The sequence below is a fragment of the Falco cherrug genome, chromosome 3 (assembly GCF_023634085.1).
Source record: "Falco cherrug isolate bFalChe1 chromosome 3, bFalChe1.pri, whole genome shotgun sequence".
Taxonomy (NCBI): Eukaryota; Metazoa; Chordata; class Aves; order Falconiformes; family Falconidae; genus Falco; species Falco cherrug.
Genome location: NC_073699.1, coordinates 13,237,333 through 13,306,725, shown reverse-complemented (window position 1 = coordinate 13,306,725; position 69,393 = coordinate 13,237,333). Strand labels below are relative to the sequence as shown.

At 48.7% G+C, this 69,393-nt stretch overlaps 2 protein-coding genes and 2 long non-coding RNA genes across 10 annotated transcripts in view; 2 read left to right on the top strand and 2 right to left on the bottom strand.

Annotated features, from left to right (window-relative positions):
- The window catches only part of RHPN1 (rhophilin Rho GTPase binding protein 1), a 31,016-nt gene extending 5,702 nt beyond the window's left edge, over positions 1 to 25,314 (bottom strand). Inside the window, exons 1-10 of one of the 6 annotated variants that reach the window (XM_055705793.1) lie at positions 24,773 to 25,314; positions 14,837 to 14,955; positions 10,772 to 10,900; positions 7,270 to 7,363; positions 6,819 to 6,896; positions 5,675 to 5,799; positions 5,201 to 5,367; positions 4,459 to 4,646; positions 4,134 to 4,290; positions 1,926 to 2,045 (exon numbers count right to left, since the gene is read on the bottom strand). In XM_055705793.1, coding sequence (XP_055561768.1) covers positions 1,926 to 2,045; positions 4,134 to 4,290; positions 4,459 to 4,646; positions 5,201 to 5,367; positions 5,675 to 5,799; positions 6,819 to 6,896; positions 7,270 to 7,363; positions 10,772 to 10,900; positions 14,837 to 14,955; positions 24,773 to 24,868 — 1,273 coding nt within the window. In that variant the 5' untranslated portion in view covers positions 24,869 to 25,314. The remainder of the gene's footprint in view (positions 1 to 1,925; positions 2,046 to 4,133; positions 4,291 to 4,458; positions 4,647 to 5,200; positions 5,368 to 5,674; positions 5,800 to 6,818; positions 6,897 to 7,269; positions 7,364 to 10,771; positions 10,901 to 14,836; positions 14,956 to 24,772) is intronic. The other 5 variants (XM_055705789.1, XM_055705791.1, XM_005444463.3 and 2 more) reach the window with 5 other exon arrangements.
- A 10,455-nt stretch (positions 25,315 to 35,769) lies between these two features.
- On the top strand, positions 35,770 to 49,150 carry TOP1MT (DNA topoisomerase I mitochondrial). 2 transcript variants are annotated; one of them, XM_027812982.2, is made up of 14 exons: positions 35,770 to 36,039; positions 37,182 to 37,297; positions 39,881 to 40,002; positions 40,769 to 40,891; positions 41,418 to 41,605; positions 42,362 to 42,407; positions 43,336 to 43,479; positions 43,996 to 44,181; positions 44,790 to 44,858; positions 45,917 to 46,031; positions 46,509 to 46,636; positions 47,318 to 47,412; positions 48,356 to 48,505; positions 48,906 to 49,150. In XM_027812982.2, the coding sequence occupies exons 1-14, from the start codon at positions 35,942 to 35,944 to the stop codon at positions 49,006 to 49,008; spliced, it is 1,683 nt and encodes a 560-aa protein (XP_027668783.1). In that variant the 5' UTR covers positions 35,770 to 35,941; the 3' UTR covers positions 49,009 to 49,150. The 2 variants fall into 2 exon arrangements, with proteins under 2 accessions (XP_027668783.1, XP_014139853.2); XM_014284378.3 differs by having other exon boundaries at positions 42,362 to 42,506.
- Positions 49,151 to 56,230: 7,080 nt separating this feature from the next.
- LOC114017324 (uncharacterized) lies at positions 56,231 to 61,023 on the top strand. The gene is made up of 3 exons (XR_003562310.2): positions 56,231 to 58,038; positions 58,687 to 58,806; positions 59,165 to 61,023. It is a non-coding gene; the product is annotated as an uncharacterized LOC114017324 (long non-coding RNA).
- A 125-nt stretch (positions 61,024 to 61,148) lies between these two features.
- LOC129735654 (uncharacterized) lies at positions 61,149 to 66,209 on the bottom strand. The gene is made up of 2 exons (XR_008731448.1): positions 63,891 to 66,209; positions 61,149 to 63,815 (listed from the first exon to the last, which is right to left on the bottom strand). It is a non-coding gene; the product is annotated as an uncharacterized LOC129735654 (long non-coding RNA).
- Between the last annotated feature and the right edge of the window lie 3,184 nt (positions 66,210 to 69,393).

The following is a 69,393-nucleotide window of genomic DNA, read 5'->3' as shown; positions in this document are numbered from 1 at the left end:
GTTCCCAAAAAGCGCCAGCGAGGGAGCTGCCACCATGTTGCGCTGCCCCCGAAGTCCCTCCTAATGCTTAACCTCAATCTCCTCCACAAATTAACTTCTCTCCATTGCTTTGCACCCCCCGGGGGGACGCACAGAGAGGACAATTGAGCCCTGTCCTCCTAGTGACAGCCTTTTAGCTTCAGAAAGATGCAACACGTCTCCCTCTTTTCTGGGCTACGCAAAGCCTTCTCCTTGCCCCGCAGGTCCTGCTTTCCATCTTCAGCATCCTTTCTTGCTTTGCTCCTCTCAACTTGCCTTCAACGTGTTTCCACCCTCGTGAAAACGGAGCAGATGAAAAATGGCCAGAAGAGACGAAATCACGATGACCCACGGATATCAATGCGAACATCTCCTTTGCGAGAGACTGCAACCAAGATACCCGTATCCAATGCTAAACTACCGAAAAAGCTCGCTCTATATATGTACACGTCTCAGAAACACGTGTGCCTGTAGCATTTCCAATTTTAGGACACACGGTGGCAACCTAACCCAGGGAGATGATCGGGATTCGCTCCAGACTTGGGAGGACCACAGCCAGCGGCCTGAAGGCCCTCCACTTTCCCCTGTGAGAAGTTGCAATCCAGGAAAGATTTTGAGGCTGGATGGAAAACAGAGAGGAAGAGACTCCTCCACAAAAACCGTATCAAATGCATCAACTATATTTTATCAAAGCACCCACTGTCAGCAGGAAAAAAAAAAAAACAACTAGATTTTAACAACTGTCAACGACTCCTGCTATTTCCAAGAGATTACGGGGAACACAGATTGGGCATGGAAATTGTGCAAGCTTATGTCTCCTCTGTTGAAGGTGGTGGAATATATTATGTCTGATAAAAAGATGTTGTAAGACAAATAAGGAGACAAGGGAAGGGGGAAAAAACACCCTTCCAGGGGGATAATTTTATTGCTGCAAGCTTCTTCCCTTCCTGTAAGCCAAAACCACAGCTTCAGCTGGCATTTGCATGTTCATTTATCACCAGCAGACGCTGAATGGATCCCACTCCCCGAGAAGAGCAGGCAGAGCTCTGGGCTGATGCAAATTGTGAAACCAGATGACTGCAGCTGAGTGTGTCAGGGTGGTGTTACTGGTTCCGGGGCTTATTTAAGGAGTCTCCTCATGCACATCCTCCACCTCCTGTCACCAGCAGTGAAACCTGACCGAGCAGCCAGGACTTTGCTGGGGCCAGTGATACTACAAACTCATTCCTGGTGGGACCTGTCTCCTTTCACATGTGTGCAATGAGGGGAAAGAGCACCAGGAGGCAGCTCGTGGGGGAGGCAAATGGGAGACAACACCCCAAAATCAGGGCGCTGAGTCTGCTCTCACTTGGGGAGAGGCTGCCAAAACATGATTTCAGCTGAATAAGCAACGCTTTGTTTTTCCCCTGAAGCTGAAAATCCACATGGGAGGAAGTTCTCATTTCCCAAGCATTTTGATACAGCTAAAAATGCCACCCCCTGGCATCTGCTGTGTCTTCTTGTTATCAAGCCAAGTCAGGGACAAGCCCAAGCCAAAGAGCTTTCAGGATCTCTGCGTCCCTACGGATTTCTCCATGCTGCATTGGGTGATGCTACCTGGCTCAGGAAGCCTCATCGCCTGAGGTTTTACTGTCAAACTTGGCTGGACAGGTTGGTGCAAGCTGTGAGTTGGTCCTCAACACACTAATAGGGAACTGTGATGTTTTCCTGCCTTCCTAAGAGAGGCTCTTTTCAAAGAAAGCCCCCCAAAAAGGTGTCTTTGCATGGTGGAGAACCTCCCCCAGCAGCTCATCGTACATCTTCATGGAGACCATGCCTACAAGGCTAGGGTTACAATGGGGCGCTCTGCCTGCACATTGAGGTTTCATTCCAAGAACTGGGGGCTTTGCCCCCACTGATGTGCTTACCCAGCTTCCTCCTCTCCTCGGGGTCCTGCAGCAGGACACGGAGTGATGGCCCCTCTGGCATGGTGACGTGGAACTGGATAAAAGCCTTCTCCTGCTCTGGCAGTTCAGCATCAGATGCCACTGTGTAAAACAAACGGGTGGGGATGGGCTTTGAGAGACATCAGGGTGCTGCTTGGCCACCCAGACCCCCATGGCAGTGGGGACAAGGGGACCAGGAAGCCACATCCACATTCCCATGGCCCCAGTAACTTTAGCAGCAGCTTCCTCTCACCCAACCACACCCTGCAACAACCAAGACCTCACTGACGGGGAAAGGGATGAGTGATCAACATTCAAGGCTGCACCAGGCTTTGAAACTAAGTGCAGGATTTGTTCTGTGCACAAGCAGAGGTATCTGGTTCTTGCTTCCTTCCCTCTGTTGCTCCGGTCTGGAAGCAGCATTGGAAATAAAGAGCTCTGGGGTTTCCCCACCTGGAGGGTAGTGACACAGAGCCAAGTCAGACAACTAAAGCACAAGAGCAGAGCAGACTAAAGCATAATTTGGGAGATGAGCCCTCCTTGCTGTGCCTGGGACCCCCGCATGGGCAGCGAGCTTGCAGTACAATCAAGTGGGTCCTTCAACGGAGAAACCAAGATGGATACAGCTTGCACAGGTGCTCCAAGCACCATGCTGGGCTCTGTACGTGTGCTTTTTACACCTTTATTTCCAGCCAAAGTTGTTCCTAATCCCCTTTCGCTCACAGGGAGCTCAGGGTTGCTTGGTAGCCTCCTTCTCTGGGTGCAGAGTGCAGTAAGAAGCAACCCAGAGGGTTCCAGGGAGCTCTGTGGACTTGCTGGTCCAAATGGAAGATCCCAAAGCCTGGTAAGCACCCTGGCATCAGCATCCAGTGGACTGGGAACCTGGCAGCTCCAGGGCTGGCTCTCCCCATGCCAGCCCTGTCTGTGCCAGCATCCCTAAGGGATTAAACTGCAGCATAAGGAATTTATTGCCCGCTGGTTACAAGAGCAAAAGATTTGTTATTCTGAACAAGGTGGTCAGGGAGAGGCAGCGAGCAGGCATGTGGGTTCTCAACAGCATGCTCTGGACGGAGAAAAAAAAAAAAAATACCTGAACACCTAAATCAGGCATCTCTTGAAGATTTGTTTCCTTCAGCACCTAAGGTTACCAGGACAAACAGCCTCAAAACATTAGGGGAAAAGTTTGTCCTGTCCCCTGTAACCGCATTCAAACACAGCTGCATCCCCATCCTCTGCTGTTTTCTGTCTTTAAGCTGCTCCAGCCCCATGACACCCTACTCTCTCCTGTCACAGCCCCAGCAGCTCTCCTTGCTCAATCCTGCTTCTGCAACGCCCACACAGCACAAGCCTGGCAGCAAGATTTAGGGCAGGCTCCGGAGTCGGGGGAGGATGCTGGGACAGTCTGGCAGCCATCACTGTCGGTGGCACAGCACTGCTTTCAGCAGCCATTCCCCAGAAAGGCTCCCAGCCTGTCCTCAGCCACCCCGCCAAGCGACGGGTCAGCACCGCAGGACACAGCACGCATTAGCTGCCTGCCCCCAGATCCTCTGCCCGACCCGAAATTGCTTGCATGGGTGCCAGTGATGGCACAGATCGAGATCACAGGTCACATCCCACATTCACACTCCAGCTGGCTCCACAGATCCACGTCAGCCAGGCTCTGGCACAGCCACGTGTACCCTGCTGCAAGCACCCCACCACCGTGGGATTCCCAGAGCAGCCAGCCACAAGGCTGGCAATTAAGTTTGAGGGGGTTTGGGGTTTGGTTTTTTTGGGTTTTTGTTTTGTTTTTTTTTTTTAAGCCCCCAGCTGGCCTGCCTGCATTGGAGGATGCCTGGCTGAGGACATCAGCGCATGCATGGCCAGCAGGTAGCTGACCTTCTGTTTACCCTCCCAGTCTCAAAGGGGACAGCAGATGACATCCCTACAGCACCTTTTTGCTAACCTTCTTAGAAGGACTTTGCTACCACTGCGCAAACCAGAAATATGGGGGAAATATGCCCTGTGCATGAATCACTGAGTCAATAAGCAAGATCAATAGCTCAGAGTCCCCAGAACTTTAGGGTTTATATCCATCTACCCTATGGAAGCCTCCCTTCTCTTTTTTTGCAATCCCTCCCAAACACCAGGCTACCATGTGCAGCCAGCACTTATCTGAGCAAGCAGCTGCCTCTGAGGCACTACACTCACCAGGACAGTCACAAAGAGCAATGGCAGCGAAGTAGTGAGAGAGGGCTTTGAAATGCTCTGACTTGACGTGGACCATGGTGGTCCAAGAGAAAGGAACGTAATCCTTCACATGGGCTTGGGTCATCGTCTGGTGCACCAGCGAGTAGACATCTTCCACCTGTGTGGCATCAAGAGACAAACTTCTAAGCCATGGGTTGAGATGTAGGACACCCATCAGGAGACAGTGATGGCAGGCTGTCCTTTCCTGGGCATTATGGCTGACCACAGAAGGAGCCTCTCCAGTGGTAACAGCCCCACAAAGTCTTCTCCTCCCCAAGGTACTCACCCTTGCTGCCTCCTGGGCGAGCTGCAGCCGGGCAAGGAAGTCATGTTGGGCACGCAGCAAGGTCATCTTCTCAAAGACACACTCCTGGACCTGGGCGACCATCAGTCGCACCAGCATGTTCAAGGAGGCAGCACTCATATCCAGGCTGGGAGCGTTGGAGAAGTTTTCCTTCAAGTAGTTAAAGGCACCTGCACATGGGAGAAGCTCCTGGTAGCCACTGGGCTTGTAAGCACGAGGGTCAGACTTTTGGACCACCAGTGGTGCAAGAGGAAAAGAGCTGGCAACACAGCTTGCACATCAAACATCTCACCATACCTGGTGGGTACACAGGTCAGGGGTCCCTCCCTTGCTATCTGAACCATCCTTGTGCCCACAGCTTTCTTCTCCAAAGCCCTGGATGACTGCAGTGCCAGGGTCCCTTTTTTCCTCAGCTGCTCACAGGGTCTCTCCTCAGATGAGATGCTCACAGCATCTCTCCTCTCCCCAGCTAGGACACCCCTACTGCTGTGTACCAACAGAGAGCCCTCTGGGTGTCTGTTGGGTCGTCCCAGCTCCTCTTCATAACCTATAGGAGCAGCACAGTGCCAACTTGCACTTTGGGGGCCCCTTGGAGATGACCTGTATTCGTCCCTCTTTGCACAACTGCTCCCTCGCCTTCTTGCACTGGTGTGGACTATTCCCACCCCAGGGAAATGCTGCCTGCATGCCCCCGGGAAGCTGGAGAAGGGGGGAACCCACGTACCGGCCGCCTTCTGAAAGGCATCGATGGCCTGGTTGAGCCCCGGCAGGGATGCACGGTCCTGCCGCGCTCCGATCTGGGTGTGCAAGGCTCCGATGTTGAAGAGCACGCTGCCCTTCTCAAAGGCCAGTGCCCGCTGGTGGGATGGGACCCCCGTCAGGGAGTCATACCTGGGGAAGGGAAGAGTCAAGAGCTGCCCATGCCCGGTCCTCACCCACAGATGCAGGAGGATCCTGAAGGGTTTTCAGCGCTCCGCATGGGCTTGCGGCTACTGTCTCCATCATGACTCAACCCCACGGGCTAAGTGCTTTCCCCTGACTCCCTTAATTAACCCACCCAGGGCAACAGCAAACCCAACTCCTCTTGTCTACCAGCCCCAACTTCGCTGCAGAGGGAGTGAACCCACTCGTGGAGGGTTGGTCCCAACTCCCTCCCAACTCATGATGCCCCAGGTGGGACAGGGAAAGCTGCACCAACCAGTGGAAGAAGACACCCAGGCTTTTGGTGGGAGGGAAGAAACGGCTATCAAGGAAGTACAGCTGGTTGTAATACTCCATCAAGAGCTCAAGCCCAGCTTCATTGCGGCTCGGGGTGCGCATCGCCTGCAGGGATGAGAGAGGAGACACGTGGGTAGGAAGAGGGGGAAAACAGAAGGGGAAATGACAGATTTATGGAGCTGCACATGCTGGGCAACCCAGGGGAGAGAAATCCACCTGAGTTATTAGATCAATAGGATCGGATCAGTAGTAGATGAGATGCTGTGCAGCAGTGGGAGGCAGCCCCCTGGCACCAGTTCAGCCACAGAAAAGGTTGGGGAGGCACCAATTTGGTGCTGGGGCACCCAAATCCAGAGCCAGCAGCTTGGTAACCATGCTGGAGGCAATGCTCATGTAAACCAAGCTGGAATATTTATTTTATTTTATGGGGTTTTTTAAGAAAAACTCATGCAAAGTCTGATGAAAGAAATGCTAGGGAAGAAATAAGATTTTTTGCTCTTAATAAAAAAGTTCTTGAGCTTCTGACCTGGCACAGTGAGGAGGGTCAGAGCTCTCCTAATGCCTAATTTTAACCACGAGCCTTTTCCCATCTTCTGGCTTTGCAGGGCTCCTTTCCCACAGCCTGAAGAGCAGGATCAGGCCCTTCACAAGGGCTTGAGGAAGCTTCTTTCTTTCCGCTCTCCTGGATCAAAGCTTCGCAGCAAGGCAAAACATGAAGTTACTTATGAGAGCTGTTTTGTAGGAGAGGAGAAAATTCACCTTTACTGGATTGCTTTATATTTCCTCTTCTCCAAGCGCTAGCTGGAGCGAGAGCAGTTATTTAGCTTTGCTGGGGGTGAACTAATATTCATAAACCGGCAATAGATAACAACTGTTATTGCTGTTATTGTTCAGTTCTAGGTCAGCAGGGACAAGCACAGGGAAAGAGAACAATTACTGAATTGTCTGTAATATTTTGCAACCTATGAACCAAATTCCTAGTGTGGGAATCCCGCATCCTGAGACACAAGCATAAGGGTGCAGTTTGGAGACAGGATGAGGGAACCCCCAAAGCAAGACACGGCACCTCCAATGAGTGTTTCTGGACAAGCCAAAGCCAGACTTTGCAATCAAGAGACACATACCTGCCGCAGCTCCATGAACTCTTTGATTTCTTTTTCAAACAAGATGCCCTCCTCTCCATAGTGTTCGCTGATGAAATCCTGGATGCAGAAACAAGAAAAGAAAAACCTGAGCAACGGTTCAAGACAGATTTTCACGATTTAAAGGGTGATTTTAAGTGACTCTGTTCAAGCAACTTGCCAGCTCTCACCACAAGGAAAGCTGCACCAGGGAAAACCATCTCCCCGTTGCCTAGCTCTTGCTCTCCAGCATCTCCAGACCCTCATCTCTTGCTTTCCCCATGTTTTAAGTCCTGCTCCTCCCCATAAATTTATTTTTTGCAGTTCTTCCAAAACAGAAGGTGTTTTGCAGTTGCTGCGACACCCAACCATACCCACCGGCTGAAAATCTCCCACAGTGCCTGGTCCCTTCCCTCCATCAATCACACCAAGTGTGCAAATCCCCAATGCTCACCTTCAGTGGTGCCAGCAAATCCAGCTCCTTTGTCTCCTTCAGGCCCAAAGGGATCATGGGGACGCTGATGGACTCACTGGAAGAAGACAGCAACCTACTTGGTGGTTGGTTTAAAAGTCTTGGAAAGACCCTGTGTGTCAGGGACTAAAATGAAGCAGCGTTTTACCCTGGGCTTGTGCTGCTCCTATTAAAGGGTAAAACTAGAACAGGACCAAAGCACACACAGCAGAAGGATGCTCTTTCCAATGTGATGTTGGGAATGGCAGTGCAAAAGAAAAGGTGCAGAGAAAATAACCTGAAACCATCACCCTTATTCCATGGGCTTCTGTTTTTCTCTCCATAACAAATTTAGTAGTAACAAAATAAGCTCCAGCAACGAAATTACTTTAATTACCCTTGCGAACTGGGCGTGATATGTGCACAGGTCATGGATTCACCCACTTCCTATGTGCTAATCTGGGCTTTGGTGCTGACAAGGACTTCCTTGGGCTGCAGCGCTGCACCTGATATTGAAATTCTCTACCTCTATGAAAAGCAGTTATCTAATAATAGCTCCTATCGCAGAACCCGTTTGATATTGTAACAAGCTCATGATGACTCTGGGAACGCCCAGCTGGGAGTGGTTTGTTTTTCAACATTAAAACCAGGGCAGTTGTGCAGCACTGAGGAAGAAGTGCTGCAGGATGACAGCCAGGAAAGACCACCTTTTGGGGGATTTAGCAGGCAATTTAATTATCTGCTGCCAAGAAGTAAAGAAGCTGTCTGTATAAGCAGTAGAGCCTGGAGCATGCAGAAAATTACAGCCCTGCAAAGAACCCCAAAGCTGGACCCATCATCCAGCTCCTGTATACAGAGATGGGGAACACGAACCGGCCGTGGTACCTGCAGATCACATCAGCTCTGCAAACGCTTTCCCTGATACCCAGCTATCCCTCGGGGAAGTCCCCAGCCCTGGCACAGAGCCATGTGATCATGTCCTTGGACACTTGGCCTCCCAGGGGACTCGTTTAAAGAGACAAGAAAGTTTGGCAGTGAGCGAGATGGAAGGCTGATCAGGCAGGACCAAGCCTTCACCAACCCAGGTTTGCAAAACAGCCACTGCTTGTTACCCTCCAGAAACCACTGATAGCACACCACTCATTACTCCAAGCATGCAAAGAGGCAAAGAAAGTTGCAGAAACCTGGGGAGCAGGGCAGAGAGGTTGCACCCACATTTTCATCTGTTCATACTGAATAAACAGCTTCAAGAGCTATAATTGGTGCAGAAAAGCCATTACTGCTCGTTCCCTAACAAGATTTCTGCTTGAATCCAATGCCTAGAGCAAACAAAGGGGCTTTTGTGTGGCCTGGGCAGGGTTTTGGGGTTTCTGCTGCTGCTGTTTTCTTTTTTAAACCAGGGCAAACAAGTGGCAGGTTGGAAAAGCCGAGCCACCCTGACAGGGAAAAACTTGGGGAGGATGCACACAACACAGGAAATGTTGCACGCATCCCTACTTCTAGCACAGAAGGGCCAACACCCAGGATTACATTCAGAGACTGTAACAGGCCCTTTGAGTGCAGCAAACACCCAAGGGTGGTGGAGATATGGGCTCCCTTAGCCTTCTCCCCATAGGGGATGCCACAAACCTATACCCACATCATCTTGCTCTGACATTTAATATTGAAGCAACCCACAGGATGGAGTCACTGATGCTCTCCTGGTCTTCGCATGTCTGTGCACCCCCAACAGCACAGCAATCCTCCCTCAAGGAGAACCATGTGCTAGGAAAAGCATGTGGATGGACATAGAACCACAGAATCTAGTCTGACCCCCCCGCCATAGGCAGGGACATCTCCCACCAGACCAGGTTGCTCAGAGCCTGGTCCAGCCTGGCCTTGAATGTTTTCAGGGATTGGGCTTCTACAACTTCTCTGGGCAACCTGGCCCAGTGTCTCACAGCCCTCATTGTAACAGAATTCTTCCTCACATCCAGTCTGGATCTACCATCTTTTACTTGAAAACCATCACCCCTTGTTCTATCACTACAGGCCCTGCTGAAGAGTCTGTCCCCATCTTTCTTATAAGCCCCTTTAAGTATTGAAAGGCTGCAAGAAGGTATCCCCTGAGCCTTCTCTTCTCCAGCCTGAACAATCCCCAACTCTTTCAGCATTTCTTCACAGGAGAGGTGCTCCAGCCCTTCCGTGGCCTCCTCTGGCCCCACTCCAACAGGTCACTGTCTGTCTTCGTGTTGAGGACCCCAAAGTTCAAGGACGGGACATGCTCCAATGCAGTGCTCCACGGGGGAACACTCCCAGAGTGAAGCAGAAGGGCAGAATCTCCTCCCTCACCCTGCTGGCCACGCTGCTCAGGATGCAGCCCAGGACACAACTGGCTTTCTGGGCTGTAAGCTCACATTGCCAGCTCGTGTCCAGCTTCTCCACCAGTACCCTCAAGTCCTTCTCCACAGGGTTGCTCTCGATCCCTTCATCCCCCAGCCTGTATTGATACCAGGGGTTGCCCTGACCCAAGCACAGGGCTTTGCACTTGGCCTTGCTGAATCTCATGAGGTTCACATGGGCCCACTTCTCCAGCTTTTCAGGTCCCTCTGGATAGCATCCCATCCCTCAGGCATGGCAACCGCACCACTCTGCTTGGTGTCATCCACCCATCCATCTCAGGAAGGCAAGGAGAGGCATTGGCTCCCACGTTGCTGCAGCATCCCCGGTATGTTCTGCCTCAGGGATTTCTGCTTTTCTCACCCAGCAAAATGGCATGGCTGAGCCAGTCTGGCATACTGGTTTGCTGCTGGTGAGCGTGCTAGGATTATTGCACCAGTGAGTCAAGATCAAGGTGACTGGGTAAGCATTTCAAAGCAACACAGCATTTCAATTAACAAAAGGTCTAACCTCAGAAAGAGAGAAAAATAACCCAATACCCTCAATGTGAAAAGAATTCGGGGAGTAGCCTGCTCTGAGAACAGCCAGAGCAGAAGGTTGGGCACCTAAGAAGCCACACTTTCAATTTCTTCCACGAAATACCTTATTTTACCTCCTGGAAAAAACTCATGCTCCGGTGGGATGCTCAGGAAAGGGGGGTGATGCAAGTGAAGATGATTCCTGCTATTCCTCCTGCTTTGGGACACCAGTGTCCAGAGGGTGTACCCATTCATTCCCAAATATCTAAGTATCTGCTAGGAAAAGCTGTTGAGTTAGCTCTCCTTGCAGCTCTATAAATGAAACACTGATGTTCCCAGAATGAAAAACTTTTTCCAGCAAGCCTAGCCCATGCCCAAGTCCTCTCCTATTCTCCAGCCACCACCTTGTGGTCCCTGCCAGAGGCCAAACCCTCTGCAGAGCAGGAAGGCAAAACAACGGGTGCAAGTTGAAAGGCTGCCTTGCTCTCAGAAAGAGCAAAAAAGTAGTAATAACAACAACAACAGTACTAATAATCAAATCCCAACCAAGCAAGCTGCTCTTCCAACACCACAAGCAGCTGCCCGCCTGGCTTGGCTGCCTGGTGTACCTGTCATTCTGGTACACATCCATGCTGCTGTTCAGCTCCTCCAGCTCCTCCTTCAGCAGCTGCAGGTTGGAGTTCACGTAGCTCAGCTCCAGGGCAACAGTCTCTTTGACCTTGTGGTTACTGGTGGCCCTGCAAGACAACACCATGGGGATCAAACCTCTCCCATTTCATCAATGCCTTTATTTATCACCATTTGATTGCACCAATAGAGATTAAGTTATCCAGCAGCGCAATACCGCGTGCATCTATCCAAATCTTCCCACAGAACCATGCTTCTTGCTCTGCACTTGATCATAGAATGGTTTGGGTTGGAAAGGAGCTTTGAAGGTCATCTAGTCCAAACCTTCTGCCATGGGCAGGGACATCTCCCACTAGACCAGGTTGCTCAGAGCCCCACCCAACCTGACCTTGAACATTTCCAGGGATGGGGCACCTACCACCTCTCTGGGCAACCAGGTCCAGTGTCTCACAGCCCTCATTGTAACAGATTTCTCCCTTATATCTAGTCTGAATCTACCCTCTTTTAGTTTAAAGCCATTAGCCCTTGTCCTACCACTAAAGGCCCTGCTAAAAGGCCTGTCCCTGTCTTTCTTGTAAGTGCCCTTTAGGTACTGGAAGGCTGCAAGGTCTCTCTGGAGCCTTCTCTTCTCCAGCCTGAACCACCCCATCTCTCTCAGACTTTTAGGATCGGGGAATTCAGAGCATCCAGATCACTGTGCCGTGGAGGTCAAGGCCAGGCAAACTCATTACAGTGCTGCACCCTGCTCAGATGAGCCTGTTATTTCTGCCCCAGAGCAGCCTTCCCCTTGCCCATCCATGCACCCACCCTCCAGCGCAGCTTCAGATTTGGCTATGAGCACTCAAGGCCCTCACCCACATCAAATAAAAGTGGTTTATAGTTGGGTCTGAGGAACAAAAAAAAAAACACAACTTATTTTGGGTGCAAACAACCCCTCTGCAAGAGAGGTTTCTGGTGCTCACCCATTGGTAGAGCTGGACCCTTCCCTGCTCATGCATGTCAGGAGATGTAAACATCAAGGATTGATTTCAGCTGCCTGCTGGAGCAAGACAAGCTCCCAGGCTGATTATACCCCTCTTATCTGCTCTGAAGGAAAGTAGGGAGAGATAACCCAGAGCTGAAAGGGGCTTTGGCTGCTCATGCTAAATCACATCAGGCTCCAGGAAAAACACCACATGCACAAGGTCTGCTTGGCCAGGGCACCACTTTCCCCCAGCTTTTGCAGAGGATGTTGCCTTGGACTTTTTTTTTTGTGGATAGCATCCCATCAGGGCTTTGCCCTGACCTGGCTCAGGGTAGTAGAAGGAGCTATGCTGTTTTCTTTTTAAGATGCTGGTCCTTCAGCATCAACTCTCCTGAGTTCCCTTTGCTGGGATTTCCCAAGACCAATGCTTTTTTTTATTTATTTATTCTAAACAACAAAAGCAAAACCACAGCAGGTCCCAAGATCTCTGCGGCTGCTTCCAATTAAACATCCTTCAGCACTTTTGCAATTCTGCATAAGGTATCAGCACAGTAATCATCTTTCCACATAAACCAATGTTTAGTTGCTATTCTAGTCCTCCACACATCACAACACCTCCAAGACATGGGTGCATCACTACTGTTGCTACAATTTTCCTTCAACATGAACTAAAGAATTTCCCTGTCTTGCCCCTAGCTGGCAACAGTAATTTTTTAATTTCTTATATTACCGAAAGCTGATTTGTGCTGATTTGCAACCCAGCAACACCAAGGCAACACTTGCACATACACACGATATGTTTCTGACCAGTGTTTTCACCCCTGCTCTGCAGTAGAAAGGACATAGCACTTAGTCAAGCCCAGTTTTGCTCTGCAGGATTTTGCATGCACATGCAAGTGTTTCCAGGACTTGCCACCAGGTTAAGGCTGTAAAGCCCAAAGTCACATTGGGGCACTCAGTTTGCACTGTACAAGAGCCACACGCAGCAATTAAGAGCACAGTACCTCTCAGAGAGGTAATTTAGGGAATCACTCAATTGTTTCTGTGAGCAAACCTGCAGCGAGGCTTTCACGGCCCCTGCCCGGAGCAAGAGCTGAGCCTATGTGTCTCCATCAGCCTCCTCGGTGAAGTTATCAGCTGTTTGCTTAGTTAACACCAAAGAGATTTCTGATCTATTTTTTTGCTTTCTTTTAAAGAAACTGGTTAGTTGGCAACACCTTTATCTCCCAGATTGCTTTGCTCAGCACCAGTATTTGAACAAGAAAGGAAAAGGTTTCCGCTGCCTCTACCCATTTATTTATCCAGCAAACAAACCCTCTTAACTGAGCAAACACCACATGCATTTTTTCCAACACACCATTCACGACAACCTCTCCAGGAAAGGAGACTGATACGCTGAACAGAACAGTTTGGGAGATTATTTTTGTAAAGCATTCAGAGTTGGGTTTGGGGTTTGGTTTTTTTTTTTCTTTTTCAGAGGCAAAGAAACCAACAAGTTCAGCTGCAAACACTACTCCAGGCTGGGCAACCCGCAGCTTTTATCCCCCTGTTTGCATTTAGCACTAGCCTAGAGAGACATAAAGGAAGTTTCTCCTTGCAACTCAAGTCTTTAATTTTTAAGCAATAACCTTTAGACTTACAACATACCATCCCCCCCAACCTTTAATCTCATGCACAAGCTTGATTCCTGCCTCCCCCCCCAGATTTCCTGTTTCATAAGCTCTGAGAACCATAGCACCCAGAAACCCACATTATTACTTTACCCAGCTGCAAAGTGGACTTGTGGGAGGGAGGAAAATTGGCTGCTACAAAAGGACATTCAAACTGCTCATCCAACAACAACAAGAAAAAAAGCCCCATCAGTGCATTTCCCTGGCAGAATAATTAAGATGTGTTTTGCATCACATTTTTGCTCACTCCCCTGCACGTGGCTCTGATTCCCACTGTTCACACTAAAACTGCAGCCGGGCACATTTCTGCTGAGCCAGCACATTTTCTCCTAATTTTTTATAATAAAAGGGAGTCACGTGGAGCAGCAGACATTGGGATTTCATGACTTTTTTAAATTAGATGAGGCACGGCAGCCTGGTTGAAGCAGTAGAGTATGGGAGTTGTAACATTGCCTCCCCTAGGAAGCCACACTGTCCTCACCCACCAGTAAAATACCATTTCTTCCTATAGTTTGGTGGAGCAACTATTACTCCCTTCTTCCAGGTGCAACATGAACATGCAACTGATATTAAAACATTCACATTCAGAAGTAAAATGTCAATTTTATTTTATTGGGGAAAAACGAAAATATCAAACAGGCAAAATATGCCAAAAAACTATTTTAGGGAAGCCTTATATGTTCTTATATTAACAGACCTGCCCACCCTGCACGTGTTCCAGTATCCTACAGGAACATGAGATACACACAAGAGCTACAAAAGAAAGATCATCCTTGGGTTAACAAGAAAATAAAAGAGCACACAATTGCATGCAAAAAAATGTAAATAATAATGCAATTGCATTATGAACACCCTGCTGGGGAAGACAGTAATGCACTGGTTCCATTTCGGCTGGACCAGCTGCTATCTAAAAGCCATGCAAAGGTGCCATCCCGTAAATGCATCTTCCAACAGGGTGAAGACCCACTGGACTGTGCCCATCTGCAAAGACATACTTGAATTTTCAGATTCTGCTCCAGTGGAAGCACTGCGCCTGTGCTTTTTTATAGATTTTTAGAACTAAAGCTGGATTTGATCCACTTGCTGGGGTTATCAGACAGGAGCTCAGGTGTCTAAACTCAATCCTAGTTAAACATTTATTTCTGTTATTCCACCTGCTCACATCCTGCTTTGTACCAGTCTCTCAGGGCATTGAAGTCATCATTTTTCATGAAAATGCAGAGCATTAGCATTGCACCAGATGGAGGGCAGGCATTTCTAGCATGAATACTGCAAAGTCAAGAGAGGGCTGAGCAAACCCCAACCATAGCCAGGGGAGTGCCAGCATCACCTGCCTCCTAGACATCAAGGCCATATTTTCACCTCCAGCCAGATCCCTGGGCCAGAGAGATGCTCTGGGGACCAGGACTCACCGGAAGAGGTTTTCTGCCCCCGCTCGCATCCTCATCTCCTTGTTGATCTGCTGGTTAATCCTTGCCCGGCGATGCTGCAGTTTGCTGCGCTGGGTCTGGGCAAAGGGGTCGCAGCCCTGCTGAGAGAGAGGGGCAGGGTCTCACCAACAAATTAAAAAAAAAAGCAAACAACCACCATTTTGGGATTAAAACTGGCACTTTCAGCATTTCGTTTGAAATAAAGGGTTTACTATCTAATACCACATGTTGCTTACAGCGATTTATTTTCTAAGCAAGGCTTCCCAAACACAGCTGTGAACAGGAACTAAGCATCTCCTTCCCAGGGTCTCGCCATCCAGACACAAGATAAGACCCAAGGGGCTGCAGATGAGCTCAATATAACCCTCAAGCTCAGGAACAGATGTGACCCTATGTCTATATGTGCTCACATCTCCTGCTGGCTCTAGGGGATTGAGTGCAGGCAGCAAGTCAAGAGTTCATGGGGGTGGAGAAATGAGTTGTACAAAGCAGTAAATTAATTCCATCCCTGCCTCCTTCCTTGGCTTTGGCTTGGACTTTCTGCAGACAGGGAAACATTTAATCTCCGACTTCAAGAAATAACAGACAGCAATATCCCTCTGTCTCACAGGGGCAAGAGGTTATTATGGGATGCCCAAAGCAGTGAGGTTGCCACAAGGAGGGTCTCCGAATCCAGGGCCACAAAAGCTCTGTCCAAGAAGAGATGATTTCCCTTGTGCGAGGAGAGGTTCAAATGGATGAAATGAGCCTCTAAAGACCCCTCGATAAAAAAAACCAAACCCAAAACAACAACACAGCACCTGTTTGGCATGGCACAAGGTTGGGTAGTTTAAGAGGATGAAGCCCTCCAAGCCTGCTCTTCATACACCAGTGCAAAGCACAGGCAGATCCCTCCAAGAACATATCAAGATCCACTGTAGCACTAAACGAAATCCCTCAAAGCCACTATTTCACGCTCTTGCTTCCCTTAGAAAACCTCTGTTAGCTATGCATATCAGTCTTACCCTTCTCCCCAGTGCTTTCCCTCCACTGCTACTGGTGGGCCTCTTGCCTCCACAGCAAGAAAGGGTTTCACCACTCAAGAGATTCTACAGAGCTCCAACAGTGCCTGCTCTCATTCTGTCCAAAACACCTTCTCAGCTAATTTCATCCATGTAGAGATCTGTGGGCTTCACCAGGTATCACCTCATCCTCCAAGATGGGTCACAAAAGTCTCAAATCCAACAAGCCACGGCAACACTTGGTTACCTCTTCAGAGGACACTGTAGAGTCCCAGTGTTACTCTGGGAAAATTTGCTTCTAGCAGATTATTTCATTTTTCTGAGGCAGTACGAATGGGAAAAAAAACCCTTTTTTTTTTTTCCTCTGTTTGCATTTAGCACTAGCCTAGAGAGACACAAAGGAAGTTTCTCCTTGCAACTCAAGTCTAATTTTTAAGCAACAACCTTTAGACTTACAACAAAAGAAAAAAAATCCTTGCTCAAAAAAGTACGCAACTAGCTTTGATTAGCAAGTAGGGAATGGAAAATTTTGCATTTTCATGGACTTCAGCCTTCTGAAAAATAATTTCTCATATTTGAAGACCACTAAGTGGTGCCCCCTTTAAAAAGGGTCTGGGATTAACATTAGCATTTTCATTTAAGTGAAAGATTTGAGGTCTTAATTGGTACATTGGAGACTGAGGAATCAGGGTCACTTCATCTGGTCCGTAAATCTGCAGGCTTAGTGCTTTACAGTAATCCATAATTTGTTTAAATTACTGAAGGAAGAAGCTGGAAGCATGAGACTGACTATTCTGGAAATGCAATTAAGTGGGATGTTAATGAAAACACTCCAACAGCTGCACAAATCTTGTGTCTGAGACACTCAGGAGCAAATACATGAAAGGCTGATCCAGAAGCGCCGCTTCTGGATTTGTCCTGGGGCAACACACCCATCCTGCACACATTGTTGGCTTGCCAGGGAAAAAATCCAGAAGTTGGAAGAAAAAGGGAAAGGATAAGGAATCCCACACCTTGACGCCCAAGAAGGGACCATGCCAGGTTTTCTCTAGCAAGAAAGAGATGGGTCATCACTGTAAACGGTCCTTGAAAAAAAACCCAACCCAACCACATCTGCACTACTCAAATCTGAGCACCCAGAGGCTCTCAAAGCAAAGACGACAGCATCAAATTCTTGTTTAGAAAGGAGCTTCTTGTGTAGATGTAGTTTAAGGTACTACACAAGTATTTCTTTTATTGAAGGCTGATTACAAACATTGTGCCTTCAATGATGTTTCTTCATACAGTGCAGGACATTAACCTACACATGGGAGTTAAAGCTTAAGGAAGGAGAAGGAGCAGTAAAGAAAAAAAATGGAGCTTATTAAAATTTCAACAGCCTCTCAGGTTTACAGACAAAAGCTGTGTGTGCTTGTCAGCTCGAGAGACATGTGAGCCAAATGCTTATGCAAATATGTCCAAATACATGTAAGCAAGCAGGATCGAGGCCCCCTCTTTCTGCCTCCAGAGCCACAAAAATCTGTCCAAAACTCAACAACCCTGGTAGCAACTGTTGGAGGTGGAAAGCACCTTTTCTCTGCCTCCAGCTCTTCCTACAGGAGCTTTCATCACCTTTGAGACCTTCACACTTCCTGCAAAGGTTTGCTTGAAAGCAGTCAGAGGATTTGAAGAGTTTGTTGGGTTGTTTGGGTTTTTTTGTTTGGTTTGTTGGGGTTTTTTTTGTTTTGGGGTGGTGTTTTTTTGTTGGTTTTGGGTGGGTTTTTTTTGGGGGGGGGCAGGGAGCAGGGGCAGCAGGTGGCAAAGACTACCTGAATACATGGGCAGGAGGCCAGAGGAAGCTGCAGGTAAGACATGATGGAAGAGGCACATGGATGGAAAGACTATCTAAAGCCATAGAGAAGGTCCATGAATACTGCCTTGTTGGATGACAAGACAAGAAGAAATTAAGAAAGAAAAGAAGATGCAGAGTGGCATGAGAAGATGCTAGGATGGCTCCTCAAGATATTCAGCGTTAAAACCTCTTCACTGCAAAAGCAATTCTGGGGTTTATTTAATTGACTTGGCGGCTCCCCACTTCTCCCATGCCTAGCTTCAGACAACACCAAGAGGCAAAATTCAAGGCACCACCAGCGTCAAAGCTGATGAACACGAACCCTCTCAAGCATGCAAACAGAGCAGCTTTGATAACTGTTAATCACCTCATCTTTCTTCAGGGCCACAAGAGGAGCTACCTTCCAGGAACACTTGCAAGCCCTGAGGTAGCTGGGGACCAAACACGATTTGACAACATCCAGGCAGTCATGGCATTTGGATTTGCCTAAACATCTTCCTCTAAGAGACACTAAGCCATCTGTAAAGCTGCAAGGTTCCCCCCTGCCCCCACCCCATTCTGAACAGTGTTTTCTCAATCTGATTTAATGAGATAGTTATCAATTCCCATGCAGGCTCCTAAGCCAACAGCAAAAAGGTACCAGAAAGTCAGGTATTAGAGCACCTAATGTAATACCAAAGCCTGGTGAGGATGTCAAGTCAGGATCTTGAGACTTGCTGCCCTTAGGGACTTCATGTGTTCTCCCCACACCTTGCTTTGCTACTCACCCCTTATGAAGTTGGGGAAGTGCAGTAACCCATGGGACTGCAGCATATCTCTCCAAAAGAAGATCTGCCATCAGTCCCAAAGCATCATCCCTGGCTGCCATGGACCAATGCCAAGGCCACCATGGGGAACAATCAAGCCTAGGCTGCACCTGCTCCTGAAGCATTGCAGAAATGATGTTATTTCACAAATATAGGAGCAAGAAGAAAATTCAGCTCCAGAATAACATGCTTAGCCAAGGCTAACTTACATATGAAAGTAAACACCACCACAAGCAAAAAAGAGCCATATTTAAATCAAAAGGTAGACAGGGGAGATGGAGTCAAGAGGCAAGCATGCCCATCCTCCAACAGCTTATGTTTAAAAGAAGCCAACACTTTGCCTGTACCCATACTCTCCAAGTTGCACTCAAAAGCTAAAAACTACAGCACAGAGTTTCTAAAGTGGTGACGGATATAAGCATGCCTTACGTAGGGGGTGCGAAGGGAAAAAGCCCCACCAAAACCTAGTGTTCATTTTTAAAAGGCATCTTCCTTGCTTAATTCTTCTTTGCACAAGCTTTTGAGGTCAACCCATTGAGAGCTGACCTCAAAGAAGAAAGAGGTGTTATTTCAACAGCCTCTTGGGCTTTGGGGTGCGCATAGGGAAATCAGCGGAAGAGTAGAGTTGGGTGCTTAAGGAGCTGGCAGGTCAAACATGAGATTTCTTAACCTTCCTAGTTTAAAGCTTTTACAAAAGGAAAGCAAGGACCTAAGTCTTCCAGTAAGGGGCCATAAATTGTGCAGCAGACAGGGAACAGCACAACTTGTATGTACACAGAGGACAGCATATGTTAAGAAAGCCATAAAAATGAATGAGGTGTGCATCATTAAGTTATACGAGTTGTGTCCGGTTCTGAAGTTTACTGCCTCTGACAAAGCAGGATTACAGCCAGTATTACTGTAGCAAGGCCATTTTATGCTCAAAGACATTTGCCAAATAACATTGTGTTCAACCCTCTGCACAGGCAGATGACAGAGTTACAGAAAGTGCTCAGCCAATGCTTCCACATAAGGAAGAAAAGGGAAAAGGCCAGAAGACCCTTTCCAGAGGAGGCCAAGACAAACAGATCCCCTTTAAGGGATGTCAAGGCTTCTGCCAACTCAAAGTCTATCTTCGCAGAGAACACAATGACGTAATGGTGGTGCCAGCTCCCCAACACCTCTTCCAGTTCAAGAGCACCCATCTGTGGTGTTAAATAGGGCAATTACATGGTTACATTTCCTTCTATAAGCAAGTCCTCAGGCAGCAAGTGTTTAGAGATGATCACCAAGTGTACTTTGCACTTCACATCTCCAGGAAATGAAGCCTGGCTATGTCTTGGGTGACAAGGCACACCTATACCATTATTTGTGACCCTGGTGCCAAAAAAACAAGGCCACTGCCTCCCAGCCCTAGTGACAGAAAAACCTAATCACCTGTCAGGAGAGGTGTATGCCAGCAAGTCCAAAGGGCAAAGCCATGCATAAAGGGACTGATTTCTGCTCTTTGGTTTCTGCTGGAACTGCAGTTGCTTCCAGCAACTGAGCAAAAGCAAAACTTAAGTGTATGAAGCAATCTAAGGATGACTGTGAGCTGTTACTGTGACAAGGGAAAACACAATCCTAGAACATGCTGGTAAAGCCATAAGCAAGAGAGAAACAGAGATGCAGATCCAATTGCTTAAGGGGCTCCTGCATCCCTGCCCAGAGGAATAGGCATAGACCAGGAGCGTGCTGGCAGGAGCCAGACATAGCTCTCTTCAGAGAAATGAGAAAGGGGTCTGTAGCTGGGAGTTAAATTATAGCCTCAATGGGCATTGCAGCAAAAGCTCCTATATACTTGCAGGGCTTGGCTGGATCACAGGAGGGGCTCCACAGCCCACCTGCTGAAGCACAGACCAAGCTGCGTCATCTCCAAGACCAGCTTTAGCCACAAAACAGTCACCAGAACTCCTGCCAATTAAAGCAGCTGGAAAGTGCCCACAGAATAGCAGGAGAAACGAAAGAAGTTTAATTTACACAGAGACTGGAGACACCCATAATACGGCAGTGGTGAGATGAATCATCACCTGGTGCTGACATAGGCTCTACAGGCAGCCTCACCACCAAGGAGACAACCTTCACATCCAAGTACAGGGAAGTTCAAGGAGAAAGTTGCAAAGGGAACAGGGCACCAGCCAGCCCTGCATCACTGCCATGTGCATATACAAACACGCAGACTCCTGGTGCCAGGCAATGCAATATGTAAGAGATGAGCTGCTGCTTTGGACAGTCAGGCATTTTTACACACAATTCCCTCTTTCTCAGTGAGGGTATAACCTGCTGTGGTGGAAATAAAGTTATCTGTCCCAAGATTTGTCATTAAGACCATTCACAGCAGCACATCTGCACCGCAGTCCTGGTACCTCGTGTCAGACAACACAGGCTCAGACCCAGTCTCACAACACAGCGATGTGCTAGATACCAGACAACCAGAGCTCATGGATATAGCTGAGGTCTCATGGCAGGATTAGGCCCATCACAGCTTTTACTGCTCAGACCAACTTGGAGGATGGTGGACACCACGAACATGTTAAGTGTAGCCCAGCTGCATTTGGCAAAGGTGCCCAGACTGCTGCGTATGTTCCGTAAAGCCTTAAGGATAATTTTGTTTTAATTTTATGTTATGCCTCCTAGGGAATTGACAGCTTACTGCTTTTTAAGGGAAGGGAGTCAAAAGACATCAAAAGTACTACTATTTAACGCTTTCCCAGGGAAGGAAGATGACATTGTTCAAGCCTTCTGTTGGACAACCCATTGGGATTTCTCTCATCTGACCTCTCCAGTGCTGCCTTGTTCCCTCCTCACAGCAATCAGTTGCTGGCGTTGGTTGATCAGGGCATAAATACACTCCTCAAGAGGAAGTGGCAGGAGCTCTGCTGGAGCCTGGCTCCCTATGTCTCTCACCTCCACTTCATCTCCTCCTACCCCAGCAGTTCCCAGAAAAGACACCCCAGGTGCTGCTTCCATGCACAGAGAGAACTGACAGAATAAATAATAAAAATCCTCTGAAGCCAAAGACAAAGCCAAGCAAGGCTACAAGAGAAGCCCAAGATCTCAGTTTGACACCTGATAGCCACAAGGGCCACACTTGCAGACAGACCCACAGCAACGTTTGGACATCAGGACTGATCTCATCTGCAAACTGTTTTCTCATTCAGAGGACAATTCCTCTAGGTAGGACCAGGATTCACAAGCACTGTTAAAATCCACACCAGTGCTAGATACGGTTTCTTGTTAACCCTAAAGGCACCCAGTCTTCAGAGCTCTCTGCTAAGTGGGTTCTGGGTGATGAGCTCCTGCACCAAGTCAGGGACCAACCAACCTTTCCAGCACTACCCGTCTACACTCACAATGCAATGAAAGAAAACAGCACACTAAGGAGCATGAGGTGCTAAAGTGCAAGGAAATCATATGGCTTGCACCCAGGAAGCCTTCAACCCCAGCAGGGATGGTGAATGAAGAGCCAAAGATCAGTGCTTGGGAGGGTCAAGGACCAACCATCAAGCACAATTCAAGCAGAGGTGGGCAACTGCATAAAAGCTGGTCAAGTCCAAGCTGTGTTTAGCCACTCAAGTCTGCATCAAGGCATGCACCGGAATATCAAGATTTTCTCAATAGTAAAAGCTAGAGCAAAATTCTTGCACCAGAACAAAGAACAGATGAAGATTACAACAATTTCCACAGCTCTAGGAAGCGCTGACGCTGCTGTTAACAGAGATACCCTTGATCCATGGTCCCAACTCTATGCATTGAGTACATGGTCTCTAGGTACAACCTCAGCCCTGCAGGTTTTACCTGGTAAATGTTTACACCTCCCACTCAAAAAAAAAAAGCAAGTGCCTATTTTCATCCACACTCAGGCTCAGTATTTCCTAACACAGCTTTGTCCCCAAAAAGGGATGTTTCCCAGTGCACAGATGATCCAGCACCTGGAAAAAAAAAATCACTGTAGAAATAAGGTAACTGGAACATCAAGCTCTCAGCACCCGTTTTATTTCCAGAACCATGCTGGTCTATAAGCTATTTTGATAGAATCTGAGCTGTCGACTGGGATTATTATTCCTCTTCGCAACCTACAAGTTTGAGTCAGGCCAGCACAGGACAAGTGGCCAAGTGACCCTCGTTTAGCTGCATTAGCCTGTGGGATAGAGAGCAAAACAAAAGCTGGAGAACTACCCCACACACAAAAGCAGGCTTTAACATTCTCCTTCATAAAAGATTATCAACAATTTCCTTCTCCTCCCAAACAAGGGCATTTCAGAAAGTAATATGGGCTGTTACTGGAAGACAACCAGTAGGTCACAACAAACATTTTTGCTCCCTGAACATCTATTTATATATAAAGTCCCTATCATGAAACTAATCTCATGAAGCACTCCGGCTGCAAGCTGTTTTTCTGTGGGAGACATTACCAGCTAAAACCTCTAAAACCTTTTATTGAGAATATGGTTACATCACACAGCCTTTTAACAAATGAGTGGAGGATTAAGGTTTTAAATTTCCCAGCGAAGTGCCCTCGCTGCTGGCTAATGCACTCAGTAAGAGGAAGGAAAAATAAAATGGGGGGGGTGAGAAATAAAAATATGGGGGATTGGGGGTTTTAAGCAGCAAAACCTGCATCTATAGCTTGAATTTTAGTAGTGTGAAACTGCTCCAGGGAGCTGGGGGAGGCATAGGGCATCATGAAAGCTGGGGCAGGGTGCCAGCAGGAAACAGATGTATTAAATCTTCAGCCCCGGTACATGAACCTTGGCAAAAAAAAATAATAAAGAATCACTATTGCAGCAGCATTCAGGATCCCCTGCGAGGGAGCAAACATACAGTGGTCCCATCCACAGCCCCTGATGCTCTCGGGGTAAAAAAAAAAACCACAAACCAAAAACACAAAACCAAACCCACAACTAGAATGCTATATTGATAGTTTCTTTTAAATTAAAAACTGATATCATTAATAGGAAGTCTAATCAGGTGCTTTTTTTAATTAAAAAATAACCATGTTATGACAGATGCTACATATCCCCTGCCAGCCTCCCCTCCCCCCCCCGCCAAAAGTTTTGCAATATTTTCCTATGTTATTCTCTGTGCTAGAGATCCATCAGACAGGGTAAACCAATTGCTTATATAAGGGAACAGCTCATCCATAAAATATATAAACTTTATGTTCATATAAAGCAGAAGAGAACTCCAGCTAATCTTCCTTTACAAGCAGCACCTGCTATTTAGACAAGACCCTGAGTAAACTCCAACCTGGTTTAAGGTTGCAACCTCTTTAGCTGCAGTCAGAGGCCAGGCTCAAGTGACTCAAGATCAGATTGATCCTTGTTCAGCCAGGGCTGCAATCTCAGCTCTCATTCAGGAAAAAAACACCTCTAAAGAGAGCCTGGATGAGTTCTGCTTTTTTGACTGCTGGGTTTTGGGGTGTTTGGGTTTGTGGGTTTTTTGCCAAAGGGCTGCAGAAATGCAGTGCTCTGCTGAAGAGCAAGTTTTGAAAATTACATACTTGTGAGAAGAGCTCAGATTACAGGGCAAACTCACAGCAGGTTTGTAAAGCTGGCTCCCAGGGGACAAACCTAACGGGAGGCACACTTAAACAGCCCCAAAAACTCATGTTTACTCATCTTTTCCTGTGAAAAGCAACACTTGACCCCAGGAACATGCATGCACTGATACCCAAGAGACAGCATGGAAAGCTGAGCAGCTGGGACAGTGGCAGCCTGAGGACAAGCCCCACTGGTTTCACCCTGCTGTTACTAATTAAAGAAGTGATGCCAGCGGAGCTACTGGCCCCATCTCACAGGCATGGCCAGGCTGCTGTTGTACCGACTTTCCTTATGGACAGCACCTGGGGAAGAAACTCAGTGAGCAACACCCTGCCGGGTACCTCCGACAACAACAGGAGGGACAGGCAGTGCAGGAAGGAGAAAAAGCCAAAATCCAGGAGATTTTGGTTAAAAGTAGCTGCTGGGAAGCTTGCAGACTGAGCCAGTGGAGGAAGATGTGATAAAGGAGTGGCACTGAAGAATGATGAGCCATGAGATAGTTGCGTAGGTCTGCTTAGGGATGAGCTACTTGCCACATTTCATTTGCCCATCAAGCCCTTCCTCAACCAGGTCCTTGCTGTGCCCCAACGCACCCAGCACCACCTGATGGCCAGGACAGACCTGCACCCCCACCCACACGGACCACCATCCCCACAGAGCATCAGCTGGGTGCTTTGCCACCCTGCACCCCCCCACAGCACCCCATGGCCGTGCCTCACCTTCCGGGTGCTGCCGCTCTTCAGGCCTTGCAGGAGGACGAGGCCACCATCCCTGTCCCCGCCACCATCCAAGCTCTCCTCCTCAGGGGGCATCATCTCCAGGGACGCCGCATCCACAGGTGGGGTGGGGGATGGGCCCGCACTGGAGGCTCCTGCCTGACCTCACCGGCTGGCTCTGGGGCTTGGTGTCCCCACCTGGGGCCGCTCCACTTCTCCTGGCCTAGCCCCACACCCTGCCAGCCCCCAGGGGCTCCTGAGCCCAGCTCTGGCCTGGCTGGGGGCTTCAACACCCACTAGCCCCCGCCTGCTGCGGCCCCCCCCTCGCACCCAACAGCCTGCCACCCCGGAGGACGGGGGTAAACCCCACAGACCCCCAACACCCTCGAACTGACTCAGAGAGATGCCTCAACTGGGGGGGGAGGGCAAACCCCACAGCTCTACCAACCCACCCCCACTTACCGGAGCAAGCCCCGGCAGACCGGGCCGCCCCTCTCCCCAACTCGGCCCCGCCGTTGGGCGCTGCCGGCCGAGAACGACCGCGGCGCCGGGCATAAGCAGGGTGGTGGGGCGGGGCGGAGCCAGGCTTCGACCAATGGGAAAGAGGGATGGCACGGATCGGCGGCGGCGCTGGCCAATGGGAGCGCGAGACAGGAAGTAGCGGCGGGGGAGGAACGGAGCGGCGCGGGGAGGGGAGGGGCGGAGGGTCTGTCGCCCGTGGCAACGGTGGGAATTAGAACGCCGGTGACGTCACGGGGGGCGGGGCCTCTCGCCCCTCCCATGAGCACAGCTGGGCGCGCGGCCGCTCCCATCCCTGCTACATCTGGACGACCCCACTTAGAACCGCGCACACGCCCCTACCCCGGCCACATCTGGGCGCCCCCCCATAATTCAACCCGTGCAAGCCCCGGGCTCCCCCCCCCCCCCGCCCCTCCCGCAACACCTGGGCTGCTGTGGAGGGGGTGGGAGCGCCACAAGGCGGCACCCATCGTGCACCCCCACACACACCCAGCTCCGGCTGCCTTCTGCCCCAGCGCTGGGTCCCGGGTGCTCCCCTGCGTGTGGCTCCTGGTCTGCATCCCACTCCCCCCCCTCAAAAAAACCCAAACATCTGGGTGGTGACACCGCAGCTCGCACAGCTGCTGGAGCGACTCTGCAACATCTGGGAATGCCATACCCTTGCCTTGCTATAGCCTTTCGACTCCACTCCTGCACAAAACTCAGTATCGTAGAAAACGCAATGCAAAAATTAATGAAGAAATAAAATCAAATTTATTTTTTACCTTTTCCAGCCAGATACAGGCAAATCATACCCTTTCCCCACCACCCCCCCCCCACTGAGCTATACTGTTGAACCACAGGAGGGTTTTCCTCTCAATCATGCTCGTAAAATAAGAGCCGGACTAGGCAACAGCATTAAGTCCAGCAAAATTTTTCAGAAAAGTGTCCAGGGGTTGGAAAAATCCAATTCCCAAGCTGTGCATGGATTCAATAGGGCACGGGGAGTCCCGTGCAGATTCGGCTGTTTAACAAGGGGGCGGAGGGGAATTAGCCTGGCATACATTAAACCTTTCATATTGCATGAATTTATTTTATAGCTGAATATATTCAACCATTTCCACCTTTCCCAGCCAATTTTTCCTTCTCAGGGTTTCAAGGAGTGTGCCATCCCAGGGAAGGGAGTACGTTAGGAAGGGCTTTTCTCTCCCTCCTGGACTTCCTAATCTGAAAGGAGCCGCTGGACTAGAAAAGTGGAATTACTGTTTAATCTGTAATGGCAGCAATGCTTTTCCAAATTATATTTATATTTATATATTTTTTATATGTATATATATAAATACTGGAGTGGTTTGCAAGGGAAAGCATTTTAACCGTGTGGCTGCAACTGTCTGCACACCAGGGAACGTGTAGGGAGAGGCGTCTATTCCTCTGCTGACGAGGGAGCTGCCTTCAGCCCGATTACGATCGGCAGCTCGCAGGATATCGTCACTAAACCACACAGGGACCCCCTTTGCAGTCTGGTTTTCCCAAAGGATGAGCGGTCCCCGTTTCCCCACTGCAGAGCCCTGGGTGGAGCCATCCTGCTCCTGTCTCCCCCACTGCGAAGAGCATCTGCAAAGGAAAAATATATAAAAATACATACAACTCCTGTCAATTATTAAGAAGTTTAACCCAGGTTGTGCTTAGGTAGGATGGATAAGCGAACTGGAGGTGGTCTAGGCTAGGACAGCTTTCTCTCACCTCACCCCACTGTGTGAACTCCATCATTTCCCATCATGGGCATCCCAACCAGCATAGAGGGCTTAGGAGAAACCTTCATCAGGCATCAGAGCTGAATAAACATATATGGGTCACAGCGTAAAAATGGAAGAAAATCAAATATACACCAGTCCCTGGCTCGACAGAAGGCAGCCAAGAGTGAACAAGCCCCAGCATGAAGTTGTCCTCTCCTGTTCCCTGCCCCAGGGCTGGCTCCTATTCCTTGACAACTTTTACTCATCCAGCAAGAAAGGTGGCTTGGATGTTTTTTCCCCGGGTGGCACAACAGGGATCAAAGGGGCTTGCCTAGAGCCAGCCCTGCCTCTGAGCGTTTCCACTCCTGGCCATGAACCAGGCAGCATCTTCACAGGGGAACGTGTGGCCCCGCTACTTACCCTGGCCAGGGATTTCAACATGGGGCAATGCCTTTTTTTGCCCCCAAACCCAATATTTTAGGGGAAAGCTTTGCTCTGCAAAGTCCCTGTGGCCCCTTTGCACTAGACCCTTTCCAGCAGTGTTGCTTACACCAGGTTGAGGGTGGTTGAGGTCATTTTGAGGCTCAGCTGTGACAAGGTGCTTGATGGCCAGGTGAAAGCAATAGACTAACGTGCATTAATAGGGCTGGAGAGGAGGGGGAGGGGGTGAGTGCTTAGTGCAAGGGTTACAGGCAGTAGTATGCAACACTCTGTAGGATATTGGCCTTCTACACCAAGTATCTTGGCTCAAAGACCTTTCTAACTCCAACAGTAAGGCTCTGATGGACACCTAAGAAAGGCTAGGTTTGGGGAACTAACGTAATAAAATAATTGAAGAGGGGTTATCTGCTGGAAGGTAGACTTCCCTAAGCTGATTTTAATGTGTTTAGTCTAACCCAACAAGCAGCATAAAGTATTTTCCCCCAGCAGGTACCCTTATTAAAAAGATGCTGGCTAGGGCTTCTCCTTGAATTCAGTTGTTGAGCTAAAACTTCATTTCCCAGGGTGCATTTTGGGGCAGGACCCTCCAATTGGCGCTGAGGGAGTCTTTAAATCAGCTGCCTGCAGAGAGGCGTTGCTTTTAGGGAGGCAGCTGGGCAAGGGGTGAGGTCTTCTCCAGTCTGCAAGGCTTTGAGGGGAGCATGTCACCATGTACTGAGTGAGGTCCTATCAGCAGCTGCAAGCGCTCGTGGCTCACCAAAGGCTGGTAAAATATGGATGTTTTTCAATGTGTTTTCTACTCCTTGAAAAGTTTGTGGGATGTCTTCTGGTGCTCTGTAGTTTGTTCTCACCTTGGGAAGCCCACATTTTTTGTCTCACTGGTGAAGGCCCTTCATGGATAGGGACTGCTTTGGTGCTGTGTGAATATGGTCCTTATTTCTTGCATCCTCTGAGGCTTTGAGTTTCCAGGGGGAGCAGGGATTTGGGGAGGTCTGGCTGCTCTATCCATGAGAAAAAGAGGACAGGTGATAGCTGGGTGATGGTGGCTTAGCTGCCTGCTTTGGTGGGGAGAGCTATTATCTCAGTTGTGCTCCTGTCTCTCTGCTGTGTTTTATTGTTTTTGTTGTGGTGGTTTTCTGGGTGTAATTAGGGCCTGAATAATATTTGCCGTGTACCCTGGGCTGTTCTGAGGGTGTAAATCCAGCCCAGTGTGCAATCCCCATCCACCTGCCTGGTGCTGTGAATTCCTATGCTGTTTGGGGGGTCTTTCCTTCTATTTTGGTAGCCATGTTATATGTGCCGTCTCCAACAACAGCTCAGGGTCTGAGCTCAAGGCTTTTCTATTTGATGTTTTAGTTGGATCCTTGTTAAAGCTGAGCTTGGCCCTGTGGGTAGCTGCATGCTTCAGGGTTAGGCTGTGGAGTGAGTACCTGTTGGGGTTTCCTCTTAAGAGCAAAACTGGGGTGCTATCAGCTACACAACTGTCACATCTTGTTGCAGTGACCATCCTATGGGATGCTGCTTTAACCCTGTATCACATCTTGAAGAGCCAATAGGTGCCTGTCCCATTAGGGTCTCGAAGGCCACTGAGATGAAGAATGCCAGCAGGTGGGTACCATGGGGCATGGAAGGGAATTTTGAGGGGCTTCCAGCATCATGTTATCATGCTTGCTGCAGCTGGTCCTGTTGGGCGGCTCAGCCCTGAAATGGTCAGTGGGGAAAGCCCTCCAAACTTATTTTTGGGAGACCTTTTTTGGTGCTGCTAGACATGGAGGTTAAGCAGTGTGGTATCATGCCATGGCTTATTTCTGCTGCCGAGGGGTTTGCTGCAGGCATTGCCTGCTTGGCCTTGGTGGCATGAATTTGTCCTTATCCTCAGGAAGCAAAAGAGCCAGTCAGGGAAGGGGCAGGAGGTGCTGAAGGTGCTCAGGGGAAAGGTTGTGAAGAAGAAGCCAAAGGAAATGCTATGCATGGTGCAGGTACCAGCCAGCCCTCTCTGTGCCTGGATGTTGAGATGACCCTTGTGACTGTCTCCAGTGTTTTGTGGGCATCAAAGCCACTGTGTGAATTTCTTTCTCTCTTGCACTGTTCTGTCCTGGTGCACAGCCCTCTATGGTAAAAGGGAAGAAGAAATCACCAGAGGTCAAGGAGAAGCCACTGCAGGAAAACATCATCAGCAGGTAACCCTTTGGCTGGATGGGTGTGTTGATCGTGGCAGCTGGGGAGGAGATGGGACCTGTAGGGCTTTGCACCCCTGTGTGTTGGGGTTCCCCAGCTGGGTTCACCCCAGAGTAGTGCACAGGAGCACCATGCCCAACTCTGCTCTTCTTGGGCTGCTTTATCAAAAAGCTTTTTTATTAAGGGAAAAACTTGTGTTCCTTTTCTGTCTCCTTTTTGGCCAAGAAGTTCTCTAAAGCAAGAGGCTGCAAAAGGGACAAGTCTTGGCTTGAGCCTACAGGATGAGATCCAAGCAGAGGAGGGAGCTGCATCTGGGTTGGTATGTGGTGGTGTCTGTGCTTAATTAAGTATTAAGGATTAAGTAGCACTCATGGTTTGCTCTCAAGGGAGCTGTGAGGATGGTGTCCTACAACTTGTGGTTATGAGCCCCTGAAAGGGATCCTTGGAGCATCTTGAATTGAATTAAAGAGTAAACTGCCTGAAGCTGAGATGCATGTGACGGGGTTGAATCAGTCACATTTTGGTGTTGGACCAAGAGTGTGAACTGGCACTAATGGGGAGCACCAGAACATGGGTGTCTCCAACACTTTCCAAGCTTGAGGCTAGGATTGGTCTCATCCTGGTAGCATCCCTTTCTGAGGCATTTGGTCTTCACTGCTCTTCTTGGATGATGCTGGAGAGCACAGATTGTAGCTGATACCCCCCTACGTTTTGCTTTGCCCACATTAACATATTGTACTTGTCCTCTTAGTATGTAAAACCAGCAGAGATGTTCTTTCTCTTCCCCATGGTGAGTCTCCATCGCTTTTCCAAACTGGGTCTTAAAATGCCAGCAAACACTCCTGAATGGATGAAATTGAAGGTGCAGCCTTGAAACACCACCAAGGGTGCCTGTGGTTGGTGTCCTGGTGGTGTTGGTGTTCCTGGTGCAAGCATCAGGCATTTGCATGCAGAATTTCTTTGTAAGATCGTGACTGTCTGCTCCTGAATTTACCAACCTGATTTCTGACAGGAGCTGAAGGATTGTGAATTTGAGAGCAGGTGTATTCCCAGGGAACGGAAGTTTATATTGCCATAACTAACCTATAATTAACTTGGGTTTTTTTTTTTCCCTTGAGTTAACCTAGCAGCTTCTCAGCAGCAGCTTTCAAAAAAAATCCTTGTGTGGTTTTGGCCTCCCTTGAAAGCCTTCGAAAGAGAAACTTGGGGAAGTCAGAATTCATAACAAGAGCCTTAATACTTGGCAAGCATCAGATTAAGCTGGAACAGGTTTCAGGGCACTGCATGGTTAGACATAGCCTTGCACGGTCAGGAGCAGAACCACCTGGCTTCAGCTTTGAGAAAGAGTGTGCCAAATGTGATAACATTTCTGGTGGCCTCCGTGAGTCAGCTCTTAGGGCTTTGTTTGAGTCTCCTCTGAGCTCATTTTCTTCTAGGTCCTGTCCCCACTTTCCCTATATTTTGCTTTTTTCCTTCTGCTTGCCCTTCTCTTCCTTGTCCTCTGTTCACCCTTGTTGTATTTCCCACCCTATGTCTCCCCCCCCCCCCCTCTTTCCCTCTTGCCACCTTCTACAAGGGTCATTTAATCTTCTAAGGACTAAGCTGGCATGGATGTCTGTAAGCTGTCACTTGATGCTTCATGGTTTTGGAGACCTTCCACCCCTTCTGCTGTTTTGGACTCCTGTCCCTGATAGCAGAAACACATCTAATTAGCAGGTGGTTGAAGAAGAAGGGTGATAGTGTTCATGTTTTTGCTCTATAAAATACCTTTTCAGTGTTGTTGGAATTAAGACGGGGATTTCCTAACCCTGTGAAACCTCAAAGCTGTCCTTACACTTGTTGAAAAGCCTGCTGTTTTGGGCTCCTGGTTTCTAGCCAAGATGGCTGAGGAAGAGCAAGGTGAAGTCAATGACACATGGGTACTGTGGCCTGTCTGGCTGCCATTGTAGAGGCTGAGTGATTGCTTGGGGGTGGTGTTGCTGTTGGGGTACCCATGCCAGCTAACCTTCTCCCAGATCAACACTTTGTGTCTTTCAGGCGGAGACCAAATTGACCTTCCACCAAGGGCCATCAGTGGGGCTGAAAGACTCCTCAAGGTAAGCTGGGTCACTTTCTGAATGCTTTTTGCCCAGAGAACTTTAAGTTTGTCCTTCCTCTCCTTGCCATGGGGTTGCACAGCTCTGGTTTTGCCTCCCGTATCACTGAGACCACTCTGCTGATGATGCCTTCACTGGGCATCTTGACTGTGTCCTGGCGTCTTCACATCACAAGTGGAATATGAGGCCCCATCCTGGGATTTGAGGGTGGAATGAGAGGCTCCTGGCCCCATCCAAGCACCCCAAGGATGCTAGAGTCAGCAGGGCGCGATTGCTCAGATGCACATACCTACATAAATACAGAGGTAGGTGGTGGGGAAATGCTAATGGGAACAACCAGCCTTGCAAAGCCTGGGAAAAGGGTGTTTCTTTCCCTCGCCCCATCCTAGATCTGGGCAGAGATAGGCAGCTGAACTCATAAAGCTGGCCCTTAGCAGGTTAATCCTCTCTGCGTCTTACAGGCAGGGGCTTTCATGTCCGGTGAGAGGCCGCTAATAAGACCTTCTGGGGAAGGAGCCGATCCCAAAAGGTGGCAAGACTTCACCTTCTGAGTCATGAATCTGCTTGGCTACTAATGAGATTGGAGGGGCTGAGTGTGTTTTGCTGGGCCATTTGCCCTAATGAGTTTAGTGGCGATTGTGTAACATGCTCTAGCTGTGTGGAAAAAGCATTTGGCCCCTCGTTTCTTTGAGAGCTTCTTGCCTCCATCCCAAGCAGGCTCGAAGGCTTTCCTGAGCCCTGTATCACACTGATGTCCCACAGTTTGGTAATTTAGCATCAACGTAAATGAACTTTTAGAAATGGGCCAAAATTCTCACTTTCCATTGCAGAAACCATGTCTGCAGGATGTTTTGGCTAAAAGCAGAAACTGTGGCTCATCTTTCCATGCTCTTACCTGGGTGTGCAGGGGAGGCACCACCATCCTCATCGGAAGGAGAAACCTGGCTTCTAAGCTCCTTCCTAGGTAGCAGCTGGCCATGCCGAGGGGTGCCAGCAGGGATAAAGGCAGGCAATGGGTCTGACCTGTAGACTGGTACAAGGGTCTGAACTCATCTCCAAGCTCACCTAGCATGGACTGGAGGAATGTGGCTTTGGTTGCTTTTCACCTACTTGCTTGGATAAGTTGGGTTTTTGATGGTGGTGCCAATTACAAGCTGGGGATATGATGCTCTGCAGCCTAGTGGGCATCTCACTCAGCTGGGAGGCAGTAATGACCCAGCAGAGACAGACCTAAGTTTCCCTGTGGGCAAGGAGACATCATCACCTCAACCCTTGGATATATAGGCTCAAGCTACAAGATGTAGGTTGGTTTAGGCTGTGCCTGCTACTGTCTTGTTCATCTCTTGCTTTGCTTTTTTTGGAACATGAGGAACATGAGCAGCTCAGAGGTTTATGATGTTCCCAACTCTCTGCCTGTCTTGGAGAAGCCTTGTGAGAAAGTATTTTACAGGGGCAGGGTGGTGATTTATAATGCTTGCAAATCCTGCAGAAAGCTCCAAAATTCACCTGACTTCTCTGCTGACCAGGAAAATGCTCCTGGATTCCCCAACTCTATTGCTGATCGTGGACATCATGGATCCTGACACTCCTTCTCCTGCAGTGTGTTGCACTGATGAGGCTGTGTCCTTCCTTGTTGTGCCAGTGCTCAGGCTGCCTTCTTGGGAGGGGAGTGGGAGAGCCTGTCCCCCACAGTCGCAGGAGATGTGTCCCATCACAAGGTCTCGTCCTCCTGTGTGTCAGCAATGCTCAGCCTGATGTCATCCCTGTCCTCTTCTGTGATGCTGCCAAACCTTGTAAACCTGTCACCTTCTCTGGGCAGAGATGTCTCTGGGGGCATTTCCTTGGGACCTCCCCTGTTTGGTCTGGAGAACCTGTGTTCCTGCTTGGTTGAGCATCCTTATGCCATGAGCTGCAAACTGGTGCCAGTTCCTATGGGGGCCAGTCACTGCTGCTTTGGGATATCTCCACCTGCTGCAGCACCTGTGTTGCTGCTGTGCTTGAAGGGGAAACAAAGGGCTTATTTGGGAGCAACCCCCTAATTCTGCATGTAAGGAGGCTACTGCTCACCAAAGCAGTGAGAAGTGGCTGTGCTTTTGTTGTAGGTTGCAGTGCAAACCCCAGAGAGGAAGTTGTGCAGTGGGAAGAACAACCAAGGCTGGAGTTGAGGTAGGAAACCTGGGGGGACTGTCAGCCCCTGGACCCAAACCTGCATGGGGCCCATCCCTTAGCACCTCCTCCATTCACCTGGGCTTTGGGATAAGGTCTCTCCTTTCCCAGTCTCAGCATTTCTTCCCTTATGGCTGCTTCCCACAGGTCCCAAACCCAAGTGATGGTGTTGCTGGTGGGGCTGCATACCCCTCTGGAGAGCCTGGGGTTTTGAAGGTGGATGTGGGGCTTGCGGCTATGAGGGAGGGTGAGGAGGAGGAGCTGAACCTCCTTGTCCCACAGCAACAAGGGGATGCCCAAGACCTGAAAAGAAAAAAAGAAAGCAAGAAGAAGCGAGAGCAAAGGAAGCACCAGGGAAGGGAGCTGGGGAGAAAAGGAGGGAGGAGGAAGGATGAGTTTGAGGAAAGTCCCAGGGAGGTGATGGAGGGTGCTGAGGAGGAGTGTGTTGATGGGGGCAGGAATTGGGGAAGGGGACAGCACAGAGTCAAGCAAGGAAGCAGCAGCACCCAGGGATGGGGTGACTGGAGGGAAAAGCAGGAGAAGGGGAAGGTAGAGAAGCGCAAGAAGGTGAAAATGGAGGGGGTGGAGAAGATGGGGAAGAAGAAAGTAAAGAAGGAAAAGATGTTGGAAGAGGAGGAAAAGCTGAAGAAGACAGATGAGGAGGAAGGAGAGAAAGGGGTGGGAGATGGAGTGGCAAAGCAAAGTGAAGATGGAAAAGGAGTAAAGGAGCAGGAAGAGAAGGTGCATGAGAAAGGGTGGAGAGAGATGCAGAGTGCAAAGATTGGGCAGGAGGTGAAGGAGGAGGAGGCGGCAAGGAAGCGAGATGTGCCAGGGAAAAAGAAAAAGCAGAAAATCAAGGAGAAAAAGCCAAAGGGGGAACTGAAAGAGAAGGGCAACGAGAGCAAAGAGAAAAGTGAAGTGGACATGACCACAGGGAAAACTCGGAAAAGGAAATTTAAGGAAGAAGGAGAAGAAAAGAAAAACAAAAAGGCTAAAAAGAAGGAGAAAGAAGAAAAGAATGCAGAGGCAGAAAAGAAGTGGAAATGGCAAGTGTTCTGCATGCCTTTGGCCTGTGGGCAGGTCTAATGCTAATGCAATTGGGGTTTTAGTTTTATTTCTTAGGGTGAAACTGAAAATTGTTTTTTACTACTATTTCTCAGCTGCTCGGCTGTATTAAGCCTTAAACTCTGCGCTCTTGGCAACAGAAAGGGGGTGGGAGATAATGAGAGGTTCTAAATACAGAATAGTATTTGAATGATAGTTTTTTGTTCTTATAACAGTATATACAATATGTATTCTTCCTGAAATGACTTTGCCAGTGCCCAGCCAGGGTGGTTCTCAGGTGGAAGGAGAGGATTTGTATAATGCCTTGTAATCAAACAGCTTCCAAGACAGCGGGACCTATATCGGGGAGTTGTAGAGGGGCTGCATTTTATTTTATTCCCACTTTTTCAGCAGTTTTTGATTGATCCAGGCAAGCTTTTTGGCACAAGAGCATTGGGAAAGGATGTAATCCCTTTCAAGAGAGCAGTGGCTTTAGCCACTTGATGTCACAATCTCCCAGAGCACCCCATCACTCTGGGGCAGAGAAGGAACATTTGTGTGGTGGGGGGATGGTTTGGAGCCTGCTGCAAACCCCAGCTGCAGGGAGCTGCTAGTGTGTTATCCCAGACAGGGATGTCCGTGAGCGCTTGGACCTTTGGGACAGCCCCTGTAGAGCACAGAGTGGCATGAAAAATGGGCCTATGAAGCTCTCTTGTTTGTTTGGGGGGCTGGAGCCGGGTATGGAGGCGAGAGGCTGGTACCGAGCATCAGCTTGTTTTGCAGCAGTTTTGCTCCACAACAGGGGCAGAACTACATTTCCCATAAGGCTTCACCACTCCGGCATGTGGGGAGTGCCACAACGCGGACCGCTTGGGCACGGTGGTGGCCCCTCCGGGTGATGCCGGAGGCACCGGCACCACCGCAGCCCGGTGGGTAGCAGGGTGCTGGGGCAGGATGCTCGGGGTGACCTGGGCATCCACCAGCCTCCGTGTGTCCGTGGGTGGCTCAGGGGCATGTACCGGACTCTCGCCGCCTCGCTGCTCGGCCGCAGGGCCCCTCGCCCCCGGCTGCCCCCCGCTGGGCTCCGGCGGGGCTCGGGGGGCTGCAGCAGGTGAGTGGGCAATGCCGCCAGGGTGGGGGATCGCCTGACTTTGGGAGGGGAGGTGGAGCCCTTGCGGTGTCCCGCAAACAGCCCTTGCAGCTGCCTGCCTGAGATGCTGTCAGCCACGTTTTCTGTAGCTTAATGGTTATTTCGTTCTTTAGGATGTTTCCTTTTTTTTTCTTTTTTTTTCTATGCTTTCTTGGCACGTTGCACCTTTTGACCTGAGCGATTTATTCTACCCTGCTTCCCGTGGGGAAGAGAAAAGTCAGAAATGCTTCCGGGGCGCTGCTGAGCAAGAAACCCAGGCGGTTTTCTTCCCCTTGCTGGGTTTTCCCAGCAATCCTTCTTCTTTCCAGAGGTGCTGGGGTCCAGGGCCGGTGCCAGCCTGGCTGGTGCTGAGCTGCAGGGTGATGCAGAGCCCTGCCTGTTCCGTGCGCTGCTGTCAGCGATGCTCTTCCAGCGGGCTTCATCCTCCGCCCCTGAGCTGCGTTACCTCTTTAATGCTATTCTTGTAATCTTGAGGGTGGTTTTTTTGACCTTTTTATTTTTTTACTTTTTTCTTTAAAAAAATCTTCACAACTAAAGCATGCAGTGACTTTAAAATCCTGTTTCCTCTGGAGTGGGTAGAGGTGCATTAAGGTCTTATTTACATTAAAATCATAGGTATAAGTAAGTAGTCATGGACTTTGTGTGTTGCCCATCTCTGGCATGTACACACGAACCTATGCACTTTTTTTGGGGCGTGGTTCCTTAAATAAAGGAGGCAGGGAGGGATGGGGAGGGAAGGGAGGGTATGTTTTTAGTTCTTGCAGCCACCTCTGTGCAAACTGAGCAGCCTTTGTGGCTCTGCAGTGGGGCCTCTCCCTGTGCCCATGAGTTTGGTTGACTGATCCATCCCTTCACTCTCCCCCTGTGTCCCTCTGTGTCACCACACCAAGTGTGTCCTCTTCCTCAAGACACCTTTCCCTGAATTGCGTTGTCTTCCTTGTTTGAAAGAATGGGGAAACTGAGGCAGTAGCAGAGGCAACAGGATTTCGCTTGGGTTTTGCAGCAACAGACAGTGCTCATAGACAATCTTCCTAGAGGAACCTTGGGAGAAGGTCCCAGACCCTGGGTTGGTTTGATCTCATGGGTCCCTGTGTCTGTCCCAGGTGGGAAGAGGAGAAGAAAGAAGATGGGGTAAAGTGGACTCAGCTGGAGCACAGAGGACCCTACTTCGCCCCCCTCTATGAGCCGCTGCCTGATAATGTGCAGTTTTACTATGACGGTATGTCTGCCTTGTGGTAGGACATGAGGCATGTCCTCTGCCTGGCCAAAAAGCTGGTATCTTCTCTTATATGGGGGTGGGACATGGGCAGTATTGCAGAACACAGAATAAAAGGCCTAAATATCCCACTGGATAAAGCCTGAACCCTGAGTAAAGCTGGAGGGTTTTGCATGTGGTAGGATTTACGGGGTTCTTGGGCAGCTAACGAGCCCCTGATGGATGCAGTGTGCTTCATTCATCCCCTCCCATGTGGGGCACCCTTATCAGGGTGAGGACCCCTGTGCAGCTGGTTTTAGGGTGTTGTAATGCAACCATGTGTGGATCTGAGACTTGTGCCTCTGCCCACAGCCCCTCCTGGCTGTGGGATGTGTATTGGTAGGGCTGGACCTGAAGTTTCTCTAGGGGAAGCAATGCATCTTGATGCTGTAGCCTGAAGTCCTTGTATACCTCTTGTGAAGATGGACTGGAGATAAAAAAAAAAGTCTCATTAAGATGCCTTTTGAGTTTGAGCTTTAAGTCAGCTCATGCATGGTTTCCCCACAAGCTGAGAAAATGTGATTTTTACTTTTGAGAGCTGCAGTTTGCCTGTCCTGTGGTCTCTGTGACTGACACATCACTCACTTGCCCTCTAAGATGTTGCAGGATTTGACTGAGCTGCTGTGAGCTCTTAGTCACGGCTTCTGATGTTGTCCCCAGAGCCACCATGCCTCTATAGCAACTCAGTGCATCACTGAGGGACTGAAATTGACAGGACAGATCTAGGTCTCTGCTGTCCCCCTTGGTTTCCTACCGTGCCTGCTGGGCTGTCATCTTCTCCCTGTTCTCAGCTTCATCCCTGAGCAACATGTTCTCTGACAGATCAAGGGAAGGAGGCAGTAAGGACCTTGAGGCTTGATCAAGGGATGCCAGAGATGGTAGGGCACCACAGTCCCATGGTGTCTTGGTCCTCCTCAGACCCCTCACTTGGGCTTCCTATACCTTGTGGGTTTGGGGTTTTTTTTACAGTAGAAAAAAAGGCCGATTTTGGGAAATGAGGTGTCTGGCAACGCTGTCACCAGAGGGCACTGCTGGGACATCGGTGGGGCTGTCAACTTTTTTTGGCTCTGAGAAGTCCTGGCAGCAGCGTGTAGTCCTGCATAGGGTTTGTATCTTCTCTGTGGCCTCTCGGCTGTTGGAGATCCATCTATGTTATGTGCACCTAGGCTGGTGGTTTTGGCCTGGGATCTTGGGTGACATTGGCAGGTTTGCTAAAAGGTGTCACCATCCCCTGGATGAAAAAGTGTTTGCAGACAGGCAATGACCAGACAGGCAGGAAGGGACAATGTCTGAGCTAGTGTATGTAGGTTGTCATGAGGCTTCTATAAGACCATGGTGACCCACCATACCCTGCAGTTCAGGAGCACCAGAACTCGGTGTCTAATGCAAGTAGGATTGAACAGTCCCCTGGAGCTCTGCAGGGTACTTTTCCTGCAGCTTGCCTAGAAAAGCTATTTCAAAGCATTGGTTTCCTGGGAAAAGCCAAGATGTTCCTTGGATTCACTAGACTTCATTGCTCTAGCCAGAGAACTCAGGGGAGGATGGTGGCTTTGCCACCTCCAAGAAATTATCAAGATCCACTGGAAAACCATGAGGATCCAGAGGAGGGCTATGAAGATGAAGAGGGGGCTGGAGCATCTCCCTTCTGAGGGAAGCCTGAGAGAGCTGGGCCTGTTCAGCATGGAGAAGAGAAGGCTGAGAGGGGAGCTTATCAATGCATACAAATATCTTAAGGTAGAATGTCAGGAAGATGGGGCCAGGCTCTTTTCAGTGGTGCCCAGTGACAGGACAAGGGGTGACAGGCACAAACTGCAACGTGGGAAGTTCCATCTGAGGGTGAGAAGAAACTTTTTTACTTTGAGGTTGATGGAGCACTGGGACAGGCTGCTCAGAGAGGCTGTGGAGTCTGCTTCTCTGGAGATATTCAAAACCTGCCTGGATGTGACTCTGCAACCTGCTTTAGCAGGGGGCTGGACTGGATGATCTCCAGAGATCCCTTCCAACCCCAACCATTCTGTGAGAGGCTCTTGCATCTGTAACTGTTGCACAAGTCTCAGCTTTGAGCTTCCCACAATTGCTCAGTCCATGTGGGGAAGTACTGAGACAAAACTTCTCCAAGTGGGGTCCTGGCTATTCAGCGTGGTCCTGGAAGTGATCGTGGTCAGAGAGCAAACTTGTTCTGTGTTGTGCTGGGGAGCCATTAGTTTGGGGCTCATCATCGCTTGGTGGCTGCTGAAAGCCCTGTGGCTCAGTGACCTTAAAACAAATCAGGATTTCCACTCTTGTGGAAAAGGAAATGGAGTGTGTGATTGCAGATGGGCTGCAGCAGCATCCTGCTGTGCCAGGTGCTCTGGGTATTGATCCCCTGGTAATGCTGTGTCGGGGGTGGGGGTGGGGAGGGGCATTGCTGAAGTCGTGCCAGTGTCTTCTCACCTCTTGTCCCTGTTTTGGCACCGTGGTGAGCCTGAGGATTCACTGAATGCCTGCCTGGGGAAGAGGGGTTGGGCTGTCCCTGTAACTGATGTTAAAGGTCCTCTCCCTTCCTAGGCAAACCCCTGAAGCTGAGCCTGGCCACGGAGGAAATTGCCACATTCTATGCAAAAATGCTCGATCATGAATACACAACCAAGGAGGTCTTCCAGAACAACTTCTTCAATGACTGGAGGAAGGTACCTTCCCTGTGAGGGCTTCCTTGCTGTCCATCCTCTGCGTTAAACACTTAGCATTAAACCCAGGCAGACACTAGGTGGTGGTATGGGATGGAGGGGATGAGGGTTTTCATGGCTTAGTTCTTTATAATCATATCATATTGTCTATAACCTGGTAATTATTTATTTCCTTGCTTCTTGTGGGTTGGACTGAGGCTTGTTGTCTGCAGCATCCTAGAGGCCTCCACATTGGCAATTGTGCTCCCTTGTGAGTTTTAGTGATGCCACCTAAGAAAGCATCACTAGGTGCTGGGTCTTGCAAACGTCTTCAAAAATGGTTTGGGGCATATGTCCCTCTAAAGGATTAACCTTGTGGTCCCACAGCACTGCATCTTAGTCCCCAAATAAAAGCGAGAGCTGTACTAGGGCAAGTTTGTGCTGCTTCTGCAGTCCCTGCAGGCTGCCTGCGGTCATGCTTGGGGACTGCTTGTTTCCACAGCAGAAGTTAGAGGTTGTTGCACCCCGGAGCTGGTTGGGTTTTGCTTCTCTGTGGGTGCAGGCTGAGGTGTCCAGAGGCAGCCTGGCCTCCTGCCATGGCAGCTTTGTCTGCCCTTGGGTGGATGCGGCTAGGGTAGTTGTAGCTGGGGTGGCTGCTTCCTTCTGGTTTTTCTGAAGAACTGGCAAGTGGGTGTCTGACTTTCCTTCACAGGAAAGGAAAGATAGGCAGCAGCTCTGTGTGAAGTCAGTTTTGTGTCTTGGCTTTACCTGGTCCCTCTGTCTTGCTCAGGAGATGACCTCAGAGGAGCAAGAGATAATCAAAGACCTGGACAAATGTGACTTCACGAAGATCCACAGGTATTTTGTGGACAAAAACGAGGCGCGGAAAGCACTCTCCAAAGAGGAGAAGCAGGTGAGGACTGTTTCCTATATCATGCAGTCCCAGATATCATGTTTTGGGACCAGCTCAGAGTATTTTGGCTCCTACTTGTCTCCTTTCTGGTGTTATGCCCTCCTGACCCGGGACCTCTTTGGCCTTTGAACCAGCTCTGTCCCTGTGACCATCACATGCCTATTCATTAAGTTTGTCTGCAGATGCTGCATGTTTCCTGGCTTTGCAGGGTCCAGTCATCCTTGAGGACCATGGTTTGGGGTCCTGCCCTGTCCAGAGGATGGTGGACCTTGCTTAAGGGGCTGGTGGCCCATGCTTGTTCACCAGCATGTGCTGGGACAGCATCACTGAGGATTTAAAAAGTGGGTGGAGATGAGCCACTTGTTGGGAATGGACTTGGGCTCATGCTCACTTCTTCCTCCAATCCTTTGAGCTCTGCCTTTCCAACCTTCCTTTCTCGGTGAAAAGGAGGGTAGTGATAAGCAGGCATGAGTCTAGAATTTCTGTTTCACCCTATGGGATGATGGTGGCATGGTGCTCGTTTCAGAAACTGAAAGAGGAGGCAGATAAGATCCAGGAGGAGTATGGGTACTGCATCCTTGATGGTCACCGGGAGAAGATAGGCAACTTCAAAACTGAACCACCGGGCCTTTTCCGTGGCCGTGGTGACCACCCCAAGATGGGCATGCTGAAGAAGAGGATCATGCCAGAAGATGTTATCATCAACTGCAGCAAGTGAGTTGCCATGGGAAGAGCTGAACTTGTGGATCTGCTTTTGGGACTGGGGTAAACAGCACATCTCTGCTCAGAGCTGCTGTGTGCTTTTGCTATCTCCTGCAATCACAGCTTTGCACACCCTGAGGCTTGAACTCACTGGAGCCCTTCTATTGCCTCCTGGTCACCTCCAGATATCTGCTTTGCAGTTAGGTCTGACTCTTAGTTTCTCTGTGGATGTACCAGGAAGCCAGGATAGGCAGGAAGCTGGTCAGCGGCTCCCATCTCTCACTGGTGTCCACACTGTTCACCTGACATCAAATACAAACACTGCAATGCTCCTGTGGTCTCTCTGGAGAAGGGACAACTCTGTCCTCCTGTGCTCCTCTTCCCAGTGAGCCATTCTTCCTCATTTTATGGGTCCCTTGTACTGGTTGGAAGCATCAGGATGGTCACTGGAGGGAGGAAAGGCAGCGATTGGGTTAAGTTAGAGGGCAAACACTCTTACATGAGTTGGATTGATCTGAAAACCATCCGTACAAAGACTTTGTGGTCTTGATGGAAAACACTCCCCACCAGCCCAGCAAGTTCCTATGTTGCCCCCAGCATCCAAATGTTAGAACTGATCACGTTGTGGAGTGATTTTGGGTGGGCTGTATGTTTTCTGTAAGTGATGCCACAATGTGTTGACAGTCCTTGGCTCACTGAAGAAGCAGTTGAGCTGATGGCCTGTTTCTCCTTCATGGTCTGTGGGCTGTAACCCTGCTCTGCCCTCAGGGACTCAAAGATCCCCAAGCCACCGGAAGGGCACAAGTGGAAAGAGGTACGCTTTGACAACACAGTTACCTGGCTGGCCTCGTGGACGGAGAACATCCAGAACTGCTTGAAGTACATCATGCTGAACCCCAGCTCCAAGCTGAAGGTTGGAGTGGTGCTGCTGTTCAGGCAGAGCTGTTGCCTTTTGAGCCGCTGGCTTTTTGCCAGGTGGAAAGATCAGGGGAAAGCAGAGATGTGGCATGTCAATGAAAATGTACTCGCTGCCAAAAAGGAGAAAAAAGCGTGTAAACTAAATTGGTGTGCCAATTTGTAAGATTGTTAAGCATCGAGCCTGTTCTAGGGGTGGATTGCTACTGGCAGAGCCATCCCTGTGCTGCTCACATGTGTCCAAGGTTGTTGAAAGCCAGGCAGGGGCTGAGAGGGTCCACAGGGATCAGAGTCTATAAGGTTGAATTAATTTATGCCAGTAAATGGAGGGTAGGGGTAGGTGGGATCACAATCTATAGTGCCTTGGGAAGGAGGGAGTGAACACTGTGGGGAGGGAGAGGTGGCTTAAAGCTATTTCCAGTCCTCAAAGTAAATATGGACACTGCATACAAGTTGGGCACAACTGAGCAAGTGGATTGCATCATCCCATAGGTGGTGTCCCAGCAGCAGTGGCCATGGCCATACAGTGCTTGACCGCTTGGCCCCCCATTTACTGTGTGCTGGCTGCTAGCAGGTGGAGGATACCTCCAGACTACAAGCAGTTCAGACTTGGCCAGGATTCCAGGTCTAGCACTGCCAGCAGAGGGCATGGAAACACTAGATGAGCTCTTTCTCCTCTGATTTTTCCACTTCATGGACACTTCTCAAGAAAACAATGGGGTCTGAGCAGTATTTAGGTGCTGGAGGTGTTCCCAGAACAGGGTTTAACTGATAGGGTGGAAGGAAGATGGGGCAATGGTTGAAAATGTCTGTGCCCCTCTTTCCAGGGGGAGAAGGACTGGCAGAAATATGAGATAGCTCGGCGCCTAAAGGATGTTGTCCACAAAATCCGTGCTCAGTACCAAGCTGATTGGAAGTCCAAGGAGATGAAGAAGCGACAAAGAGCAGTGGCCCTCTACTTCATTGATAAGGTATCTGCAGTCTCAGCCTGGCCCCCGGGTCTCCCATCCATGGAGGTTGTGGTTTAGCTTAGCTGGTCCACCTGATGCTGGTGTGGATGGGTGTTTGCTGGTTGTAGTAGCCAGGGTTGCTGCACGAGAGGGATCTGGCAGTGGTTGTGAAGGATGGTGACTTCTACTATCTGCTGATGCTTGTGTGAGGATGCAGTTGTGTAGCAGTGCAGGAGCTGTGCTGTCCTTCCTGGACTTTAACAGCACGTGTGTGTCTGTGTGATGGCAAAGACCCCACTGGAGAGCTGGGTGACCTTATTCTGGAGGGACATTTTAGGGTTCTTAAAGCAGTGAAACAGTCTGCTGGAAGCAGTCACTGGTTTCCACCATGGTCCCAGCAACTCTTCAGTGAGGCACTGTCCTGGGAAAGTTTTCTCTCTACTTTATATCTACTTTATCTCTACATATCTACTTCAATAATCTTGGAAAGGGGGAACTGAAGTGGGCTGGGATGGATGACTCGCTGTCTCCTTCCAGCTGGCCCTGCGAGCCGGCAATGAGAAGGAGGAAGGGGAGACCGCAGACACGGTTGGCTGCTGCTCCCTGCGCGTGGAGCACATCAAACTGCACCCCAATCTGGATGGGCAGGAGTATGTCGTAGAATTTGACTTCCTTGGGAAAGACTCAATCCGTTACTACAACAAAGTGTCGGTGGAGAAGCTGGTGAGTGGGGCAGAAATGGAGGCAGCGGCCAGCATGGCAGTATGGTGCAGGGTTAGCCGGTTGCCTTGGTTCACTTGGTGGTCATCAGTCCCAGATGTGCATCTGAAACCTGCTGCAAAGATGCCTCTGTGCTTTAACGCCACAGTTGGCAGCATGTGCATGAGATGCAATAGTGCTGGGTGGCAACTGACCCTGTCCTGGAGAAGGGGGGGGAATTTTGGGGTAGGGCTTTCAAGGTTGTTTTAGCCTATGAACCAGAAGAGAAGTTGTGCCTCCTGCTGGAGCATCTTCCATTGACTGGTGGGCATCAGGCCTTGAACTGTTTTCATTGATACTTTATTTTTCACTTTGCCTGTGGGATGGATGGCGTTAATGGTGTCTGTGGGGAAACTGGAGTGCCTGGGGTAATAGCAGAGATGGGAGAAAACAGCCTGTGGCACTAGTGGCTTTGAGGTCCCAGTGCCAGCCCTTGAAGTTGAGAAGGCTGGTGGTGTGGTAGGATGTGTACTACACAAGTCTGAATCAGAGTCCATCTGGATGATGAGGGAGATGTCTAGGAGCAATTTGCTCCACGTCCCTGACCAGGGCCATCCTTTTCTCTTCTTTAGGTGTTCAAGAACCTGCAGCTGTTCACAAAGAACAAGGACCCGGAAGATGACCTCTTTGATAGGCTCAATGTGCGTTGTCACCTCAAAGCTTTTGAAACTGCACTGATAGCCCAGAGGGAGTAGAAGCAAACCTGTGACACCCCTGTCCAGCCTGCAGGCTCCTAGGCTGTGGTGCTGCATCATTGGTCATCCCTTACTCTGGTTCTGGCTCTCTCCCCTCCAGAGACATGACTGTAACTGTTTGAGCACCCTGTTGGGATGCTGTAGTACTTTTTCCCATCCTCTTTCTGCACTAGTAGCATCTCTGCTTTGCTGAACACAGGCTTCATTGCCTGCCTGCACTCATCAGTAACCTGTGTCCCTGCTAAGGAGATGTCTTTTTGTTCCTTCCATCCTCTAACTTATCTGCTTAGGCTTTTTTCTTGTAGCCTGGGAAGGCCTGCCCACACACGTGTTGCTTGAGGCATTGCTGGAGGTGTCAAACCTCAGCTGTTTGATGCTTTTCCACCTTGCCAGGGCTTGGGAAGTGTGAGATGCTGCTGGAGAGATGTGCTGCAGCCTTCCCTCCCAAGATACTCCCCTAGAAAAACCTCCCCCCTCTTGGTATAGGATATGGGGTGCTGCCACCCATGATCCCCCTCTGCCTGCATCCCCTATAACCCACTTGCCCGTCTTTCCTCTGAAGAGGCTGCTTCTTTCTGGTTATATAGGATTTTTCTGGTATAGTCTTTCTTGGTACAAGTAAGGCTTCCTCCAAACCCCAGTTTATTCTTCTTAGCATCTTTTGTTTCCAGTCCAACTGCAGTCCCATGTGCTCTGTAGAAGAGAGATATCAGATGTGATATATGTAAGATGTGATACTGGATGTAAGATGTGTCCTCTTGGACACAGATGGGCAGAAATTTTTGACTTTGAGAGAAATTTGTTGTGGGTTTAAGTAGAGTGTGTGCCAGTTTTTGATAGATGAGGGCCTGACACAACAAGCAAACTACAGATTATATTTTTAATGCCTAACGTGGTCATTTAGACAGGAAAAGGTCTGAGAAAACCAGTGCTTTATTGTCCTGACTTCTGCTTGTTGTCTTCCTTCCTTTTTCCCACACTTCATTGTACTTTCTTTCCTTCAGACATCCATCTTGAACAGACATCTGCAGAGTCTGATGGATGGTTTGAGTGCCAAAGTGTTCAGAACCTACAATGCCTCCATTACCCTGCAGGAACAGCTCAAGGCCCTCACTAACTGTGAGTTACTGACAGTGTTTGTGGTATTACCAGCCACATAATGTGGCCAGTGGGCTCAGCAATGTCTGTCCATTGCCTTGGGGTCCCTAGAACTGCCTGCCCCTCCTTGGCTGGTGATGCACACAATGTTGTAGTGTGGCATGTAACTTATGGGGGCATGCAGCAGGTTGGGAACCATGTTAAGTGAGAAATAGTTACCCACTAGTGATAGTCTTGACTATTTAATAGCCAAGATGGGAGTATTTTTTCCTCTTCTTCCTTCCTTGCACTGCTGGTTGGTTGCGTTATTTTTTGCCTGCCTTGGATATATGGGTGATGAGGCACAGTATCAGCGATGCTCAAGTGTCCTTCACCAATTTCCACAACCAGTATTGCTCTCTCCTGAGAAAGGATGGAAAACAGCTTGCTGCTGCTCTGGCCTGTTTCCTGTCTTCCTCGGCTCCCAGAAAGGAGACATGGTGATGCTTCTATTTCCAGCTGAGGACAATGTTGCAGGAAAGCTCCTTTCCTACAACCGAGCTAACCGAGCTGTGGCCATCCTGTGCAACCATCAGAGGTCTACACCCAAAACCTTTGAGAAGTCGATGCAAAAACTCCAGACCAAGGTGAGGCAGACCAAACTGAGAGCTCCTGGACCTGATCTGTTGTTGAGGGGGGAGACAAGGAGAGGGAGGGTAAATAACCTGATGCCTAAGGAGATCATATTGGTAGCGTGGCAGGGAATGAACCAGGAATAGTGGCTTTCTTAATCAGTGCAGAGACATCAGCAACCTAGGAGTGGAGAGGAAAGTTCAAATGCTGGATGAAGCACGTGGCACAGTTTAGGATGTTTTTTCATCACTTGGTGCCTTTTGTGATGGCACAGCTTTGACACAGTTGTTTCAGGACTAGGGAAACTGGTTTTCCTGTCTGGCTGTTTGCAGGAGGACCAGCTGAAAACTTCATGGGTCTGCTATGGAGATACCTTGAACTACCACTTTTAATTTTTCTCACCTTACTGGTGAGCTTGGGATTTTGCAGAGGGCTCCAGCGCTGTCACAAGCCAGTCGGTTCTCAGGCAGTTGCCCAAGATGAACAGATAAGAGCTGAGTTTCTGGCATCCGTGCTGTGAGGTTCTTTTGCAAGATGCTGAGGAATGCTTGAGCTCCAGCAGGTGATACAGGGGCAAGCTGTTGGGGTTGGAAAGAAGTTAAGGAGTGGTGTGGCAAATAAAAGGGAAAGAGGGAGATAGCTGAAACCTCCAGGGAGGATGGGAGCATGGGCTGATTTCGTATTTACCTTCACAGATTGATGCCAAGAAGCAACAGGTGGAAGAAGCCCAGCAAGAGCTGAAAAAAGCTGAAGATGAGTTCAAAGACACAAAAGATGCCAAAGCAGAAGTGTAAGTGACAATCCCTTACAATCCTCTTTTGCAGAGGGTCTCCATATGGGAATGGTGTGGTCCAACACTGTGCAGTACATCAGAACAGAAATGTGTGTGTTGGGTTTTGGATGCCTCTTGTTCTATGGCAGCCTGGCAGATGGGTGGAGGTCTTGTGGATGGTTCGTTGCAATGGTAGGAATGCAAAGAGTTCCTTCAGGGGCATTTCTTTGTGTTTAGGGTACACCTCAGTGAATACCGAGATTTCAACCCAAGCTGCTGGCTTGGAGTTATCCTACAAAATGCCATGGTGCAAAGTATGCCTAGCTTGAGGTTGGAGCTGGGGATGGGCGTACTGGCCTTGATGCATGGTTTTCTTGGGGGACACTTGAGTAGTGGGTTGTGACCGATCTGATCTCTGCAGTAGTCATTGCATGCGGTCTATCCCAAATTTGCTCCCTTGGCCCAGAGTCCAAAGGTGACTTGTTGCCCAGAGGTGGGAGAGGGGTGGAGGAGAGCAGTGAGGCTTGTATTTTATGCTTTACTCCAGGGTTTCTTGTTTTCTGCTTCTCTGTGTTGGTGAGATGCAAAGCAGGTTGCTGGGGATGGTCCTTGCTCATGGAGCCAGGATCTGTGGGAGATGGTGTTTGCTGGATGCTGGGTTCCGTGCTTGCCTGACCTTGGTGGTAGTAACATTTTTGTAAAAGTGTCTTATCAGGTCAAAGTACTTCAGAAATAGGTTGGTGCTGAATGGCATCTTTGACTCTGCCATTCTGGAGTATTTCTAGTCTCAGGTCTTACAGGACTTAAAGCGAGGGTAGAGACTACTCTGATCTAAGTTCAAGCTCATTGGCTTCCCATCATACTCCTAGGCAACAGCAGACGAGAACTGCTCTGTGTCTTACCTCTGCTGCTGCTTTTCTCCTTGAACATGCTGTCTGTGATGTTCTTCCTCTGCCCTCAGCAATGTGGAGAAGAAAAAGAAACTGTTGAAACGGCTGGAAGAGCAGCTGGCAAAGTTGAATGTCCAGGCAACAGATAAGGAGGAGAACAAGCAGATAGCTCTGGGCACGTCCAAACTGAACTACCTGGACCCCAGGATTAGCGTAGCTTGGTAAGTTTGGGGCATGCTATGGGGCAGCTGTTCCTTTAGAGACATGCCGGTCACCTAGCCCTGCCTGGGGAGGGGGATAAACATATGCCTTAGCCTGTGGGGGAATGGAATAAACTTTGCTTCTGCCCAGAGGAACATGCCCACGCCCTGGAGATGTTGGGGACGCCAGCAAAATCCAAAGATAAGGTTTCCCTTCCTGAAAATAACTGTTTGCAGGGTGTTCCTTCTGGACTTAGGGCAAGAAAGAGTCACTTTGCATGTCTTTCTCAGCAGTGGTACAAAGTTGATTTATTAAGCAGCTTGGGGCTAAGGGGGTTGCATGGATGGAAGAGGACTGCTGTGGTGGGAGCAGAGCAGGACGGGGTAGCACATACCCACTGCTATCCTGTGGTCTGTACAGGTGCAAGAAGTTTGGTGTGCCCATCGAGAAGATCTACAACAAGACTCAACGGGAGAAGTTTGCCTGGGCGATCGACATGGCTGATGAGGACTTTGAATTCTGAGACAGTGCCTTTAATGTTATTTCACAACAGCACCAAACAAAAATGATGTGTTTTGTGGTTTTTGTTTGTTTTTTCTTTACATGCTGCTGCAGTTGTTGCAGGGATGGGGCTGGGGGCTACCTAATGAAAGAGTTTGATATGGGTGTTTTGTGCCTTTTTTTGTATACAAAAGAACACCCAGTTTCTAGTTGAAACAGGTATTGCTGACTTGTGACACTCATCCTGACTGCAGTGACTTTGGTGTGAACTTTTAATTCCTCTTCGGAGTTGCCAGGTGCTTTGGATCTTTTCTTTCTTCTGGAGTCTGGGAAGAAGATTGAATGAGAGCCTTAATTGTGCTGATAAACAAGATTAGATCTAATCCTATTGCCTTGGTGTAGCGAGCTGTGCTGCCCTTTTTAGACTGTCTGAATTGGCTTGATGGGGAAACACAAGGCAATGACAGCACCGAAACGGGCAGCTGCACTGTAAGACCTGGGCTTGAGTCAAGGATGCACTGGGAGGAAGGGAAAAATCTCGGGGTTTTACATGTCAGGATATATTGTGCCCTTTTACCTCCAAGAGAAGAGAAAATTGTGCAATTACACAAATGTAATCAAAATGGAAAACGTTGTGGGAGGGAGTGAATGGCATGGCAGGAGAAGGTGGGGAGAGGAAGATGCTAGATTAAAGAGCAGGCTGAGGGATGAAATTTACTTTGGCATGAGCAAAGTGTACTTTAATCACTCCTGTGTGGGTTAAATCTTGGTCTGGGAGAGGACATCTCATGTGGGGCCATACCTTTATATTTTCCCCTACTTGGTTCAGTTGGCTCTGGCTCAGCTCACTGTATCAGTAACGGAAACTAAACTGTCCAGCCACCGGTTTTAGCAATGGGAGAGGGTGATGGTGCCTGTGGGGCTGGACCAGGCTCTGGTGAGATGTGAATGCGCTGAGGCGTGGTACCAGTCTTACTGGAGCTGTGCCTATATTGGGATGACAGCTTTGTCATCAGGCTGTAGCCTCCCCAGTCTGCTCCTGCTGGGCATGGAGCAGGCAGGGATCCACAGCATAAACTGTGCTGGTGCTTGCTGCCTAATTGGCTGCTTTCGGGGGGGGGGGTGGGGGGTGGGGTGTGGAGTGATATCAGCATATACCTGGCAACAGTGAGCCTGCCTGCCGGTGAATCTCAGGTGTGAGTGAGCTGTTGCATTGGCAATAAATCCTTCTGGCTTCTCAGGGCTGATGTTCAGGTTGCTATAGTCCAAAGCTCTTCGTGCTTCCCATGTGTTCATTTACAGCCACTTGTTCTTGTGTGTAAATGATTACTGTTTTGGTTGGAAGTCAGGTACTTGAAATGCATTTCATTAAAACTGGAAGTGTTGTTTTTTTCTAAGTATTGGTGACTGCAAGCTTTTTGTAGCTCATCCAAGATGAGCTTCTGCACTGAGCTGATGTGCAGAGCTCTGAGCCAGGGCTCAGTCTCTGTAATGGGGTCTCTGTATGCTCCGTTGTCTGCAGGGGATTAAGCTTGGTAGGAAATTCTTTGTCTTAAAGCAAAGAGCCTGCCTGCAGATCTCAAAACCTGTGTGTGCTTTGTCCCAAAGGGCCCGCATGCAAAACTGAGCCATGGAAATTGAATTGCTGCGTGATAATAGAGTTGTGACAAATGTAAAAAGAAAACGCATGGGTGAAGCCAGCACTGGTTTAACTCACATCTGCACTGGGGTGTGCTCCACCACTTGGCTGTGACATGACAGCTTGTGAGACTAACTGGACCCTCTCCAAGCCCCAGGAGCTCACGTTGGTTTTAATGAGGTAACTGACTCCTAAAAGAGGGATCTAAATCAATGTGAATGATGGCAAGACTTAATTTTCTGGCAAAGTTAGACTAGTTATCAGCTGGGCAAGCAACAGGCAGGAGCTGCCAAGTGTGCCTTGACCCCTGTGTTGGATTTGTACTTCTGGAACAGAGGCAACCAGTTTGGTCTCAATGGATGGAGATGTTTTTCTGCCCATCCTGTCAAAAATTTTCAGGCATTCAAAATGGGTTAAAGGGAATGTTCACCACTAGCTGTGGTGGAAAGTTTGTTGCATCCCACGTAAGGGAGCAATTCTAGCCAAGCCTCCAGTGAAAGAGTGCTCCTCTTTTCCCGTAGCAGAAAAAAAGGAGCCAAGGTGCAATTGGATGAGCACTGTGGGTGTTTCCATTGAACCAACAGACTTCAATTCTTTTAAGTGTTTCCTAGATGAAAAATTCTCTCAACCACTGTGTGAGAGGAAAGAACTTCATTAGTAAGAGCAGCTGTAGCAGCTTGAACAGCTACTGGGGGAATGGGGGGTGGGAAGTCACCCCAGAAAGCAAATCCTACTGCAGCTTTGGGGGAGAAATGAGTAGCTTTGTCCTTGGCCTCTCCTCCAGCAGGTTCACATCAGTGCTGTGATCCTTTGCTGGGTTAATGAGGTGGAAAGGTTGGGTAATTGCTGTCCCACATGTTTCTGTCCATCCTCACCTCATTTTTGCTGGAGCAGTGGATCCGCAAAACGGACACTGGCAATATTTCATACCTACAAAGTTGTGATTTCCTCAACAGCTCCCCCATCTCTATCAGAGCATCCTGCTTCTCTCCAAAAGGCCATGCTTGGGGGGAAATTGAAGTGGCTGAAAGCCAGTGAGAGCTCAGCTAATCAAGCTGGAGGTCTTGTGTTTGCCTGCTGTGCTGCAGCAAATGAGGAGGGCCAGGCTGGCAGATGGGCTCTGTGCAATAAGTACCGTAGGGCTACTCTGCCACGCTTAGATGCTCTGCAAGTCAGGGCTACAAAGATCTGCCAGCATCAGCTAAACAGTAATTACTGGCTATTCTTTAGGAGCTTAAATGAAGCACCTCTTCCCCAAAGGGTGTTACCCTGGATTGTATTGCCCTATGAACCAGTTCTATGGGGCTTGACCATTTCTGTCAAAAAAGCTGGGTGAAATCAAGCTGAAGTGCGTATGGGTGGTGTGAAGCAAAAGAAAGGGGGAGAGTTCAGTGTGCTTGGTTTGCCAGGTATCAAATGACCCATACTGGGGAGTGTAATGCAACATGTCTGAAACAGCTAAGCTTTACGGAGAGGCTCGTAATTTCTGGGAAGTGTCTTCCTGGCCCTTGGCCATAAGCAAGTGTGATACATGTTGGAGAAGTCGGGCTACTTGCTGTTGACATCACAGTGGCACAAAGCAGCAGTCTGGCCTAATGCCCAGCCTGACAGGGATTTTCTGCTTCTCAGGACCTCCTCAGGAGCAGGATTGTGCCCCAACACAGACACCCTTGAGAGTAGGATCCCTCTCCCAGACCAGCAGCTTGGGGTTATTTGGGGACTCCAATAAATACTGGCATGCTCAGCTGAACCCTATCTGCCTTGACCCCTCCAGAAATGTTTTCAACTTGGCTTCTCCAACAGAGTTCCTTTTCTGTAGGCACAGAAAAGCCTGTGCTTTGATGCCTAAGACACTTGGTAACCCAAAATCAAAGTATTAGCATTTTTTGCCAGTATTTTACTAGTGAAATGCAAAGTCAAAAGCTTAACTTTTTTCACTTGTAATTACTTCCTCATTTTTTATTTTAAAACAAAAAGCAAAAAGGGAAGATCTGGTTTCAGGCAAAACCAGAAGTGGTACCTTCCCCTGTAACTTCTTGGGTTACTAATGTGCTTTTCATAAGTCTGTTGTTCATATTGGTTGGGAGGAGACCTCAAGTAGTACTTCTCTGTGTGTGAGAAGTTGCTTGAGCAACTGGAGGATCCACCGGGGCTCTGTTCCTGCCTGTTATTTCTGCATCAGCATTCTAGAGAGATGGGAACATAAAGCCTGCACATTGGCACCTTTTGCAGATTCTGAAGCCTTTGGACCAAGCAGTGCTTATCAGAAACCTTCCCATGTCATGCTTTCTCCTGGGGATAAGTCAAGCTCTTGATGTCTGGCCAACAGATTATTGATCCTCATTGATGAAAGAAAAGTACATCAGCATCCTGTTTTTCCTAGAGCTGCTTTCTGTAGCATTCAGGCCTGGCTTTGCGATTGGCAGCACTGCTCTCCTGCCCATCAGGGCTGTGTGGGGTGGAGAAGGGGTCCTGGCAGGTGATCTGAGGAAGGACAGTCATCAAAGCTGCTTATCTGCTCTTTTATTTGCTTAATAACAGGGTCTTTGCTTACCTGTAGGTGGTTCAGAGATGGACTTTTGGCTGATGCATCTTAATGCACAGGGGGAGGTGGGTGTGATAAACTCTTGGGCAAGGAGAATTTGCTGTTGAACTGCTGCTTATGCTCTGCATCTGTTCCCTGGCGAGTGATCAGATTAAGGGGAACACAAAACAGCTGTAGTCTGGCAGACATGTGAGAGGTGGGAAACCCCTGTGGGGATGTGAGGAATAGAAATGTAAGGGTTTCCAGAGGGTTTTTGCTTCTCTCCCTTCTTCCCTTGAGTTCTGGTTTTACAAAACTGGGAAAAAAAATGGGAAAAATAGGACACAAACTTTAAAGGGGAATGCTTATGTTGGTATGAGAGGAAAAGGGCAGAACAACATTTAAGTTGAGACTACCACAGCTGTGCTTCAGGCCCTCTGTCTCTGAACACAGTGAATGGAATTTCCTTTTCCAATGTGGTTTAGCAGAAAAGATCATGTCTGTGGTTTGGCATAAATGAAACACGTGCTTTAAGGAGCTCCCTGGGTTTTTTACAGTTGTAGTCTGTGTCCATCAACCGTCAGTCAAGTTCAAACTGTTGTAAAATAAGCTCAAATTGGACAGATATTAGCCTTTGCCACGTGTTCGTAACTGCAGTGCTGCTGATGCCGAGGAGTGTGGCTGCAGAGGAAAGCAAACAACTAACCGATGAGAAATTAGATCCCTGTGATAAAATGAAGGGTGGCCTAATGAGGGGCAGGAGAAGGGCTTTTGAGGCAAGGATAAAACTCCAGGTTGTCAGGTTTGTGCCCCATGAAGAACTGGCACTTGCTCTGTGCAGCTGTGGAAGAGGGATAGCTGCCCTTCATGGGTGTCCCACAGGGAATGAGTAGATAACACATAGGCTAGTTGTTCTTGCAGCTGCTTTTAGCCATAGTAGTGATATTCTTGATCAGCTGAACACGTATTATTCAAAATTAAAAAAAAGGATCAGGAAGGCCTCAGCTAAGCTTGTCCCAGGCTCTGAGAATGGCTCCTCTAGACATCAATCATGAGCCACTGCAAGACGGGGCATGAGGAATTCCAATAAACTACTTAATTAATATTCTTAAGCCAAGTCTGGATTAAGCTGCCATTATGAGTGATGGTCTTGACTCAGAAATAAACCTTTGAGTAACTGCTTGCACAGCTGCAGGAGGGCTCAGAAGTTCCTTCTGCTGCCATGAGCCTAGAAGAGCCACTGAGGCAGCTTCCTGCATTGCCGTGTGTTGCATGGGGGGTGGGGAGGCAGGGAGCTGATGCATGTCAAAAAAAATGCTGTGTTTCTAGCTTGGGGGGTTGCACACAGACTGTCCCTTCTCTTGTAAACAGGGCAGGTTATTTATCTGCCAAGATGGGCCAGACAAGGAAGTCTCTAACCCCTTCCCAGAGGTCATCTATACTTGAGTGAGCTCTTTGAGGTTTATTTTTCCTTTATTTCTTTGTTTATTTTGGGAGGTTTTGCTGTGTTGGTTTGGTTTGGGTTTTTTTAAGCTGTTCTGTGTAATCTCTTCCGTCTATTTCTCAAGCTATAGTTGGACTTCTCAACTCCTGAAGGCTTAGTTTGCTGAAGTAGAAGAGAATGGGGTGCCAATTATCACAACTGGTTCTAATTAGGGCTCGTGTTTCATTCTTGGTAGTCCCCCAGGCAGAAACAGATCCTGACTTCCCATAGTTTACTCCTAGTGCTGCAAACACTGTTTCTGTTGGAAGGAAGTCCTGGAGGTGTTAAATCACCACCACCTGTTCCCCCCACCTCTGTGCATCCTTGGACCCATCACTGTTCCCATTTCTTTATGCAGAAGGTTTCTCAACACAAATAGGCTGGGGATGAACTCACGTGCCTGCAAAGGCAAATTCTGCTGCTGCCTTTCTAGTGGTGTGATTTCAAGGCAGTGAGGGGAGATGAAGAACTGGGCCCAGCAGTTCTGGCCTCTCTTCCTAGCCCAGGAACTTTACACAGTCTTTTTTTGTTGTTTTGTTTTTAATTAGTTTTGATTTTAATTAGTCTTCTCTTCCTTCTCCCCTTCTCCCCTGGGACTTACATGGCTATAGCCTCATGTCTCATCCAGCTCTCTGCTTCATCCCTGTGTCTTTCATGAGGGGTCACCAACCCCAACTTTGTAGCAATGGGTGTCATTTGAGCATGCAATAAGGTCTTGGCAACACTGGCAGAGAGTTGAGTGTCTTTGTAATTTGGCACATGGCCTGTGCTGCAACAGGCTGTGGTTCAGACAGGACTCCTTCCATGATGTCCTCTTTCATTGCTTTTAGTTATGTCTGATATAGTTCCACTTTCCCTACAGCCAGCTGGGCAGGCTTTGCAGTGTGGCCCCTTAAGCAAGCAACATGCCTGGACTGTGGCTGCACAACCCCTGGCTCCCTTGCTGGGCAACTAAGACCTTTCTCCTTTTCTTTTCCGCTCTCCTCTCTCCTTTTCTTTTCCGCTCTCCTCTCTCCTTTTCTTTTCCGCTCTCCTCTCTCCTTTTCTTTTCCGCTCTCCTCTCTCCTTTTCTTTTCCGCTCTCCTCTCTCCTTTTCTTTTCCGCTCTCCTCTCTCCTTTTCTTTTCCGCTCTCCTCTCTCCTTTTCTTTTCCGCTCTCCTCTCTCCTTTTCTTTTCCGCTCTCCTCTCTCCTCTTCTTTTCCGCTCTCCTCTCTCCTCTTCTTTTCCGCTCTCCTCTCTCCTCTTCTTTTCCGCTCTCCTCTCTCCTCTTCTTTTCCGCTCTCCTCTCTCCTCTTCTTTTCCGCTCTCCTCTCTCCTCTTCTTTTCCGCTCTCCTCTCTCCTCTTCTTTTCCGCTCTCCTCTCTCCTCTTCTTTTCCGCTCTCCTCTCTCCTCTTCTTTTCCGCTCTCCTCTCTCCTCTTCTTTTCCGCTCTCCTCTCTCCTCTTCTTTTCCGCTCTCCTCTCTCCTCTCTTCATTTTCATCTCCCTATTGTCACCTTTGAAAAAAGCTTCTATAAGGGGCTGTACTGGGTTGTTCTCATAATGCCTTCCTGTGTGCTGGGGCCTGGGGGGGGGGGGGGGGGGGGAGAGGAACCAAAACCCAAAAAGAACCCAAACCAGGAGATATAATTCCAAAAATAAAACAGAATAGCTCAGTCCAGTTTTTCCCCTTTGAAAGTCTAAGACAAGATGGTTTGTTATCCCTTAGCACTTTAATTTGGCATTGCTATTGCTAGTAATGGGCTGTGAGCTTTGCACCAAGTTTGAAAAACATCTGGATTGAGGCTTGTTAGGTTTGCTCTGACTGAGCTTGTTTTGACTTGCCTGAGGCTTTTTTTTTTTTAACTTGGCTGAGTGGTAAGAGCCATTTTTTTGATTGACCAAGTGGCTACAGATAATTTGTTTTACTTTTGTGTATCTTTGTATAGTGCAGCTGTCAGTTTATATAGACAGCAGTAACAAGCTTTTATTCTGTGTAGGATGAGTTATTTATGGCTCTGACCCAAGGACACAGTGTAGAGAAATGTAGGCTTGGTACAACAGCAAAGGTCTTGAGAAGTGGACATGTGGGATGTGCTGCAGAGGAGCGCAGGCATGGGGTGATGAGATGAGGTCTGGGCTGGAACTGGAGACCCCTTGGCTATAAACCACTCACTGAAGGAATGCAGACCTGGAGCCGGACTAGGCAGGTTTTAGGGGTAACAAACAGTACAAAAGTAGTACCCAACATAAGTAAAAAGCACTACATATAGTAAATTTAGACATCACACAGCTGCAGAACAATTAAAAAAGCATGTTTGAAAAAAAAGTTACTAATCATAATCGGAATGTCTCTGAGTGGATCCCGGGGAGAAGAAGAGGGAACCATCAACATGAACATCTTATTTTGCCTGGCTCAGGGCTCCAGATGCTGAGGACTCACTGTAGTGCCACCAGTGTGAAACACCCAAGAATGGGAAGGGTGAGCATAACACCAAGAAAAGGGGTAGAAGCCACTAAGTGTGTGCAATAATTTTAATAATATCATTCTACATAGGATTATTCTTTGTTTTCCTATAGTAGTTAAATCCAGACCAACAACCATTCTTGGATAAAAGCCTGTTAAGATTTCAAGTATAGTAATAATTTACATACACGTACATGATGTGCTTTCTCTTTGCCCATAAGATGAGATACTGAGGCTGTAGCAGTGGTGTGGCATCTTTCTCCTGGTCTTTCTCTGGTTCTTTTGTGCTCCCCTGATCTTGCTGGTGCCACTCTAAGCTTAGACTTGTGGTAACAGGGCTGGTAAAGCTGCACTTGTCCCAAGTCATGGGAAGGAAATCTACATAGTCCCAGGGGGAACAAGCTTTCCTAGTGCTAACCCAAGGCTCCAGGTTTGACTCTGATCGAGCAACGAAATGTGGGTTCTGGTCCTCAAAAAGTAGCTCCTCCTTGCTGGACCCAGCACATATATCCCCTTTTTTCTAGGAGCAGTGCACGGTGTGCAAATCCAAGAGCCTCCACCCCCCTTCTAGTGGCTTTGATTCCCCCTTGGCTGGTAACAGTTTCCTACCCACCTTTTATCTCCTGCTTGCTTTCAAAGAGGAACTACTGCTATTGGTAGCAGCTGCTTTCCTTCTGGCTTATTCTGAAATATTCAGTAATGTGCTCGGGCAAAGGCAGTGCACAAAACTTGGACAGCAGGTGTGGGCGCTGAGTTCCTGCAAGGCTCTGTAAGCAGGTGTCAGGCTTCTGGTCTGTGCGTGCTGTGCAATGAGTGGGCTGATGTCCTTGGTCACCCTCCCAGCTAGGACTCCACGGAGGGTTGGGAGCTGCTTCTCCTGAAGACTGTGCAGGCAGAGAAGAGCAAATGAAGATAAGGGCTCTCCTCATGGCGTGTCTGTCTGTCCTCTGCATGGACATTGGTGAGTTGCTCAGGATTGCTGCGAGGCTTGGGCTGGGATGGCATTTTTCAGGAGAAGCCACATCCATAACTTTTAAGTCCCGAGGCCTTTAAGAAGTCAGTAGATAGTGATAGATGAAGAGCTGGTCTGCACGGTCAGCTTTGCCTTTCCTTTGTGCTGTCACTGCTGCTAAAGGACTTGGGCTGCCCCCAGAGCAACCCAAAATCTGTCACCTTCCCCTGCTCTCATGATGCACTACCAGAAAGAGCCCTTTGGGTTTTTTCTGCAAACTCAATCGCATCTTGAGATCTGCAGGTCTTCACTTCTTGGATGGGGGTGCAATTAAGCTTTGAGCTAAAAATTGAGTGAATTCACTGCTCTCCTGGGCCTGTGACCATTTGCTAAATGCTGTGATGGTGTTGTTGAATATCAACACCTGCAGAAAGCCTCTGCTGTCCACTCACCTGGAAGGAGGGCTTTTCTACAGGGAAGTGTGTGTTTAGCAATTTTGGATATGTGATAGTAGAAAGGTAAAACTGTCTCAGCCAAACAGATCTACTATGTCTTATTCTATCTCCTGTGGCCTGTGTGAGGATGGGAACTGATCCAGCTGGGAAAGGGGTTTCTTGTTTTGACTTCATGCAAATAATTTCTGTTCCTCTCCTGCAGCCGACTTGCTGACATACTACACCTGCACCAACCAGAGCAGCAATGGTCGGTGCCTGATGACTTCCCTGTGTACCAAAAATGAGACAGCCTGCTTGACTATGGTTGATAAGATAGGTGCTGGTGAGTCCTACTGCCATGAACTGCCTGAGTTGTGACATCCCAAGCCTGCTGCCCAACGTTCCTGAGTGTCCCAGCCCAAGCCCTGCTCTTGGTGGGTCTGTGTCCTTCCCCCCTTTTTCTGCTCCAGCACACCTGGGTCTAAAACATTCCCCTTCCATGGGGCTTTGGGAGAATTTGGATAGCACTGGGTTACAGGTGAAGCTCAGTTATTTCTTTGCTTGAATGGTGAGGCAGAGTAGTTAAATGAACACTATAACCTGTATAGTCTTAGGCGATTTTGTGTGCTTCTTAGTAAAGTCAGGATTTACTCCTGGGAGAAAGATTCATGCGTTGGTTTTATTTGATTTCGTTTATCCAGGCACTCAGCAACAGAAGTTGACAGCAAAACCTGCATTTCAGCTTGCAGTATGTTTTGAGACCCTTAAAAATGCTGCAGTCAGGACAACAGCAATCACGAGGCATCTGGGGTGAGACCTCCCACAGCGCTGCTGGGAACTGCGATTCTGGTCAGTGTTAGCAGGCCTTTTCTCTGGACTGGACTGTGATGAAGTTCCTGTTGAATAACCCGTACAAGCCGCTTAACCCATCCTGGTTCCTGAGCACCTGCAGTCATTTTGTCCATCTGTCCCCAGGACATCTTCTGAACATCTGATGTTTAGCCATGGAAAGACCGGTCTGAAGCTAGCTTGAGCTTGATGGAGAAGAGATCCATCAGTTATTCTTTTATAGCTTTTCATGCAACAGTGCTTTGCAGCTACCATTAAAAAAAAAAAAAAAAGACATTTCCAAGATGCTTATTATTTATTCTCTTTTTTTTTTTTTATTGAGTGCTGGCTCACAGCAGGGATGGGGTTTTGCAAGCAGCAGGGTCAGGTTGTTCATGTAAGTACATGGGCAGTGAAACAAATGGAGGTGAGCGGGGGGAGGATACAATCCCGATCAGCACAGCCTGAGATCAGAGTGTGTCTCTTACTGTTTCAGCCAGGCAGGAACTTCTGAAGGCATATAGAAAAATGTCTGGAAAAATAATGGATTTGCATCTCCAATGGTATAGTTCTAGTATGCTGTCAAGATTCTGATCTTGACAAGGTCTGGGACAGCATGGGGAAGGCAGATAAGCAAATGAAACACCCTGTGTCAGTTCCTGGCTCTGGGGTCAGCTGGTGCCCATCTGCACAGCCTGGCGCTCTCTCTCCAAAGTAAAGAGGCTGAATCTGAAATACCAGTTGGAAAGTAGATCTGGAATTGTCAGGGATGGTCCTAGCTGGTCAGGCCAAAACCATGCTGAGGAGCATGCTAACAATTAAACAGTGCAGACAACTGTGGGACAGTCCTTGAAACTGTACATGGGCTCTCCATGTATTACTGGTATAGACACAGTTGCCTCCATGACTGCCCTTCTGCAATGTGGTTCCGGCCTCAGGGCAGCTGGAAGGGTGGTGACCTCCTCTGGAGCTTGTGACACCTGGACATGACTGCTGGATACCCCTATTAATGCCCCCAAGTACAGGTTATGGTCCTGAATGTAACTTAATCCAGACCCAGCTGGGATTTGGGCAATACAGGAGTCCCAGAGACACCATAAAATCAGGTAAACAGAGATTTGGGATGCCTCTGGGGCATCATTTCCCTGCCCGGCCTGAAAGAGTGGAAGTCAGCGGGCAATCTCAGAAGAATTTCAACACCTTGTTGTAACCTGGCCCTAGGCTGTCCATGCTGTGTTATTGAACCCGTGTATCTGCCCCACAGCGGGACTCCCATAATGAGTACCCAGGAATAGGGAGTGCATAGGAGGCTGGGTAGGAGCAGCCACAGGGTATGAGTCCTTCAGTACTTTGGGATGTAAGGGTTTAAGCCCATGTTAGTTTGCAGTAAACCCATGGGTGAGGTTAGGTCCGAACTGTCCTTGGCTTCCTTGGGAGTTAAGAACTGAAACATCTGTGAAGGTCTGAGGTGAGGACAGATCTATGTCAGGGGGAGGGTGGTGACAACCCACCTTCCTGTCCTGATTTTGAGGAGGTCACTACCAGGAAGGATACAAAGAATGAGCCCTGCCGGATCAAGAACAAGTAAATCCCCCAGGAGGAAGAGAAAGATGGAGAGAAAGAGCCAGAAGGAAAAATCACTGTTTGTCCACAGTCATCGGACTTCAAGGATGGGAAGAGCTGACGCTTGCCCTCACCCACTGTGTGCTCAACACACACAGCTGCCTCTTGTCCTCCCAGGGCAATGCATGCTTTAAACTGTTGTCTTCACTGCCAAAAACAAGTGGTACCATGCTGACCTGGCCTCTTCCTTCCCCACAACCCCACCCAAAATGAAGAATGGGGAACAAGACAGTGTTAGATTCTGCAATTGCTTCAATGGATTTTATTCAGGGCTGCAAAATCCCTGGTGGTGCAATAATACCATGTGCTGAGAAACAATTCTGTCCTGCAGCCCCTGGTGCACTAGCCACTGAGTGGGAAATGGCAGTACATACAGATTAAGATGATGCTGGGATAGATGGAAATATCTGGAACCCTTGTGAGATGCCACCTAAGAAGTGATGAGGCAGACATCTTTCTCTGACCACAGGGAAGGTGAATAGTTAAAATCTTCAGGGCAAATAAAAAGAAGAGATCCCATGAGACCACGCCATGGTGTATCTGTTCCTCCTTGTTACTGTGGTTCCATGTGTGGGCACTTGTCCCAAGGCCTTTTGTGAGAAGACCCTGGTATGAGGCTCCCAGAAGATGAGCAGATCCCTGGCTGACTTCATTTGTTGACTGCTGATCTCTGTTCTACAGCCAGGAAGACCCAATGGCCAGAACGTTTCGGAGGGCAGCCAAATAAAGCTGTGTTTACTAGCCAACTCCAACACAGTTGCATAGTGATGTGGCACAGCCAAGAGTAAATCAGGGACCAAGGTCTCATCCTGAAGGATGTGATTCACATGCCTGCAAGGGTCTGATCTCCAAGGCTGAACCCAAGCTAGGGGAATAAACAGTTCCTGGGAACATCTGTGGTCTGGCATGCAATCATCCACAACATTTAATTAATCATTTTAATTGTTTGTGTGTTCCCTGGCAAGTTTTTAAGATGGACCAAGCACCACTGTTGCATGCAATGTCTGGAAAAAAACCGAGGAGAAGCACAAAGGAAGGACTATTTGCAAGAGGCCTTGTTGATGTGCACCTCTTGGTCTCCATGCTGGAGATGGTCCTGGACATGTTTAATTTACTGTTATAGCTGTAACCTCATTTCTGCTGTGTGCTGCTGGGACACCTTTTTTTTTTTTTTCAGCTTTCTGCCCTGACCTAGCCAAGCACTACCTTCCATGCTGCAGTCATACTACTTCCATGTGTTGGCCACCCAGAGTGACAGCACCATCCTCAGTATCCCATGCGCCTCTGCAAAAATGCCAACTGTGGCAGTCCCACACATCACACATATACATCAGACATACCTGAGGCTAGAAAGGTAATGTCCCAGCTATCTGGCTCAATGGGCCGCTGACAATTCTCAAAATGCCAAACAGCCCATCGCGCACCTTTGTCCATCATCACGCTTGTCCAAACCACTCCTGCCAGCAGACGTGTGGTGGACCACTTCCTGTGGCCTTGCAGATCATCTTCCTGCTGTTAGTAAGGAACAGATTTGAACCCCTGGACCAGGTGACACTTCTTGAGTTCTGTGTCAGAGGGGAGATGTTCATGCCGTCCGTTCTTGGAAGTGGAGGAATAAACTGAGTCAGACACATTTCTTTGTTTTTTTAAAAAAAATAATAATCAAGAACACACCGTGTTTGTCACGCTGAAGAGTAACACAACTATTTTCCCCTCCCTCAAAAAACTAAATCTGGTTAAAGTAAACTACTTTATCAGTGCGGACCTTTGCCAGGGTGCTCCCGCCACTATGGGACACTGAGCCTTGGCTTCCCAGGCTCACTTCCAGACTCCCCTGAAGAGTCATCCCTGCGAGAGGACACCACGCAGTGAATCATGCTGGGCAATCCTTATTCCCTGGAATAGGTCTAGCTCTTTGGTTGCTACCTCGTGACATCTGGGAGGACTGACACACCTTCTCTGGCATCCACAGTGGCATGCAGTCCCTGAGTCTGGTAGATTTTCATCTGTTGGGCAAGCAATGTGGCTTGTCCTCTCCACACCCAGAAGGTGTACGTCCATCGCAGAGGAACGGTTAGGGCTCATGGGGTTATCAGGGCTGACTTCACCATCCTGTTGATCCTGCTTTACGGCAGCTGTATTGGCAGACCAGTGGTTTAACACCAGTGTCAGAAACCTCAAAAATATCTCTAAATCAACCAAAAAAAGCTTACCCCAATAATTCCCCATCTTTTTTTTTTTTTTTAAAGAAGATGCTATGCATTTTTGTGTCACATTGAACTTCCTCTGGCCATTGCCTTCACTGTGATGAGCACTAATTAGTCCCATCAGATGCTCTAAATGTCTCTGATGAGCATGACCACTGCTTCAGGGACTCTTGCTCATCTGACTGATCTCCTGCCCAGAAACTAACGGTGGCCCCATCATTTTAGCCCTCCCTCTGGCCACCTAATCTCTTTCTTCCACATGTTTTCTGAGCCTCTGCCTCTTCTCCTTCTGTATCTCCATCTTCTAAACCCCAGGCTGTGTAGCTACAACTGGGTCTCTGTTCTCTTTTGTGCAGACCAAGCCTTGCAGGGTGGAGAAGGAAGAGGTGAACAGACAGCTGATGGCCCAGGTGGCTTCATTCAAAGGTGCTGCTCCTGCTTCATCCTCTCTGCTCTTTGATGGCTTGCTAAGAGGTGACTCATGGAGATGCTGGCCGATATGCAGCATCAAACTTCCATGTAACTCTTTCCTTGGAAGCAGAAGTGGGACAGGCAGTCAAATGGAGGCCCCAGAAGGGCTGAAAATATCAGCTCCAGCTCCACCCAAATTGTAAGCATGCAGAGAAATCACAAAGGCTGAGGACATCACATCTGAGTGGTATCTAGCAGGACTCTCAGTCAGATGCTTTGTGTCCTAAGAGGGACAAAGATATTTTTACCCTTTGCTCAGATGTAGCAAAAGAAAGCTGTTGCAAAGCTGGAAACCAACCTCCAGTGCTCTGGCTTCTCCATTTGAACCACAAAGCCATTGCTCTCTTGCAGCAGCTGCTCTCCAAATCAGGATGCAGAACATTTAGGACTCTGTCAGTAACCAGCAGCTTTTATAGGCAAACAGGAAATTGTAAGACATTTCCTGTTTATATTGCCACCCATGAGTATACAGCTAGATCTGCCCTGACTCCAGATACTGGGGGTTCTCCACTTCTAACCTGGGAAGGCACTTGGCAGTAAACCCAGATGAAGCCATTAATTTATGCCATTTATTATCATTTTTTCTTTGAGTAACTGCCTTCACTGAACTATGTGGCCACAGATGTGATGATCAAATTGGAACTAAACAGTACAAACCCCCGGCTCAGACATCAGCAGCACTCCTAGCCTGACCATAGATAAATTAAAGTATTAAAAGCAATAAATGGAATGAATTGCCTTAGTGCTTTCACTCCCCTCCAGACCCATCAGACCAGCCTGAAGGCAATGGTGAGGTGAGAAAACAACCCACATGCATTCCTGCCCTCTCAAATAATACATGATCCCTGCCCACTCTTTCCAAATTGTTGGCTTCATCATCACTCAGTCCAAACGCGGGGAAGATATATATCCTGTCCCCAGGTGAGGGTGCTTTTCCTGGGCTGCAGAGACGACTGAGAGAAGATGAAGGCCGCCCTCCTTGCTGTGCTGGTTTTGATCCTATGTGCAGATCAAGGTGAGGTGTCACGGTTCACTACTAGACAAAGAATAGTTGTGTGTTTGGAAGTCAGGGAGGTCTCATAGCCAGGGAAAAGAAATAATGGGAGAAAGTACTTTAGCTCTGACAGTGGTGCAGCTGAAGGACACACTGCTCCTCTTCAGGTTTCTTATCTGTAGCCTGGATGTATGAAAGGTTTATTTTCTGCAGGGAAATTTCCTGATAGATGCAGGTACTACTGGAATTTTATGAAAGTGAGACCAAAAAAAGGGGGCATTTGCCACTGTTCTGCCTTTGTTAAGAGACTTCCCAGTGATTTTGTCCGTTGAGATGATGCAAGACTGTGGTTATTTCTAAATCTTGATGAAGAATTGCTTCAGCATATGATAGCACAATACAACAGCAATTCTGTGCACCTGGTTCCTACTGCAGTCAGTGATGCCGGTTTTAGCAGCAGCATGGGACAGGGCCAGACCTACAACATCTGGCCTTGTGCAGCTGCCTGCTGAATGCCCCTGATTTCTGCCCATCTCAGAGACCCACCAAACTTGCTGATTTCAGAGATTTTGGGACAAAGTTGGGGAACTGGGGAGAAGTTGGGTTGTGGACTAAATGGGTTAAACAGTCTTATGCTGGGGTATTGAGTGGATAGGTATATTTGTGTATTATTTGCATTATAGATTATGTGTTTTATTTCACAGAGATACTGAAAATGAAGTCAGAGCCCCCTCAAAAGATATGATCTTGTAGCCTCTACAGACAAGACAATTAAGCAACCAGAGAGAATAAATATTATCCTCATTTAGTAAAAAGGAACAGGGTTTGCCAGTGCTTTGAAATTTGCCACGTTGTCTGGGGAAGAAAAATAATTTATTGGAATAGTTATTTCTGTCTCATTGTGGCCTAAGAATACCTTTCTGCTATTTAGCTTTGTTCTCTTACCAGAATAGCGATTCTGACAGATTTCCAAGTGTCAACAAGGCCCCAGGGACAGAAAGATTGTCTTCAGTGCCAGAACGAAGACTGCCCTAATCCATGTTAGATGACCTAGGCAGTCAAGATGAAGTGTTAGACTGCATGTGTCTTAGGACTGAATTCACACAGCAAAAAGCCCTTCTCCTCACCTTTTTTTTTTTTAACCCAAGTAATGGATATATGTTTGAGGGTGTTGAAGTCCCACACAAAGACACAGGTGTGAGAGACTGGCGACTTTAGGCTGTGAGGTCCCAATTAACCGTATTTGACTGCTAGTGCTTATTGCCCAATAAGGCTATAGCCTAATAGTCTCCAGCAACTAGAAAGGATGACCCCAAGCCTTGGGACATCCTTGTAGACTCCTGCAGCAGACCCTGACCTTCCCTGCTCCCTGCGTCACATCAAACTCAGTACCCTTGGCCCATTGTGCTATTATTTAAAGGGCAGGGCAGGAAGGGAAGACTTGCACTGTTGGTGCATGTGTTGGGTCTAAATGTGCAAGTGTGTGGACTCCAGAGTGGGTTGGGTCTGAGTCTTGCAGCTCCATCACTTTCAGCAAACCTGCACTTCGTACATTTGAGAGTCAAGAGGAAGAAGGCAGTGGTTTTTGCTGCCAGTACTAGTGGCATTTTGTTCCCATCTTCCATATTTTGTGTCTCCTCCTGCAGCAAATGCCCTGTATTGCTACACCTGCAACTGGGAACAAAGCAACTGGAGCTGCCTGAAGGCCAAGAAGTGCTCGGACAAGGATGAATACTGTGTGACCAATGTTGCCTCTGTAGGAATTGGTATGTACTGGCTGTATTTCCTCTGGTTAGGACTCAGGAATGGGATGTGGGATTTTGACTGAATTTGGTATGGTTGCCCTTTGTTGATGGATGGGCTGAGGAGTCATGGGGAAGCACATGTGGGAGGTGGAGCCTTTGCTAGCCCAGCCTGGCAATGCTAAAATTTGCAGTTTGAAATCCTCCTCCCCGTCACACATTGAGATTGTCCTCTTTAGCCTTTGTTTTATGCCTGCATGGAAAGGCAGGGGACACTGAAAGAAGAGGTAGGATAAAGAGAGAATCTTTCAGAGGAAAAATAAATAAATTTGAGCCTTGATTAGATACGGAGATGAAAAGAAGCAGGTAGCCAGCGTGGATGAGAAGGTCTAGAGAGATACAGAGGGGAGTAAAATTATTTCCTCCAAGCAGAGAAACCTGGAAGTGTGCTTTCAATCCAGGCATGAACATTGTCTCATGGATGCCATTGTACACCTTAAAAAGCCTTGACATGAGGGTCCATGCTGGGAGGTGCCAGATACCCAGCAGGGATATTGAATGCCTTGTGTAGCTGGTCACCAGAAATTGTTGGGCTGTGGTGGGTTGGGTCTCATTTACCATGCTGGTCCCTGGGGCTGTGGGGGACAGTGGGACTCATTAACCCATCCCCCTCCTGTACGAGATTGGGGAGCTCTCAACAAACTCCCATTGTTAATGCTGCTCTCTCCCTTCTTTGGGCAAGGCTTTTTGTCTTTGTGGAAGAGGATCACCAAGAAGTGCTCTGAGACCTGCCCACACCACAACTTCAGCCTGGGCCTGGCTTCCTACACCTCATATTGCTGTCAAACCTTCTTATGCAACCTGAGTGCGTGCCCAGGACCCAGACTAGCTCGGCCGTGAGGTGGCAGAGAGTCCTAGCCAGTGTCCTTCTTTACCTGCTCAGCAGTGGTGGGAGAAAGGGGCTCCTGAAGGCCTGAAGAGCATAGTCAGAATCACGGAGGAGGGTATGGACATCGAACATGCTGCACAGTAGATAAAGTATTATGCTCATCATTTCCTGCCCTGTGTTGCTTCTGTAACTTCTCACTTGCTTCTTGCGCCCCAGCTCTGTCGCCCCAGCAGCTTGATGGTGAAGTGTCTGTTCTGTGTCCTACAGCCTGGGGGAGAGAGATGCTGCTTCTGCTTCTCCTGCAAATCTCTACAGGGGTTCCTCCTGCAATCTTACCTTATCTCGGGTGCAGCTGGGAGCTACACAGTGGCAGCTTGCAGACTCAGGGAGGTGGGTGGGCAAAAATAACAACCCCTCTGCACCAATTCAGAAGTGAAACCATACGAACTCATAGGGTTGCTGCTGGGGCAGGGGAAAAGGCAGTTCTGTGTATAAAAGCCTGCGACGGGTGCTAACTGCAACTCTCCTCCCTTGCACTACTCACCCCCTTCGTCCAGCCTCTCCCAGCCCCCAGCTAGGAACGATGACATCCCCCTGTGCCCCATTAACAGTCAGACACATCAGCCACATACCTCTTCCTGTTGGCTCTGCATCAAAACAATGCTTATTTGAACAGCCTGCACATCTGTGCACATCTGCTTATCTTTGCCTCCACCTCCACTTCTAGCAGCTGTCCTCAGTCATCCCTTTCTTCTCGTTGGCTTGCTTGCTTGTGGCTGTTGTTTGAGCCAAGCGATCTTACCCAGGGCTAGCGCTGCCCTGGACCTACCACTTGGCATTGTGTCTTCCAGCAAGCCATTCATTTACCTGTCCCTCTAACACCCCCCAAAGCAACCGCAGGGTAATGAAAAGTATTTGTAGCATTTGGGTCAAGTTGCTGAGGAACGATGGAGGGGTTTGTAAGAGACGAATACAGATTTCAGAGAGGCCAAACATTTCATGTAGCACTTTCCAGAGGCTGCAGAGAAATGAAGGTCAAAGGAAGCTGAAAAAATGAACAATGATGAGAGGTTAGAGATTTTGCGTTACCAGAGATGCTGCTGGATGCCTCTCCCTTCTCCCAAGCAACACTTTGTGGAGGAGTTTTGCCCTGGCAATAGCATGGAAATGCTTAAACTCGGGTCAGCCTGGGCTCCCAATTCTGCAAAACATTGCTCAGCCAAGGGATGATGCTCTGTGCTCTGCTTTGAACCCAGCCCTGGTAAACAAGGGGGACAAAAGGGGCTTTGAGCTGTGCTGAGCGTGTCTGCCTTGGGCTGGTGCCCATGGCTGCTCTGGATGAATGCCTTCATCTGAAGTGCTGCATAACGGGAGTCTTCAGAGATGTGTGCTCTCTTTTATTAATCGACTTCTACTCTCCTCTACCCCCTCCTTCTCACAGTTACGCCATGCTGCGAGGGCAGCCCTCCATGCTGAAGGAGCCATGCTGGGTGATGCACCTCCCTGTATCCCTTCATTAGACCTCTTTCATACCCGATTTAGGAATTTGCATTTTTCGCCCTGAAGCAATCCAAGCCCCCTCCTGTCCCTCAGCCTGAATGCTCAAAAGCTCTAATTTACTCCTCACACAATATTTTCTAATAAAAAAAGGGACTTGCGTGGTTTTTCTGCTGTGTGCCAGAATTATTCAGCTCTCTGAAAGCACTGAGGAATCCCAGTTGGACAGACTCTAATAATTAATATTTCATTGTGTTGGATTTACACGTCCTGCAGTAGCGAAGACAGAGTCCCCCACAGCCTGCAGGAAAACAGAGTCAGGGGGTTTTTTTGCTGCTTTAAAGCAAAACTGGCAGATTTTTTGCTTGTTTTGGTCTGCCTTTGCTGCAGAAAAACATTCTTGTATCCCATGGCTAATATAAAGGGAAATAAATAATCTCGGGCATAGCTGAAGAGCAAAGGGTTATTTCCCTTACTGAAAGGGCACTGCAGCTCAAGGGCATCGAAATCTGCCCTCTTCCCATGGGGCAAAGCTACTGTGGTGGCAATTAATCCTCTCCAATACATCTGAGATGTATGGGGAGGAAGAAGAGGGTGTGATTCCTAACTATTAATTTTGACCAGGAGTTAGAGCCAATCAGGACCACAGAGAGACGGCAGTCATTAACACACGTATGGG

Excerpts from the sequence above, each read along its gene's own strand:
- TOP1MT (XM_014284378.3), top strand. The coding sequence starts at position 35,942 with ATGTACCGGACTCTCGCCGCCTCGCTGCTCGGCCGCAGGGCCCCTCGC. Across the intron at positions 40,003-40,768 it reads TCTTCAATGACTGGAGGAAG|GAGATGACCTCAGAGGAGCA; the intron begins GTACCTTCCCTG and ends TGTCTTGCTCAG. Across the intron at positions 48,506-48,905 it reads CCCAGGATTAGCGTAGCTTG|GTGCAAGAAGTTTGGTGTGC; the intron begins GTAAGTTTGGGG and ends TGGTCTGTACAG.